This window comes from Stegostoma tigrinum, chromosome 26 (genome assembly GCF_030684315.1).
Source record: "Stegostoma tigrinum isolate sSteTig4 chromosome 26, sSteTig4.hap1, whole genome shotgun sequence".
Lineage (NCBI taxonomy): Eukaryota > Metazoa > Chordata > Chondrichthyes > Orectolobiformes > Stegostomatidae > Stegostoma > Stegostoma tigrinum.
The window spans coordinates 44,211,757-44,283,845 of record NC_081379.1 but is presented as its reverse complement, the minus strand read 5'-3'; the positions used below and the strand labels follow the sequence as shown (position 1 = coordinate 44,283,845).

The 72,089-nt window shown below is 42.3% G+C and overlaps 1 protein-coding gene across 2 annotated transcripts; it reads left to right on the top strand.

Moving 5' to 3' along the window:
* The first annotated feature begins 23,487 nt into the window (after positions 1-23,487).
* Positions 23,488-68,123, top strand: ypel1 (yippee-like 1). 2 transcript variants are annotated; one of them, XM_048556092.2, is made up of 5 exons: positions 23,488-24,229; positions 41,336-41,621; positions 49,605-49,648; positions 56,858-56,966; positions 67,765-68,123. In XM_048556092.2, exons 2-5 carry the CDS (start codon positions 41,505-41,507, stop codon positions 67,855-67,857), a joined length of 363 nt encoding a protein of 120 aa, XP_048412049.1. In that variant the 5' UTR covers positions 23,488-24,229; positions 41,336-41,504; the 3' UTR covers positions 67,858-68,123. The 2 variants fall into 2 exon arrangements, with proteins under 2 accessions (XP_048412049.1, XP_048412051.1); XM_048556094.2 differs by lacking the exon at positions 67,765-68,123 and adding an exon at positions 58,745-66,154 and having other exon boundaries at positions 23,492-24,229.
* The last annotated feature ends 3,966 nt before the right edge of the window (positions 68,124-72,089 follow it).

Below are 72,089 nucleotides of genomic sequence, written 5' to 3'. Positions count from 1 at the left end.
GGGAGCACAACTACTAGCTTGTGAAATCTCTCCTCATTATTTAATTTAACTCTTGATATAAATTTGGTAAATCCATCTTGGTCTCCCTCCAAGGTGTTGTGCCTAGAACTGTTCAGTGACTCCAGGTGTGGTCTAATTGGTATTCTACAGCTGAAACATGACCTCTACTCCCTTGTATTCTAGTCATCTAAGTAGAAGGACCAACATTCCATTAGCCTGTTTAATTATTTTCATTGATTAATGATCTTTTAGTTATGTACATGAAACTCCAGGTCTCTTTGGACCTCCATTTTTTTTCTAGCTATTTGTCATTTAAGTAGTATGGATCTTTTTTACATCCATAGTGAATTATGTCATATTTGCCTACATTGAAATCTGCTTGCCTGTGGTTTCAAAATGATGAATATTTCTATGAAACATTGTGCTTCTGCCTGCACTGGTTACAATGCCATTATCTTTGTGTCGTTGGCAAATTTGGATGTTTTTTATAGCAACAGCAATTAGTGAATAATACATAGTTTCCAAAACCAAACTTTACAGAACTCCAATAACCATATTCTGCCAATGAGAGTACTTTCTATTATAGCCATTCCAAATCTTATTCAATCAATTTCCTAATCAGGTTCATAACCAGCCTCCATTCTACAAGTTCCAACTCTAGCTAACAGTTTCCTTTGGTTGTTGTATTGTGAAATCTTTTGTGACTTCATCTGATCACTGCCCTTCTCTTTTGTTCTTCCTACCCCAAATCACCGTCTGTAGGCTTCTATTTGGCTCAGATGAAAGATCATTAGTTAAAACATTAATGCTGTTTCACTCCATAAATACTGTCAGACCTGCTGAGGTTTTCCAGCTTCTTTTGTTCATGTTTCTGAAGGCCTTTATAAAATGCCTCCTGAAGGCCAAATAAGTCACATCCATTAACATTCCCCAGAGGAGCTCGAACAGTTCATCCACTTCACCAACACCTTCCACCCCAACCTTCAGTTCACCTGGGCCATCTCCAGCACATCCCTCACCTTCCTGGACCTCTCAGTCTCCATCTCAGGCAACCAGCTTGTAACTGATGTCCATTTCAAGCCCACCGACTCCCACAGCTACCTAGAATACACCTCCTCCCACCCACCCTCCTGCAAAAATTCCATCCCCTATTCCCAATTCCTCCGCCTCCGCCGCATCTGCTCCCACGATAAGACATTCCACTCCCGCACATCCCAGATGTCCAAGTTCTTTAAGGACCGCAACTTCCCCCCCACGGTGATTGAGAACGCCCTTGACCGCGTCTCCCGCATTTCCCGCGACACATCCCTCACACCCCGCCCCCGCCACAACCGCCCCAAGAGGATCCCCCTCGTTCTCACACACCACCCTACCAACCTCCGGATACAACGCATTATCCTCCGACACTTCCGCCATTTACAATCCGACCCCACCACCCAAGACATTTTTCCATCCCCACCCCTGTCTGCTTTCCGGAGAGACCACTCTCTCCGTGACTCCCTTGTTCGCTCCACACTGCCCTCCAACCCCACCACACCCGGCACCTTCCCCTGCAACCGCAGGAAATGCTACACTTGTCCCCACACCTCCTCCCTCACCCCCATCCCAGGCCCCAAGATGACATTCCACATTAAGCAGAGGTTCACCTGCACATCTGCCAATGTGGTATACTGCATCCACTGTACCCGGTGCGGCTTTCTCTACATTGGGGAAACCAAGCGGAGGCTTGGGGACCGCTTTGCAGAACACCTCCGCTCAGTTCGCAACAAACAACTGCACCTCCCAGTCGCAAACCATTTCCACTCCCCCTCCCATTCTCTTGATGACATGTCCATCATAGGCCTCCTGCACTGCCACAATGATGCCACCCGAAGGTTGCAGGAACAGCAACTCATATTCCGCCTGGGAACCCTGCAGCCATATGGTATCAATGTGGACTTCACCAGTTTCAAAATCTCCCCTTCCCCCACTGCATCCCTAAACCAGCCCAGTTCATCCCCTCCCCCCACTGCACCACACAACCAGCCCAGCTCTTCCCCCCCACCCACTGCATCCCAAAACCAGTCCAACCTGTCTCTGCCTCCCTAACCGGTTCTTCCTCTCACCCATCCCTTCCTCCCACCCCAAGCCGCACCCCCAGCTACCTACTAACCTCATCCCACCTCCTTGACCTGTCCGTCTTCCCTGGACTGACCTATCCCCTCCCTACCTCCCCACCCACACCTTCTCCACCTATCTTCTTTACTCTCCATCTTCGGTCCGCCTCCCCCTCTCTCCCTATTTATTCCAGTTCCCTCCCCCCATCCCCCTCTCTGATGAAGGGTCTAGGCCCGAAACGTCAGCTTTTGTGCTCCTGAGATGCTGCTTGGCCTGCTGTGTTCATCCAGCCTCACATTTTATTATCCATTAACATGTGCTGTTTTTAAGTCACGTCTTCAAAACGTCTCACCAGATTTGACAGGAATGGCCTATCCTTCACAGATTCACGATGGCTTTTCCTGATCAGCTAAACCATTTCAAAGCATGGCCAGACACTTTATCCTGAAGTATTGACTCTGATAACTTCACAGCAATTGATGGCAGGATCACTAAATTATAATTTCCTGGTTTTCCTCATACACCTTCCTTACATTGCGAACGACAAGTACCATTTCTGACTTGAATCAACAGAACTTTGGAAGGTTAAATGACATTTACAATGTTCTCACTTACTTCAGAAATTCTGATTCTGGTGATTATTTATTTCCTTACTGTTTATGTTCATTTTGTTGAATCCCTAGCCCCAGTTCATTATCTTTTTAGGATGTTAGCACGATGACTCCTTTCTCTGCTGTTACTGAGGAAAAGTAATTATTCAACGTGTCTACCAAGTTCTGGCAGTGCCAACATTATCAGTTTTCAAGGGCTCCATGTTGCCTCTAGCCACCCTCTTTGCTCGTAACAACTCCTAACAAAACAAAATTTTTGTGTCAATTTTGTTATCCTTTGGAAGTTTCCTTTTTGTAGCTTCTATCTGTTTTACCAACCTTTGCTATTCTTTTGTATCTTCTCCCATTCAATTGAATCTATAGTATAGTTTGCATTTTTTTTGTGTGGTTTTCTCATTTAATGTTGTCTCTTTGCTCGTCAACCAATCTTAATTCTGCATTTCTTTGATTTTCCACGCTTCGAAAGTTTGTCTGTCTGCTTTTCAAGATCCCTCATGATTCTGGACGTACCTCTGTCATTACCTCATCTCAACTTTACCTTCTGTAAGGAGACCAGCCCCAGTTTACCCAATCCAATTCCTCAAGCACGGAATCATCTTTAATACTTTCTGCACCCTCTTTAAAATTAAATCCTTCCTAAATTGAGGGTCGAACTCTACACAATATTCCAGTTGAAGCCAAACCAGTGTTTTATGCATATTTTAATGAAGGAAAGTTAATCACCAATTTATAAAATAGCAATTTGAAAGCTAAAAGCAATGGATAAAATGTTCATCACTGAGCAAAACAACCAACTCGTTGTTCTGCTCAGTTATGAACATTTTATCCATTGCTTTTAGGACCAATGTTGTTAACTGGTGTCAGAGACTGCCCTCTGGTGGCTGAAAGCTTTTCAACAGCCTCCATTGGTTCTCTCTGCCGCCTGCACACAGTAGTATATGCTGGCTGGCCTCGGAGTTTGGTCATTTCAAAAAAGCAGTTTGCTTTACAGTTATGGTGGATTGACTGCAGTATTATTTGGCTTTGAGAATGGTCGTTTAAAACGCTGGCTATCGATTTTAGTTTGGATAGAAATAAAAACATAAAAAAAGCTTACAATACTCATCACATTAGCTTGCCAATACATATCACAGTAACAAGTTTTGTTAGATGTTACACTTCAAACAAGTCTTCTCCCATTATCCATCCAACCTTTTCAATATAACCCTACAATTATTTTCTGTTTGCTCTACCTTCCCTGTATATGCAGCTGTGGTATTCATCCCAAGTGTGGTGTATGGTGGCAAGTTCCACATTCTCACCTTTCTCAGGGTGAGGAAGATTCTCGTGAATTCCCTATTGAATTTGAGCTCATACTTCATGGTTCCTAGTTTTCATCTCCTTCACCAGGTGGAAAGATCTTCTCGGTTAAACTCCTCCTGTGAGGCACCTTCAAACTTTTCCTTACTTTGAAAGTGTCATACTAATACAAATTTGTTGTTATTGCACACAGGCTTAAGAAGATACCTCTCAACAAAAACAGAAATTGCTCGAGAGAGTCAGCAAGTTTGGCAGCATCTGTGCGGTGAAAATAGAATTGACATTTTGCGTCTGGTGACACTTTGAACATTAACTCTGCTTTCTTTTAACAGAAGGTGTCAGACCTGCTGAGTTTCTCCAGTAATTTCTGTTTTTGTTTCAGATCCCCAACATCTGAAGTTCGTTCTTTTACCTCAGTCTCAAATCTTTGATTCAGGCCAATTTGTGATTTTCAAGAAAATAATTTTCTACCTGATTTGTTTCAATGTTTGGAGGATAGCACAAGTCATTTAAAATCTATACAAATTGACAGAATTAGAGTTTAACCTTTAACTGTGGCCCACGTGGCTCTGTGGTTTGCAGCTTGCAAAGACAGAAATCGATAGTCTTCTTGGTTAGGTAGCAGACATAGGAGACCTCTACTTCCTCAAAGCTGGACTAGGACCCTGGGTCATTTGGTTTTTGGAGGAATTCCCATTACTGTCCACAGGGGGACATCTGCACAAGTAGACTGCACACACGACTCGAAAGGAGCTTTGGCTGATTCTTTCTTTGTATCTACATCCGCAGGTCGGAGAAAGAAAGTGTATCAACTGCTACTGTGACAGCAACTGGAATCAGTTAGTGTGATACACTGCAGGCTGTGAGCGCTGTATAGACAGGGTCTTCATCCACTGAGCATTGGAGCATTCATTAACATCTTTTTGAGAAAATGCATTTGTTCTTTGAGAGAATCTATGGCACAGAAGGAGGTCTTTCAACCCATTGAGTGTATGCTGGCTCTCGTGTAACAGTCTAGTCAGTTCTACCTGTCTACTCTATCCCTGTGGCCCTGAAAGTTTATTTCCTTTAAGGACCCATCCAATTTCCTTTTGAAATCACTGATTATCTCTGCATCCACCAACCTCTTTGGCAAAAAAATTCCAGATCATTACCACTCCCTGCATGAACAGTTTTTCATCACATTTCTGCTGCATCTCTTGCCCATAATCTGTATCTCCTAGTCCTGTCCATCAGCTAATAGAAACAGCTTTTCCTTGTTACCTTATCCAAACCTTTCATAATGCTGCACACCTTGATCCAAACCTTCCATCAATATCCTTTGTACCAAAGAGAACAGCCCATTTGACTAGCATATGTTCTTTCACAATCTGACAGTCCAATTTCCATTGAAAATTTCTGATACTCTATTCCAAATAGTTTATGCACAGCTAAAGCAAAAAAGCAGTGGTTTGAGCATTGACCCTCAAGGAAGGGCATTGTCTCCACACTGACAAATAAACATTTATTATAACTCACTGTTTCCTGTCCCCTAAGCACATTTTTAATGGAATTAACACTGTCCCTTCTAATTTCTTAATCTTAATAGCCTTAATTTCATTAACTAGCCCAAATTTGATTCTTCATCAAATGCTATCTTAAAAGTTATATAAATAACACCTCCTTCCTTCCCTTCAATCTTCTGTTACTTAATATAAAATTCAGCTGATTATGTATTTCTGATGTTCAGAAACTTCTCAGGTACCTGTTGAGCTTTTTCTCATATTACTGTTTCTAAGTGAATATCCATCACTGATATTACTAACTCACTGATCTATAGTTACTAGGACTATCATTACACCCATTCTTGGATAGCAGTGTTACATTGACCACTCTCCAGTCCTCTGACACCTCTGCTATGTGTAGGAAATATTAAAAGATAGTGAAAGGGATTGGTGCAAGCTCTACTTAACTGCCTTTAGCAACCGGATCTGATGAAATATCCAGTCTGAGCATAGACAGTCGTCCCCAGTGCTTTGTCTGTCTCTCTCTCTCGTGCTCTCTCTCTATCTATCTCTCTCACTTTTTACTTCAAGTCCATTATCTCTATTGTTTCTACAGACATCTTGTGAGATTCCTCTTCTGTAAAGCATTGTTACAAAGTACTCATTAAATATTCTAGCTTTGCCCTGCACCTCTACTTTTAGACAAGTGAATTAAGCAAAGCAAGCCCTATTAACCTAACATTATAGTTACTTATCTTATGAACTCTGTTCTACTTATTACTTCCATCCAAGAATTCCCAAATCCGACTTCCTTGTAAGTTCATTCACTTTTGTAGGCCCCAGCCCACAAGATATGCCGTAGCTCTCCAGCATTAACTTTAATTCTCATCTGTGTTCCAGCTGTTCTCCCAGGCAAGATTGTATGGAGATCCTTCCATTGGATATATGGTCAAGTGACCTTCTGATTCTAATTTAACACCCTGCAACTATGGATTCCTTGGCTTCTTGTCCTGGTTGACAACAGATACCCAGCTGCTTTCTCAGCTTTCAAACTAATTCTGTTCACTGAATTCTGCCACAAGTCTCTGTGAGGGCCATTGTAGATTTCTTACCTAACTACAATCTGGGCAGATCTTCCATCTGCTGCATTCCTGAAAACCCAAACTGAGCTGGGGCTCATCTGCTTTCCATGTTGTGAATGACAAGGTTTGCATTTTTTCCAACACAAGCAGAAAGTATTGGAGAAACAGTTACGGTTGAGTGCAATATGACTCTTGAAGAGAGTTAACTCTGTTTCTGTCACCACAAATGCTGCCAGACTGCTCGGTTTCTTCATCACTTTCAGCTTTTATTTCAGATTTATAGCAGTCACATTATTTTAAGCTTTTTGCCACTAAAAATACAATCTTGTTAAACAATCATTTCCAGTTCACACACTCAATCTGAGATTTACATCAAAGTAAAGTTGCAGTTGTCTGCTTTTTGAGGAAACACCCAGGTAATTTAAGAGAGAAAGATGAACTCTGTTGCAGTAAAATCTTGTATTATGTTCAGTGTTTCAGGATAGCACTGAAGCATACTGACACCTCCGCGTATAACACGCGGGAAAACATTTTTCACTGTGTTTTTATGCACATGACAATAAACCCAAATCTAATCTAATCTAAAGGAGAATCTTCTCCCCGCAGCCCATTTTTGTTGCAACAGAAATACAAATTATTTATTTTAACTTCAACATAACTCTTTGATTTTCTAACACATTGAAATAATTTAAGTCTCTAAGTTTTTTGACTATTTTCCCCCCCCAGAAAACTTAACTTCTATGGGGATAATATACAGACTGGCTGTACCAAAAGGCCCACTAATGGGTCATCCGTTGTTCAGTATTCACAGCTCGGACTCTGATTTTGAACCTTAATGTAGATGAGTTTTTAAATTCTATTTAATCCTAGGTTTGTTTGGCTTGTATTTACACATTTATCTTTAGATCAGTTCGGTGTGGGAGACTTCTGGACAGGTACCTCCTGTTAAGAAACAACAGAGACCTATACAGGAAATATTGAAACCAGTGAAGAAGAGAATCATTCTCAAAACCATGCCTCCTTTTGCAGCAGTAACTGCTGTATTCTGAAGTTTTACTCTAACAGAATTCCTATCAATATTTGGTAATAAAATCCTCCAGTATCACCACTCTATTTCTTGTATATGTTTTTGTGTTCTGCAAACATGCAACCCTGTAGATTCACTCCACTGTGAGTCTGTCAGTATTTGGAGATTTGCAGCAATAGCCTCATTGCAACATGTTAATACCCCTTTTGTCTCACAGCTCAAACCTGATCGATTCCGATCTTGCATCCTCAAAGACATATGCACTTTCCAATGTTACAACATCTGCCTTAATCAGTACAGCCACTCCCCCTCCTTTGTTTTCTTCCCTTTCTTTTCTGAACACTTTACATAAAGAGTCATAGTGATGTACAGCACAGAAACAGAACCTTTGGCCCAACTTATCCATGCTGACCAAATATCCTAAATTAATTTAGTCCCATTTGCCAGCATTTGGCCCATATCCCTCTAAACCCTTCCTATTCATGTACCCATCTAGATGTCTTTCCAGTGTGTAATTGTACCTGCCTCCACCACTTCCTCTGGCAGTCCATTCTGTACATGGCACCTTACGCGTGAAAAAATTACCCCTTTGGTCCTTTTAAACCTTTCACCTTTCACCTAAAACTTACACCTCTAGTTTTGGACTCCTGAACACTGGGGGAAAGACCTTCTCTATTCACCCTATTCATGCCCCTCATGACATTATAAACCTCTATTAGGTTGCTCCTCAGACTCCAATGCTCCAGGGAAACTAGCCCCTGCTTAATCTGCCTCTCCCGAGAGCTCAAAACCTCCAAACCTGTCAACATTGTTTTAAACCTTTTCTGAACCCTTTTAAGTTTCACAACACCCTTTCTATAGGCAGGGAGACCAGAATTGCGTGCAGTATTCCAAAAGTGACCTAACCAAAGTCCTGTACAGCTGCAAAGTGACCAATAAAGGTAAGCACACCAAATGTCGTCTTCACTTTAAGCACACGATCCCTACCATTTTTAAGCCACGATTTGTTATCGCTATTGCACTATATTCTCAGTTATTTGTGCTTGTAGCTCACCAAACATATTCACCACACTTCCTTTATTCACATATAAATACAGTAATTTGGTCTTTGCATTTACTTGTAGTCCTTCTCAGTCCAATCCTGTTTCTCTAGAACTACTCCCTATCCTCGTACTATCCAACACACCTTATTCCTCTTTTCTACTTCTATATTCAGGTGCCCACCCCATGCCCCCTTTCAATTTAGTTTAAACTCTCACTGACCAAACTAGTGAAACCCACCCGCCCCGGAAGGATATTGGTTCTGGTCCTGTTGAGATGCAATCCATCATCTTTAAAGTGATGCCTTCTGCCCTGAATTGGTTCTGATTTTCTAAGACACTGAATGCCTCCAACAATTGAGTCTCCCTAACTTCATTTTTCCACTCTCACTCTCAGCACCTGTAATAATCTAGAGATTACCATCAAGGTTCAATTTATTAGATTTCTCCTGCACTGGAAAAGCAGACAATAGGACCTCAATACCTTCCTCTCTATGTAGCTGGTATCAATGTGCCCCAAAACTTCAGACTCACTCCATTCCCCCTGCAAAGTATATTGGACCCTTTCTCTGGTGCTCTCTATTCTGGCAAGAGCAGGGTAACACACCTTGCAGGATTCACGATAGCAATCACAGAATTGCTTGTCTGTCCTCTGGACTGTACAACACCTGCATTTCTACACTTTTCTCCTGTACAGTCCCTTGGCCATTGATGCTACAGACTGGATTGCACTCCACCAGGCTGTCAACACTCCCAGCAGTTTTCAATGCTGAGTACCTGTTTGACACACACCTTGCAGACTCCTGCACTGCCTGTCTTTTCCTGGTGGCCACTCATCTGCTGTCCCGGGCCCTCATGGCCACTTCCTGGAATATGCAATCCATTATGTCAATAACATGGTTCTTTTCGCTGGATCCTACCTTTACTCATCTCCTGGCATTTCTGAGTATTTCATTTTGATCGCCCAGCTATAGGAAGTAATTATTAAATTGGCAAGGGTGCAGAAAGAATTTATAAGGGTGTTACTGGGACTGGAGAGTTTGACTTACAAGGAGAGGTTGGATAGGCTGGGACTCTTTTCACTTGACCATGGGAGGTTGAGGGATGACCTTAAAGGTTTATAAAATCATGAGGGGCAGAGAGAAGGTGAACAGCAAAAGGTCTTTTCCTTAGAGTGAGGGAGTTCAAAATTAGAGGGCATAATTTTAAGGTGAGAGGAGAAAGATTTAAAAGAAACGTGAAGGGAAACTTTTCCACACAGAGGGTGGTTCATATGTATGTGAAATGAACTGCCAAAGAAAGTGGTAGATGCAGGGGCAGATGCAACATTTAAAGGATATATGGACAGGTACATGAATAGGAGGGATAAGGGCCACATGCAGGTAAATGGGACTAGTTTAGTTGGGAAAGTTGGTTGGCACGGACAAATTGGACCAGGGTCTGTTTCCATGATGTATGGGTCTATGACCAAGTCTGACAAGCCCGTGCTGAGAGCACTTTCTTAACGTTTTCTTAATGATGTCTGCACAAATCAGTTACTTATTCTTGGCTTTTTAAACCTACACCTAAGCACTCTCTTTGTACAGACTGATTATATACACACACACACACACACGCGTACGTGCACACACACACAGACACAAACACACAGACATGCACACACAAACATAGACACACACACTCTGACACACACACATACTGTCTTTCTCTCTGACACACACACACGTTGACACATGCACACACACAGACACACTTGCAAACACATTGACACACACAATCTCTCTCTCATTCATGCACACACACATACACACTGACTCTCACACACGCGACACACCGACACCAACACATACCGACACACGCACACCACACACCTACACACACACCACCTTCCTATCTCTATTTCATTATCTTGTCTTATCCCTAGTCCTTTTTGCCCACTCCCCATCTCAAACCTCTATCTCATGAGGCTCTAAAGTCATTATGATATTACCCTCAGTATTGATCCACCAATCAACCGTCCTGTCTCTGAAATTGACATTCTGCTCCCCATCCGCTCCCTCACAGCATCCTCTCCAGTCTACCATTTTTAACATCCATCTTTGGAGTTCCATGACAAGAGTTCCTGACAGACCTGATGTGCTACATTTCAGGCTGTATATCTCACCAGGTCATCTCAAGCACCTTGCTTTCTCAGGAATAAAAACCCTTGGATATTGCTCAATCAGTTAGATGGCTAGCTTGTGGTTCAGAATAACAGCGATGGCATGAGTTTGAGTTCCATTCTGGTTGAGGTAGTCTTGGAAGCTGCCTCTTGCTCTGCCCAGAGCGCGGAGGGCAATGGCAAAATCCGCCACGATAAGAAGCTCAAGTGAAGTATCTACAGGTATAGCACACATGAATGAATGACTGATTTAACCAGTTCATTCACACTGCCATATTTCTCAAGCACTGCAGCCTGCCTCCCATCCAGCTCACTTCCTGCTATGTGATATAAAATGCGAACTGATTTGTTTCTAAACTGCTGTTTTCTCTTCAGCAGCTTCAGCCTCCACTGCCTGACAACCTGAAGTGTTTGAAGCCACACCAGCCATCACTCACTCCCTGCAGCTCCTCCTCCAAGTCTCCCTCAACTTCCTTCAGAGTCATCTCCACAAAACTCACTTTGTGGTCTGTTAACCTCCCGCCCTACTCCAAGTTCTGACCACTCAGTGATTGCTCCTTTGTTCAAGTGCTCAGTGGTACTGTTAACCATTTGCACACATTCTTCCACATGCCTCCAACAATGATATCGCTCTTCTTAAAAACCACATACTTATTGCATCCATGTTTACTATTAATATACCACTTCCATTCTCCTTTCCAGCTGCAAAATTACTGCCACCCAGCTTTGCATACCTCTACCTCCATCCTGATTTAAATCTCTTCAGCCATTTAAATACTTCAGGTATGGGCATTCCTGGCAGGATTTACATTTATTACCCATTGTTTAGTTGATCCGGATACAACAGGGTAGCTAGGTTTGTGTCACATTTTTGGATACGTTTCCTTCCCTACAGAAACCAGTGGGATTTCACAATAATCTGACTGCTTCATTGTCGCTTTTGGTAATTCTCATTTATCCCCCTCAAACTGAAGTCAAATCCTCTAAGTACCTCGTGATCAGAGATAATGGGAACTGCAGATGCTGAAGAATCCAAGATAACAAAGTGTGTAGCTGGATGAACACAGCAGGCCAAGCAGCATCTCAGGAGCACAAAAGCTGACGTTTCGGGCCGAAACATCAGCTTTTGTGCTCCTGAGATGCTGCTTGGCCTGCTGTGTTCATCCAGCTACACACTTCGTTATCCACAAAGTACCTTGATGGGAATCTTCATTTCTCTTCCCTTTCAGGTCCAGGCCTTTGAATGACTTTACCATTAACATAATCTCAGCTTTTACCCAGTAGTTTGAGCTCAATGCATCAAAACTACAAGAGGTTACTTCGCCAATGATGTTCTGTGTGGTCAAAACCATGGCACATAGTTTTTCTTTGTGCTTAATTGGACCATGGAAATGAACAAGATTGACCATTTCAACGTCCTCATGCATTCTTTCCATTCCTAATTACCCTTGTACTCAGTGGTTTGCTGGGGCATTTCCGAGAGCAGTTAATGTTCAGACATATTTCTGTGCATCTGGAGTCATGTGTGGACCAGACAAGGGTGGCAGACCTCCTTTCTTAAAGGGGATTAACAAGTTGGATGGATTTTTACAACAATAGATAGTAGTTGTTATGGCCACAGGACATAGTAGGATTTGAACATGTATCTCCAGAGTATTAGTCCGGGCCCCTGGATTACATAGATGTTCCTGCTATACCACTGTGCCCCCTGTGGGAGCTGAAGGCAGTTGAAAAGGTGGATGGCTAAGATTACAGTGGAGTCTAAACACAAGTCTGAAAATGTTCAAATGTAGGTCTACTTGGACCAGGAGCCAATGTACAGCAAGCACAGAATTACAGAATCCCTGCAGTGTGGGGGCAGACCATTCAGCCCATTGAGCCCACACTGACTTTCCGAAAGGCACCCCACCCCATTGCTGTAAACCCTGCATTTCCCATGGCTGACCACCTAGCCTGCTCCTCCCTGGACACTACGGGCAATTTAGCCTGGCCAATCCACCACAACCTGCACATCTGCGAACTGTGGGAGGAAACTGGAGCACCCAGAGTAAACCCACGCAGACAATGAGAGAATGTGCAAACTCCACCGAGTTGCCCAAAGCTGGAATCTGACCAGGTCCCTAACACTGTAATACTGCAGTGCTAATCACACTGTAGGGATTCTATTCTTTTCTATTTTCAGTTCTCATTGTACCTTCTTAAAGTACAACTAGAATGCTGCCCAGGGTTAATGACCAAATGGGACTTAGTCCAAGTTAAAATTCAAGCAATAGAGAGAGAGATGGGAGGAGCTCAAGTTTATGAAGAGGGGAAGGTGAGGAAGGCCTCGTGAAAAAAAATCCTAGTTCAGAGATAACAAGAGTGTGGACAAAAGTTTCAGGAGCCTGCAGAATGTAACAGGTGAAGCGTAGGTTTAAGCATTATGATGATATGAAATTAGAAGTAGGTTATTTTAATGAAGAAAGGAACATAGGAATGGAAAGATTAATGGAGAGAACAATAGTACACTAGAAGATTTCATGCTTTTCAGCAAAATTTAAATTTTATATCATGAATTAAGCAGAGTGAGCAATATTAACTTAACAGTGTTGTTCATAAAGACTTATGCTATAAGTCAATTTTACGTTTCACCCACCTCCCACTCTCCAGGGCTTATTCACCTTTCCTTTGGGACCAAACCAAAGATATTCCACATACCTCCAGAATTTACTCGAATTTTTCTACGGTGTTCCAGCTTTGCTCGAAGATACAAGATGTTATAAGATTCCTCCTATTAGCTTTAGGTCTAAATGATTGTCCAATGTCTTTCAAACTTTACAATTTTAGATTGCCCAGCTCAGTCACAGAGATCCTTGTGACTCCTGAGCAGTGATTTAAAAACATCAGGAAACAGCTTGGTTTCCAATAGCCCACAAATATTGTTCCAACCTGGAATCAGGCTGATTACATCCAGAATTCCAACTGCAATGATTTTTTTATTTGGAGGATTATTGTAGATATCTTCCTTCAGTTTAAATTTTCCATTAGTTGTTCTCCATTCTAATTTTGTCATATTGAGTAGCAATGTCAAAGTTCAGGCTGCATTATTAATGACAGAGCAAGCATTTACTCTAGGTGTAGAGCTGGCTTTCTCTCTTGACTTCCAAGGAGCCACAAGCTGCGTAATACACAGTATTTTCATTGCCCTTCCAGCCAGTCTTGCTACTGCAATGTTTTGACTGTATGCACAGGGATAGCTCAAAACAAAGCATCTCACGCCACCAACTCCATGGCAATGGCAATGTGATATACATAGCCTCTTCCCAGGTTGAAATACAATTCTAAGAAACCATATGATTAACTTGTGTCTTTACTGGAAAAAATGCAAACATCACATCTCCAATTCTACAGTTAAGCAAGCGAAACTGCAATTCTCTGATCCTCCCTCTGTTTCCAGTAGACATTACTTAACTTTTGGATTAATTTTCTCAAGTCTCTGTGGTTTGCCAGCCACGAGATGTTTACCAGGGCTTTAAAAAAAATTTAAAATTAAATTTCTAAAATTGTAAAACAACACCTTTTAAAACATATGAACTATACATTATTACACTGTGCGCAACTAGCGATTTACAATATTTACCCACAGGGGGCAGCAAAGTATTAAACAGCTGCCAAAGATATCACATGAACAACCTAAATGTTTGGATAAGTAAATTTGTAGTAATGTTATTTATAGAACTTGAATAATTTACTCTCTGTCTTGTTACTACTATCCACCTTTTGGCAGTCTACTATATAATCACATTATTATCTCAGACAAGATGTACGTGGAGATTAATCAGACATCGTTCATTATACACCATTTTATTATTGATTTGATTTATTATTGTCACAAGTAGCAAGGTTTTGGTTTTGTGTGCAGCATAGGCAGATCATACCATACGAAGTGCATCAGGGTAATAGAACAGGGCAAAGAATACAATATTATGGCTGCAGAAAGAAAGTGCACAGTGTGCAAGGTCAACATTATATTTGAAGAGATCCATTCAGAAGTCTAGTAACAGCAGGGAAGAAGCTGTTCTTGAATCTGTTGGTACGTGTGTTTAAGCTTCTGTATCTTCGCCCAATTAGAAGAGGTTGGAAGAGATTGTAACTGAGGTGGGAGGGGTCTTTGATCATATTGGCTGCCTTCCTGAGGCAGTGAGAAGTATAGATGGGGTCAGTGGATGGAGGGTTGGCTTGTGTATTGCTCCAATATGCTGTGGTCAACAGCAAAAACACAGAGATTTGGACCAATGGACAGAACAGAGGAGGGTGCTGGGGAGTGAATGGGAATGGGGGAGATTGATGGAAAGAGTGTTAAATTTCAAGGGGAATGAGAGACACTTTGAGCCAGTTCACCATCCCACACAACTCCTGGGAGAGAATTAAGAGCGACATTAGAAATGCTTGAGAAGCAGACTTAAATATAGTTGGGTGAAATGGTGACTGAAATAAGAGAATAAATCTCAAAATAGCTTATGATAGGAGATCTTGGAGTGAGCAACAGGCTGGAATCTCATTAAGGGATTCAAATGTTGCCTAAATCATATGGTGGACACCGGTGAGTGAGTTATAGGCTGGAATCTAATTATACAGTTTATATAAAAATAAAACTCATTTAGTGTGCCTTTTACAATCTCAAGCCATCTCAAAGCACCTTAATTAGTTTTGAAGTGTAGGAAATGCTACAAGCCAATTTGTGCACAGCAAGCTCCCACAATGAATTGTATTTGTTTCAGTGATATTAATCTGGGATAATTAATGCCCAGATACCGGGGATGCCCCCCCAACTCTTGTTTCAAATACTGTGATGGGTTCTTTAACATCCATCCAAGGTAAAGAGGCCTCAATTTAACATTTCTTTTGAAGACTATCATCTCCAACAACACAACACTTTGTACAACAACTTTGTACTGTACCAGCAGACTTGTATCTACAACAGATCCATTAGCATTTGAAGAGAAATACAAAATTCTTAAAATAGACTACATCCCACAGTCTTCTGTTCAGCAGCAAGATTGCTAATGACAGAGCTTCAGCAGATGAAAATAAAATATAGACACCTGGGACTGAGTTACAGGCTAAATTCCAATTAAGAGATTTGTTTATTTGTAGAATAATGGGTACTGGGCTATGCTGGAAAATAATTGAATGGTTTGGATCGTATAAATAATAATTCAAGGCTGGGAATACATTTCCAACTAGGATCTAATTGAATGGGCTGAGTAGTATTATAAGCTGGGAATTTTGCAAGGTATTTTATTCAGTTTTCAGTCCTGTGCTAAAAATAATTTCTTGGCAGGTGACCAGCAGACTTCCTCCACCACTGTATGTGTACTTTGAACAAAGTAGGGATTTGTAGTTTGCCAGATACTTTACTGCCAAGATTCCTCTTAATGTCCAAAACAGCTTCTGGGAAAGTGTAAACGATATGATGACACCATTTTAGAGATGGTGTAAGAAATGTACAATAGAAACAACAGCACCAGTTAAAAGAATCTGAAGATTATTCACATCTTTGGGTGTATGATATTAACACTGGGGATGTGATTGATCCTCCTCCAAATTCTTTGACAGGAATTGCACTTGCAAGCTTCCACCCAGATTGGCTCTTCAGTGGTACTATCTGTGCTACAGATGATAACCCATTTTCTGAATCACTTACTTTATCTGGCAGTTCCCCCACAAGCTGTTCTTCCTCCACAACACTGACCTCATCTAATCATCCTCCAACTCTTTAAATAAAGGCTACTTGAGGTTGCATTCAACCTCTATTTCTCACACTGAACAGTGTCTGAATTGCCACATCCACCAATTTCCCACACCTTCTGCATTATATGTTCAGTGGTACCACTAGGTCATAGAGTCATGGAGATATACATCAACGAAATAGACCCTGAGGTCCAACTTGACCTTGCTGACCAAATATCCTAAATAAATCAAATTCCATTTGTCAGCATTTGGCCCATATCCCTCTAAACCCTTCCTATTCATATACCCATCCAGATGCCTTTTAAATGTTGTAATTGTACCAGATTTTTAAAAAAAGTCAGTGTATTTTTACACACATACATACACACTCATACGCATTGTCACAAATGGTGTTCAGTTCTATACAACAGCATATTTAAGGAAACAAACAAACATTAGAGTTTGACGCTCACCAAACAAACCAAAGCCATCTCTTACTTGCAGAAGACTACATTTACATGCGTTTGAGGCACTGGGAGGGTCCGATAACTAAACAGACCTAGATTTAACTTCAGTGAATAGACTGTGGTCTTTCCCCATTGAGCTTTGGTAGCAGCTGCCCCAAGCTTTAATGTGACCCTCAACACGTGGTCCTGGACCTTGGAAGGTGTCGGTCTGCGACATGTGGTTGGGGTCACCTCTTTGGTCTGGAAGACCAGAGATTTTGGGGCAGACCAAGGAGCATCTTTCACTGAGTTGAGAGTCCTAAAGGCACAGTCAATGTTTGTCTCTGTGTGTTTCCTGGGGAACAGGCCATGGAGCAGAGTCTTGAATCACAGAGCTGCTTGGGACAAAAACCTCTGCATCTTTCTCCAGGCTTCCTTTACAAAGACACATTCCAGAAGGAGACCTTTGACAGTTTCTACCCCCCACAGCCACTTTGAGGGCAGCGTGCGGTGGTGCAAACCGACCAGGCATACAAGAAGGATCTCACAGGTAGTACCCTTCTCACCCCCAGCTGAGCATTGTCTTGCTGCTTTTTGGAAAGTTCTGGTGATGAGGCATTTTTGCCAAATGGCTATGGCAGCCTGCTCAGGGAACCACATGGTACGATCCAACCTCTCCTTTTCACACAAGGTCTTGAGGACACTACATGCTGACCGCTTCCTGATGAACTTGTGGTCAAAGGTGCTTTTCTTTGCAAGTTTCTCCATGAAGGACAGGTGGTACTGAATGGTCAAAAGGATGAGTAGGAATCTTAGAATCCCTACAGATTGGAAACAGGCCATTTGGCTCATCAGGTCCCCACTGACCCAACGACCAGCAGCCCAACCAGACCCAACCCACTACCTTATCCCTGTATTCCCCATGGATAATCCTCCAAGGCTGCACATCCCTGCACCTTACAGGGCAATCTAGCATGGCCAATCTAACTAACCCGCACATCTTTGGACTGTGGGATGAAGTTAGAGCACCCAGAGGAAACCCATGCAGACACAGAGAGAACATGCAAACTCCACACAAACATTCACCTGAGGGTAGAATTGAACCCAGGTCCCTTTGTCTGTGAGGCAGCAGTGCTAACCACCGTGCTGCCCTTCTCCAGCTTCACTGGAAAAATAATCCAGTCTGCTACTTACAGCTAAAATTGAGGTAGTACTGCACTGTCAGAGGTACTCCATTTCAATGGAGGTGATAAGCCAACGTCCTACTAAATTATTCAGCTGAGGAAAACATAATGTCCGGTTGCACACTGATGATACCAGAGCTACCTCATTACCACTTCTCTCAACACCACCCACCACAAGTGTCCTTCAATAATCAGACAGCTTATCCGACATCAGTGCTGGGTGAACAGAAATTTTCTCCACCTAAATTTGGGAAGACTGAAGTTATTTCTTTGATCTCGGCCACAAACTCTGTTTCTTAACCAATGACTCCACCCCACTTCCTGACCACTATCTGAAGCTGAACCAGACTGTTTGCAACCTTGCTGGTCTATCTGTCCCTGAGGTCAGCTTCCAACCACTCACTCAGGCTGCCTATCTTCACCTCTGTAACGCTGGGTCAAGTTTGCGTGGCCTCAGCACCTCTGCTGCATAAAATCCTCCTCCATTCCTTTATTACCACCAGACTTGACAATTCCAGGTCATTCTTAGCTGGCCTCCCATCTTCCATCCTCCATTATCTTGGGGTCATCCACAACCATCTAACAGCTTGAAACCAAGTCTGTTTGACAATTAACCTGTAATTTCCGGCCTATAGTCTCCAAATTAAGCAATGCCTCAATGATGAGGATTTTATCTTTGTTCCCAAAGCCCTGGATGGCCTCATCCTACTCCACCAGCACTGAAACAATTCAAGATGTCTATGCTCCCCCAGTTCTGACTTCTAGTGTATTTCAAATTCTACTGGTGGCTGTATCTTCAGCTCAAAGATCCTAAGCCCTGGAATTTGTATAATAAACCATTCCATCGGTTCACCTCATTTCCTCCTTAAGACCTACATCCTCATCCAAGCATTTAGTCATCTGGTCTAATATTTTATTGTAAGTGTCACATTTTGCCTGATAATGTTCCTGCCAAATACATTGAAATAGATTATTTATGAATAATAATTGTGATCAAATGCATATTGCTCTTGTTGAAAAAGATCCCATTGTTTTATTTGATGTAAGATAGCTGGGGGTTCAGCTGGTCAATATTTATGACTTAGTCAACCATCAGGGATGATTGCTTGGTCATTTTCCTGTTGCTGTTTATGGCATTTTCCCACACACAAATTGATCACCACTTGTCTGTGTGACAATCGTTCTAAAGTAAATCATCAGTCCTACAGCATTCTTGCATCCTTTTGTGGACAGCTTTGTTTCTTTTATGCAACCAAATTAAAGTCATTGAGCTATATTCATAATGGAACAGAAGGAAGCCATTTGACCCAGAGATCATGTTAGCTTTCCTACTCAGTCCTATTACCCTGCAGCCCTGCCAGTCCCCAGTTCAATTCCTTCCATTTGCTTATCCAACTTCTTGTCTCTGTTCCAACTCTCTTGTAGGCAATGAGTTTCACATCTTTGTGTAAAAATTCTCTTCCTTGTATCTCTTCATAGAATCCCTACAGTGTGGAAACAGACCATTCAGCCCAATGGGTCCACGCTGACCTCCTGAACAGCATCCCATGCAGACCCATCCCCATCCCCAACAACCCAGCATGTCCAATAGCCAACTTGCCTAGCTTGCACATCCTTGAACACTATGGGCAATTTTGCATCCACCTAACTCGCACATCTTTGGACTGTGGGAGGAAACCAAAGCATCTGGCAGAAACCCACACAGATATGGGGAAAATGTGCAAACTTCACACAGGTTTGCACAGGCAGTCACCTGAAAGTGGGATCGAATCGGGGTCCCTGGTGCTGAATGTTAGTAAGTTTGCTGATAACACCAAAATCAGTGGTGCAGTGGACAGCAAAGAAAGTTATCTCAGGGTACAATAGGGCCTTGATCAGACAGGTTGAGGAATGACAGATGGAGTTTAATTTAAATAAATGTGAGGTTTATTCAGACAAATCAGGACACAACATATACACTTAATGGTAAAGTCCTGGGGAGTTGCCAAAGAGACCATGGAATGCAGGTTCATAGTTCCTTGAAGGCAGAGTCACAAGTAGGCAGGATCGTGAAGGTGTTTGGTACACTTGTCTTTATTGGCCGAGTGTGTTGAGTATAGGAGTTGGGATGTCATGATGCAGCTGTGCAGGACACTGTTGAGGCCACGTTTGGAAAACTGCATTCAGTTCTGGTCTCCCTGTTACAGGAAATGTGTTGTTAAACTTGAAAGGGTTCAGAAAAGAGTCAGAAGGATGTTGCTTAAAGAAGTTTGTAAAATCACAAGGGGCATGGATAGGGTGAATAGCCAAGTCTTTTTCCCCCCAGCGTAGGGGAGTCAAAAGCTAGAAAGGCATGGGTTGAAGATGAGAGGGGAAAACTATAAACAGGACCTAATTGGCAACTTGTTCCTCACAGAGAGTGGAGTGTGTATGGAACACACTACCAAAAGAAATGGTGAAGGCTGATACAATCACAACATTTAAAAGGCACCTGGATGGGTATATGAATAGGAAGGGTTTAGAAGGATATGGGCTAAATGCTGGCAAATAGGTCCAAATTAATTTTTTTTTGTCAGCATAGACAAATTGGACTAAAGGTCTGTTTCCATGCTATACATCCCTACAATTCAGTTTAGAGAAGATTAATCACACATTGATCACCCCCTTCTCATTTCGTATTTTGCTTCTGGCAATGTAGAGAATTTCAAAATGCAGGTTTGACCCCACTTAACCAATACAGACCATTTAATCTGCTGTGCCTCTTATCACTTTACTAACTGCGACGGTGTGCTGCACTAAGGTTCACTTGGGTTGCTTCACAATAAATAAAAATGTGCCAGCAATTGAAATCTCATTGCAGAGACCTGAGTATATAATCTTGGCTGCCACTCCAGCGCAGTTCTGTGGGAGTGCTGCTGTTTTATGAATAAGGCATAAAACGAGGCCCTTGTCAATCTTCATGGATGAATGTAATAAATCCCGTGGTACTGTTGCAAATTAAAGCTCTTCCTCAGACACTCAGCTGAAACCTTTTAAACGGATTATCCAGCTATTTATCACCTTGTTGTTGGTGGTAGCTTCAGGTGTGTAATTTGATAGTTGAGTTTCCTTCACTATAACAACGACTGCACTTCAAAAGTACTTCATTGATGCTGAAACTACTTGACGAAGAGTGTTGAGAGGTGCTATGTAAATGTTAGGTTTCTTTTTCATTCCTAAAGGGAGCACTCCATACATAGAGGCAAATAAATGTAGTCTTTGGGGATGTACTCACTCAAAGCGGCCACGTCTGGAGCACGTGACCTTCACACATCACGTGATCACTGCCACGTGGGTGCGCGCGGCCTTGTTATTGTTTGTATCCAAACGTGTGGCGCGTGCGCGGACCGTCCGCGCGACCCCGGCCCGTCTTTATGAATCAAAGCCGCTAACGGCCGCGCGTGCCCGGGGGTGGCGCGCACCTCCTTCCCCACGTGGTCGCGCTCCCGCTTCAAACACAAACATTCGGCGCCGCTTCCTGGACGCGCGCGGGCGAGAAACCGGCCACGGGAGGGAGAACCGTAACAGACACCGACATTACACCGGGAGGGGGCTGGAGCTGTATCGGGATTGGGATCCCGCACCGGGACGGGGCTGGAGCTGTATCGGGATTGGGATCCCGCAACGGGAGGGGGAGCAGGGCTGGGACTGGGATCCCGCACAGGGTCTGGGGCTGTACTGGGAAAGGGACCCGGATCGCAACGGGATTATACCGGGAAAGGGACCTGGGTCGCTCTGCACCGGGGGTTACACCGGGAGAGGGGCGCAAGCCAGGGCGAGTGTATACTGGACTGAATCTGGACTGGATTGACCCCGGACAACACCGGGAAACGAGGACCGAATCCAGATTGGTACAATACCGGACTGAACCGGGACTGCCCAGTTCCGGGAGAGAGCGATCAGCCTGATCCAGGTCGTTACCGGTTGGGAGTCAGAGAGAGAGACCGAGACCGGACAGTGCGGATCCGGGATCTGGACAATAAACTGGAGGCGCGGGCGAGCACCGAGAGAGCCAGCGGTAACGGCACAGGAGAGAAGCTGGCTCTAGGGGCCTTAGCTGACAACGAGGACAGCCAGCAAAGCCAGGCACAACGGAGCTAAACCCGGGGGTGAGAGAAAATAAGGACTGAAAAGACAGCGACACCCCCACCGGGGGCGTGGGGCTGGCCACAGCCGCCGGCAGGAACCGAGTCCGCGGTAAGGACCAGTGCTGGCGAGTTCCGCCTAGCCCAGCGCCTCATATGCTGCTTAATATAAAAGTACTAATTATCTTTTAGAAACATGGAAAGGAAAATGAGTTGGGGGACGTTCTGTGGTATCTCGCCGTCCTTTGTATTCTCGCCCTCGGTACATTGCAGCACCGGTTTGTTACCAGTGGTTTGCAACCGCGGTGCGGGATACTTTGTGTCGTTTTGCTGCACGTATACGTTCCCCCCACAAGACAAAGCGTTGGCATTTGTAAACACGCAGATTGATTTTAAACTTTCGTAACATATCAACCGCTTTGTTTTCTGCGTCGAGACAGCGACTTGTAGATCTCGCCAATGCGTACAGTGTCACTTTCTTTTTGGACTGCTCTTCTCCGGCGCATTTCGAGTTAACGGCGCAGCAGCGTCGCTTCGACGACGTGCAATTTATATTTTGGCTCTCTTCAGGCAGATGTTTTAGAGATGAAGCCCATGGATGAAAGCTGCTTTGGCAGATTTAGTGCGGTCCTTGCATATGTTATGTAATTGGCAACAATTTGTGTGGGAAATGTACTGAGAGTTGGGACATATCGGAGCACATTATCAGGAGCGTGCATGCAATGGATGCTTTCGGTTAGATTAGTGCATCCTAATGAGAGGAAGATGTGGTTGATTTTACGAGGTGCGTATGACGCGGTGGATTTATACAAGCGCAAAGCACTGAGGCAAAAAAAGTGGCACTAATGCATTAATAGTTATAATTGCATCACTGGTATCGCGCATGAAATTAATGTGACTGCAGAGGGTAGAATATACTTTAGGTTCTGTGTGTGTGTATGAAGGAGCTCGTGGGTACATGGAGTTGCTTTATGTCTGCAGGAAATCTGAATGTTATGAACGTGGTGGTGCAGGCTGGACTCGAGTTTGAGCTGTGCAATTTGCCCCCTCCGTTGTTTACACGGAAGTGATGTCGGCTCGGCAGCTGTAACGGTGATTGACGTCGCGTTCAATCTGTTGATTGGTTGTATTGCTTTGATTGACTGGGCGGTTAAACGCTTCTTGGCGCTGATTGGCTGCCCGCCGGTCCCCATCTTCCTACTACCCCCCCCACCTCAGAGCGCGCAGTTAAAGCTGCAGCTGGTGCCAGTGCTCAGTCCTCAGGCTCGCGGCCAATCGGAGGTCCGCAGCCTGCGAGCCGTGGGTCACTCGGGAGGTGCGCAGCGTTAGTGCTGCAGAGCGCTCCGCTGCCGTTTATGCGCGGCTTCCCAGAGTCCCAAATCCCCGATCTCCCTGGCTGTCCATCATTCTCCAGCCTGACGTCATTGGCTTCCTGGTTGGACAGTCCAAATTTGGGGGAAGCTGCGTGAGAGTCAGTACCAGCCAGTTGGACGTTTCTCTCCGCATATTGTTTCTGTATAGTAATGTAAATTTGCATTTTTATGCAAACTGTTTACCTTCGATTTGCGGTGGGAGGAGGTTGCGTTTACTTCCTCAACGCGAGGAAACTGCTGCTTAATTGGGAATGTACCAAGGGATCGGAATCTTGCTTGTGGCAGCAGTCGTCATCGATGCCATCTGGGTCTCAGTTTGCACAGTGGACGTTGTTGCAGCAATTAAATTCACTCACTTATCCCGTTGCGGACGGTGTCGGTGGCATTTCGAGTTGATCGAAGACCCCTTTGTTTGCAATTCGCGCAGCCTTTTGGATTAGGAGGCCAGGGATTCCTCTGGAAAGATTTTCCCAAGCCTCCTGCTAAACCTGCTCCCTCCGTTTGACTTGTTTGATTCTGTAGACCCCATGGAAAATTGAATTTCTTTACACACATCATTTGGAGCTGGCGGAAACTAAGTTGGATGGATGTTGCTGACGTATAACACTGGGTACAAGTGGAAATTTAGTATTTTGATTGTAGCTATGGGTTAAACGTTTTGGTTTTCATCTTTTTGAGAGATCCCGATTCTGCCAGGAATTTGGAATTAATACTGCATAATTTAACACGATTAAGTGACTGGGACAATATTTAACAAAATCTTACTGTTTTCATCAACTGAGAAATGAGATAATAACTGTATTGATCATCACCTGTTTGTGAGTTGTTTCTTAATCACAATCCCCAGTAGGGTCTGTTTGGCGTTGTGAAGGCTTAAATCACTGCCAAACAGCAGATGGCCTAGAATGTTTGTATAATTCAAATAACATCTAGTTGTAAAAAATAGTTAGGACGATAATTTGTGGATGAGTCAATTTGCCCTTGCTCAGACATCATACCATATTGTTTTCCAATTTTGTATAACCCAACCATTTCTAGGTGGATGATTAGAAAGATTTTTTTAAGCAACTTTCTTTGTTTTAAAACATCTTTTGTTTGGAATTGCTGGTAGTTTGTTTTTGCACCCAAAATATATCCTGTCCAATGAAATTTGAGATTGATGTACCTTTTTAGGATCTGATGGTTCACACATTGGGATGTAATAGTAACTGGAAGAAAGAACACTGCAGTTGCATGAATACTTAGAAAAGTTGTTCCAGGTTCAAAATTTTATTCAGTTGCAGCAATATTACTCAACTGTTTTGAGAGGGAAAGCCTAGTCTGATAATATAGACATACCAGTTTAACATTAAAAATAAGCTTTTTTTTAACATGGCTTTTTCTCATGTGATAAAACCTCAAAGGAGGAGTTTGGGGGGGGGTGTGGTTTGAGACATGGAAGCTGAAAGCACAACTGACATTATGGAGTGGTTTTGAAATTGAAGATGGTTAAGAGAATGGAACTGGTTGAGCTCACTTATCTCAAGGACTCGGATTAGTGGTGAAATGGCAATGTGGAGGCAGCAGGGCAAAAAGAGTTTTGGAGAACTTTATCTCACATTTAAACCGCTTCAGTTTTAATCTAGATAGAAAATGTAGGAGTACTAGGTAAACAGAACATGCATGCTGAGAATGGGCTGCAGTATTTGGATGGATGCCTGTACAGAAGGTAGACATTTGGATGCTAATGATGAGTGTGCTCAAAGTTGTTTTTGATTCTGGAGGAGACCAAGGCATTTCAAGGTTTCACCAAGTGAGCTAAGTAAGGCTGGGTGAAGTCAGACTATTTTTTTGGAGTTTGGGATATAATGATTGGAAATTTTTTGAAGATTGAAAACATCTTGCGGTTATTTCAAAAGCTCTGATTCCCACCTTTGATATAGGTGGATTTGATGAATAGGGGCATCGTTTGAGGGCAAAAGAATGGGTTTGGATTTCCCAATTTTGAGTTGACTTAATTTCAAGGACTGAATATTGGAATATTGCATTGTAACAATTAAGGACTGGACGGTTGGTGAGGTACTGTACTAGTAAGGTAGAAGTAGATGTTAACATTCATGCCAAACCTGATTCTTTAGATGAGAATTGAATGAGAAATAGGCCAGAGATGATACTTGGGTGAATGTCAGAGATAAGCTGCAGAAGTGGGAAAAGAAGTGATTAACAGCTACAGACTGGTTAGATAATAATAGAACCAGGCAAGTGCAGTCCAACCCAACTGGATGGTATAGTCAACCCTGTTAAAAGTTGCAAACAGGTCAACATGAACATGAACCTTTCTGTTACTGCCTTATTGGATGACATTGCAAAGTCAATTATTAGTTCAGAAGTTGGAGAATAATTAAGGGCACAGGGATGGAGCATTTGAAAAAGTTTGAATTAATGTCTGGATTAGTGAAGGGTTAATCATGTCTGACTAATCCAATTAAATTAGAGGTCACTAGCTTAGTGGTTTGGTGCTAGATGTTATCTGTGAACTTGGTAAATTTGATTAAAGTTCCAAATTAAATTGAGAAAAGTAAAAGCATGTGAAATTGAAGATAAATTTTTGACACGATTGGTAGAAGACAGTGAGGATAAATGCTTGGTTTTCTAATCGGGAACTTAATTTTCTGAGTGAGTGATCAAACTCAGTTTGTTTGAATAGTGGATGTGTGGCTAAGAAAATGGGTTTAAAACCTCCTTGGAGTCATAGGCAGATTCATAAAGACAGCATTCTACATTTTCTGGTTATTTTTGGTGTGATCAGATACTACCATTGTAGACTCAGTACTGTGGACCTAACCTTGAGAACACTTGCTTAAGAATATTGTGACTTGATTTAGTACAGTAAATGGAGAACAAGGGCAGCATTTTAAGTCATTCCAGACAGAGTGAAATCAGGAAGGAGCTTTTCTCAAAAGGGTAGTAGAACTTGTGTTCTTCAAAGGATGTAATACCAAGTAAAATGCAGCAAAGTTTTGCAAATGCTGCAGATATGAGATAAAATCAAACAGCTAGAGAAACTCAGCAGGTCTGGCAACAACTGTCGGGAGTGCTTAACCAACTCATGTTGGTCTATGTTCCATATGCTGCTCTGGTCTAGTTAACATTTGTTGTAATCTTGGAACTTGTAGCATTTTAAAAATTGGATGCACTGTACCCACTTAATTTATAACCTATACTCGCTGAAGGCTGGCAGCTGCAAGTGCTATTTCTTGCACTTGTCTTTAGGTCAAAGGAATTTTAAGTAATAACCTCAAACATCTGTCCAATCCAGCTGATCAGTTGAAGGCAAACCATTTTCATTCCCGCCTTTTGTATTCGGACCAAGGAGTTGAAGTACCTTGATCAGGAATAGCTACTGAATGACCTGGAAATGTCAACAAGTATTCAGTTCAGTGTAGCATGAGCCTGATTCAGAGGTTCTTTCCCCTGTTATTCTATTTGCTTTTCTCGCAATCTTCTGGGTTATTACAGGATAGTTTGTCATGCAGTTGTGCCAATTTGTATGGGCCGTGGAGACAGGCTTTTTGTCACTTTACACTAGGTATGGAAACAAGCCAAATAGCTGGAGCCACAGTTATTTTTGGCTGTTTAAATGCCTCCTGAACCTACCTACCAACCTACCTACATACAAAGAGTGTATTCTGCTTCTGAAGGTACCATTTTGGTGATCAGGATGTTGGCAGATGGCAGCGCACCAGTGGGCTTGTACTCATCTGAAAGAATTGATGGTGCTTGTGGATTAAATGTGTACATTATGCAGCGCCGCTTCCATTTACTTAAAGTCCAAACCCTTGGAATATCATTATGTTTTAGAAGCTGTAACTTAGTGCTACGAAGTACTTGTGTTATCCATTTCAGTTGGTAGAGATTTAAAGATGAGGCACTGTTCTGTGATTTAATATTCATTTTACTTGGATGTTTTGAGTTCAGCACTTGATGTTCTATGATCAGTGCTTTTGTGCTCTCTAGGAACCTAGTTTGCCCTTTTCAGTGGGGCTGGGGGGACGGGAAATGGTGAAATGAATCATGCCCAGGATCACTGAGCTGCTATGATTAATTTTAAAAGTTTTCAAACCTAGTTTAAGATCATGTTTCAGTTGCATTGTTACTCTGAAAGTGGGTGCTACCAAATTTAATATAGCCCTTTGTGTAGTTAAAACAATGTCATAGTGGTTGGAAGAATGGTCTCTTGGTCAGTGTGTCTGTTTGCAGGATGTGGGCTGTGCAGAGTGTGTGGTAGCTGGTTACTGTGGGTTTTGTACTTTCTAATCCAAATTCGAATGTTTAGCACCAGTGTCTGAACCAGTATTCAAGATGAAAGATTCTCTTGCCTCCCACCAGAGGACAGCTCGCCTATTACCTGCGCGCTATTTATTTTTCCTGGACGTTTGAGACTTGTGCTCTACAGCTTTCTGCAAGTGCAGTGGTCTGGTTCTATATGATGCCACACTTTGGCATTTCACAAAAATGATTTTGAACGTCCTAGGTAAAATTTTAAAGACTTTTTTTCTTAAATGTGAGAAAGAGCTAGAATAAGAACCTTATTGTGGTCTAGTGGCAAATATGATAGGCTCAGTCAAAACTGTTATTACTCAAGGCAGACATAGTTTCTAATCATTGTCATGGTGCCAAGCAGTGTGCCTCTAATAGGCGTGATGAACTTTTAGTCCTTTAGGTTGGACAAACACAAACCCATGCTGATTCTTGATCTTGTTTTTGGGTACCAAGTGTTTTACCTCTTGCTATTTTAAAAAAAAATCAACTAGTAATCTCGCTTGCTGTCCTCATTTGAACACTGCTGCTGTTGCCACTAGCTGTTCCTAGTCAAAAGCAGTTCAGTAATGGTTGCCAAGTAATGATTAGGAGCCTTGGTTGGCTATGCCTCCCTCTCTTTTTGCCATCTTTCACTTTCTTAAAAAATAACACATGTCCGTACATGTAAATCTGTAAGAGCTGTGTTGCCCGTAATGGGAAGGAATATAGAAGTAGGCAAGATGCTGATTTACTGTGTGCTCCATCTCATGGAACAGGAAGCCATTCCAGTCGAATGCAGAATTATGGTTATTTGATTTTTTTCTGCCAGCAATGAGATTTTGAGCCTTCACAGTTAGTCATTGCAGAGCAGCATAGTGTAAGTTAGTTAATCTGCATGAAACATTTTGCTTTTCATAGTGGGTTATTTGTCATAGGTAGTTGTGCAGAATTAATAAAAGCATTGAATTGAATGTCACCATGTTAAATGCAATCTGATATGGGCAGTCCTTGATTGTGCTAAATGGTTCAGCTCTGAACTCTCTCTAATTCTCCAGTTTCTTCCCGAACATTTTGCATTTCATCTTCCCCTTCTAAACTTCCCCCTTGACCCCAGTCCAAATAGCACAGTGTCGTTTGTTAATGCTTTGGAACATGCTTACATTTTATTTTAGAGGTGCTCAATAAATGCAAGCTGTTTACAAAATAGTTGTGAAAAATTTCACCTAAAGTTTGTATGGCACAGATGAGTAGTGTTTTTTTTCTTTTATTTAAAATCTTGATCAGGATGGTCCTGGCAAGGTAACAGTGACATTGCTCTCCTGAAAAGACTGGTGGACCTCTTCATGATTTGACTTTTAAATTGCTCCTGCAAGATGGATTCAGTGGGTATTGGGAATTGGCTGAATAATTCCCCTTTGACCCCTTTAGACATGATTTCTGGTATCCACCAATAGTATGACAATAATTCTGCTAATCTTCCCCAATCCTGCCCCTCTCACCATACATTTTTCTCCCCGAGTGGGAGACAACTATGAAAGTATCTGGTCATGATGCTTTGGTAATTGCAAAGAATTGTAGAAATTTGGAATTCTCCTTTTGCAAAGAGCATTTGATGCTACATGATCAGCTGCAATTTTTTTAAACCAAAAGTGTGTAGTGACTTGGGGAATTAACTTGTGATCAATTTGGTCTAAATGAATGGTGGTACATAATTAGGATACTAAATAGCCTGCTGCTGTTCCTGTGTGGAGCAGGCTGGAATTTATCAGCTGATCGGTCATATTTACATGCTTAAGTACTTGCTGTGGGATTGCAGGGCTGACTGGGAAGGTAAGTACCTTTCTTCAAAGTAGTTGCACTACTGTCACAATTACCATGCCTTGTGCCTGCGTGAGAATCTACAAAACTTGGAACATGTTCTAGGCAATCCAGCCAAACCGATTTTTCGCACTTCTAATTGAAATAACCCTATCTATACATCTTTCTATTCCTTCCTGTTCTTGCGCCTCCCCCTTTAAACACGTCAGTGTTTGCTTCAACACTGTTTGTTTTAAAAAATATACAGTCCCCATAGTCTGACCAGACTGTAGGGCTGCTGTCTCATTGGAGAGATGATTGGTGGATTGAGGGTCACCACACCTGAAGTAAGAGCAATGGTTGAGAAGGAGAACCTCTCATGGTAGCCTCAGGCAGTGCAACAATTGAACCCATGCTACTGGTGTTGCCCTGCATTGCAAGCCAACTGAGTTAAACCATTTCGGTTGAGGTCATGCTGACATTTTTATAAACAAACTAGTTAGCAATTTCTGCAAGATTTATTTTAGCCCACTGTTATACAATTGTCTTTGACTGCAGGCAAGATGTGAATTGTGATGCAAAGTGGCATGTCATAAAGTGGCTTTGCTTTAACAGAGCCTGGCAAATAGTGCAGTCTCTGGTTTATGTAGTGCTGCATTAATTATGTTTGGTCTACGCTTGCACTGTGCAGTCAAATTGATCACCTTGTCATGGAGATGGTTTGTATAGGCATAGTATAGTATTGTGGAGACCAAATTGTTTTAAACTGTCAGCATTATTTACATCATAGAGGGCTGCTAGGAATGTGGCATTCCGTGGTCGCATTTCTCCTCCATGATTAACTTTTTTTAGGAGTCTCAACTTCTGAAGAATTACCCTGTCAACTTCCCTTTTTTTCAATGTATTGGACAGGGAGAGAAAGTGAACATGTTGATACCCTCCCCCTTTTGGTACGGGTTCAATTGTGTCCTCTGACTCTGAGGCTTTGGTTTGGGTTTATGATTGTTCTCCTGGGGTATGGGTGCTCCTTCAGGGTTGAAGTCTACCTTTTGTCAGGCACCCTAACCTTTATATTCCCTGACTTGTCTTTAGTATATTCCTTTCTCTCCAAAATTGGCTGTGCTTTGAAACTGCATCCACTTTTATTAAATTCCTGTTCTAAAGTCCACAGTCCAGTCACATTCCTCTTACTATCACTGCTGGGTACCTCTCCCAGTAACCACTCCTTTTTAGCTTGGTGTTTGGTTTTTCCTTTCTTAACGTGCTGGTTATTGAGTATGATGACATCTTTTCCAACATATAAAGTAGGAGTGGGCCCTCAAGCATGCTGCACAGTTTAGAACAATAATTATTGATGTGATTTACCTCCCAGATAATCAAAACAGGGGGGAGACCATGGCCTAGTGGTATTATCACTGGACTGGTAATCCAGAGACTGAGGAAGTGTTCTGGGTCCTGAGTCTAAATCCTGCCACAGCAATTGGTAGAGTTTGAATTTAAAAAAAAAATCTTGGATTGAGAGCCTAATGATGACCATGAGTCCATTGCCAATTGGTTGGGGAAAACCCCTCTGGTTCACTAATGCCCTATTTAAGGAAGAAAGCTGCTTCCTTACCAGAGCAATGTGGTTGCCTCTTGACTGCCCTCTGGTATGGGTAATAAATGCTGGCCTAGTCAGTGACAGCCTTGCCACATGACTGAATTTTTAAAAAAAATTCATTCCTGCTGAGGCCTGAACACTGCTGAACAATGATAACAGTGTGTGGAGCTGGATGAACACAGCAGGCCAAGCAGCATCTCAGGAGCACAAAAGCTGACGTTTCAGGCCTAGACCCTTCATCAGAGAGAGGGATGGGGTGAGGGTTCTGAAATAAATAGGGAGAGAGGGGGAGGCAGACCAAAGATGGATAGAGAAAAGATAGGGGGAGAGGAGAGTATAGGTGGGAAGGGGATAGGTCAGTCCGGGGAGGACGGACAGGTCAAGGAGGCGGGATGAGGTTAGTAGGTGGGAAATGGAGGTGCGACTTGAGGTGGGAGGAGGGAATAGGTGAGAGGAGGAACAGGTTAGGGTGGCGGGGATGAGCTGGGCTGGTTTTAGGATGCAGTGGGGGGAGGGGAGATTATGAAGCTTGTGAAGTCCACATTGATACCATTGGGCTGCAGGATTCCCGAGCGGAATATGAGCTGCTATTCCTGCAACCTTCGGGTGGCATCATTGTGGCACTGTAGGAGGCCCGTGATGGACATGTTGTCTAAGGAATGGGAGGGGGAGTTAAAATGGTTTGCAACTGGGAGGTGCAGTTGTTTATTGCAAACCAAGTGAAGGTGTTCTGCAAAGCAGTTCCCAAGCCTCTGCTTGGTCTCCCCAATGTAGAGGAAGCCACAATGGGTACAGTGGATACAGTATACCACATTGGCAGATGTGCAGGTGAACATCTGCTTAATATGTATAGTCATCTTGGGGCCTGGGATGGGGGTGAGGGAGGTGGTGTGGGGGCAAGCGTAGCACTTTCTGTGGCTGCAGGGGAAGGTGCTGGGTGTGGTGGGGTTGGAGGGGAGTATGGAGCGGACAAGGGAGTCATGGAGAGAGTGGTCCCTCTGGAAGGCAGACAAGGGTGAGGATGGAAAAATGTCTTGGGTGGTGGGGTCGGATTGTAGATGGCGGAAGTGTCGGAGGATGATGTGTTGTATCCGGAGGTTGGTGGGGTGGTATGAGAGGATGAAGGGGATTCTCTTAGGGCGGTTATTGCGTGGGCGGGGTGTGAGGGATGTGTTGCGGGAAATGCAGGAGACGCAGTCAAGAGTGTTCTTGACCACTGTGGGGAGTGGAATGCCTCATCCTGGGAGCAGATGCGGCGGAGGCGAAGGATTTGGGAATAGGGGATAAATTTTTGCAGGAGGGTGTGTGGGAGGAGGTGTATTCTAAGCAGCTGTGGGGGTTGGTGGGCTTGAAATGGACATCAGTTTCTAGCTGGTTGCCTGAGACGGAGACAGGTGTCCAGGAAGGTGAGGGATGTGTTGGAGATGGCCCAGGTGAACATGAGGTTGGGTGGAAGGTGTTGGTGAAGTGGATGAACTGTTCGAGCTCCTCTTGGGAGCAAGAGGCGCTGCTGATATAATCATCAATGTAACAGAGGAAGAGGTGGGGTTTGGGGCCTGTGTAAGTGCGGAAGAGGGACTGTTCCATGTGCTGAATAATAATCTGTCTCTGCCTCAAAAATACTCAGGGACTCTGCTTTCATCACTACTCGTTTGTGTTTTTTTTGAGGGAAGGGTCAATCCTCAGAATAATTCACCTCTTCTGTTTTTAAATTGCAACCCTTGATTTTTCAACAGTGACCCCTAGTTTTACATTCTGCCATAAAAGAAAACATCCTTTCCACATCTAACCCTGAGGGTCTTGTATGTTTCAGTTAAGTTCCGGCTTACTTTTATCAACTCCAATAGATACAAGCCTCATTGTCCACCCTTTTAATCCAAAGACACCCTGCCCATTCTAGGTTTCAGTATCATTAACCTTCTCCAAACTGCCTCCAGTGCATTTATATATTCTTCCTTAAATAAGGTGACCAACACAGTATACAGTACTCCAGAGACAGCCTGACCATTATTTTATGTATCTCAAGCATTCTACTTTTGTATTCAATTCCCCTTTTTAAACATCTATACTACCAAATTTCAGAATAGCTGTCTGTACATGTATACTAATCTTCTTGTGACTCATAGGCAAGGACACCCAGATCCTTCAGCATCTGAGCTCTGCAATCCCTTACTACTTTAGATTATTTCCTGTTTTATCCTTCCTGTCAAATGGACATTGTTCCACACAGTATATATTTTACATATCCTTGCCTGCTTCCTTAACCTACCTACAGGAAATCCCCTGTATCTGAGAGTTCATTAATCACAAGTTTGCCTATCAGTGCCAAAAAGTAAATAGTGACAAAATTCAACATCTGCGGGCAAACTCGTGTCTACAATTTTTAACCTTTATTTTTAACAGACTCTGCATTCGTGAAATTCATCATTCAGAGTTTCTCAGAAATGGAACTCTCAAGTGTAGAGGAATGACGTTTTTTCTCGTAGCCCCCTCATGTTGTCTTCACAACTTATTTCTTTTTTGTGTATCTTTTGTGTTATGTGCACATTTGGCAGCCTTGTGTTCTGACCCTTCATCCAAGTCACTTATAGATTAGGTAAAGTTGCCATAGTCCCATTGAATCACACGGTTGCTGTCTAATCAAAGAGAGAAGACTGGCAGTAGTGGTTTAAGCTAAGAGTCGCCATGCTTCGGGCAAGCGGAGAGGTTGAGAAGGAGAGCCCTTCACAAATGTGATCCCTGTGACACTTCACTTGTTACGTCTGGCTTACCTGAAAATGATTCATTTATGCCTACTTTGATTCCTGGCAGCACAGACTCAGCACAGCCATATGAGGAAGGAGCAGAATTGGGCCATTCAGTCCATCGTGTCTGTTCTTCCATTTAATAGTGGCTGACATGTTTCTCAACCCCATTTTCCTGCCTTCTCCCTGTAACCCTTGATCTGTGTACTAATCTTGAACCCATGCATCTGTCTTAAATGCACAGCCTTCTGTGGTAATGAGTTCCACAAATTAACTACACTCTGTCTGAAGAAATTCCTCCTCATCTCTGTTCTGAAGAGTCGTTCCTTCACTTTAAGCCTGTGCAGGTCCTAGTCACTCCTGCTTGTGGAAACATCCTCACCCTGTTCATTTTGACTAAGCCTGTCTGTATTCTAAAGATCAGTGAGATCAACCGCCTACGCTACCCCCTCCATCCTTCTAAACTCCATTGAGTAAAGACCCAGAGTCCTCAACTGCTCCTTGTTTGATAAGCTCTTCATCCCTGTGATCGTTCTTGTCAACTTCCTCTGGACCTCCTTCAATGCCAGCTCATCCTTCCTTGCATATGGGCCTAAAAGTACTCTATATTCCAAATGTGGTCTGACCAGAGTCTGTTCTGTACCAGATTCTATAATTTCTGTTAGCCTGTAAGTCACCTATCTATGCCAGTGTGCTACCCCTACACCGTGAGTGTTCCCATGTAACCTTTTCCAGAAGGCATTTAGTAAGATATCAATGTCCGCTGTGTTCCATTTATCCAAAAGGGACATTTCCTGTTCAAAGATCTGCAGTAGATTGGTCAAACATTAACTTCCCTTTTCACAAAACCAGGTTGACTTTGCCTGATTATCTTGAATGTGTGCAACTGCCCTGCTATGTCATCCTCAACAGTAGCTTGTAACATTTTCCATATGACATGTTAAGCTAACGGGTCTATCATTTCTTGCTCCTCCCTTTTTGAATAAAGAAGGTACACTTGCAATTGCCCAACTAATGGGATTATCCCTCAGATCAAGGGAGTTGATTCTGTTCTGTGTATTTTTGTTTTGAAATATCCTCTTAAATGTCAGTCACTCTGTTTCTATTAACTTATCCTCTTAATTAATTTTCCCATTCACTTTAGGTCTATTTTCTTGTTTTCGTAATTCCCATTTTTAAAATTTACAAACTTTGGGCCCATTCTTCTGTTCCCCAATTGGATGTTGTCACAATGAGATTATTGAATAATCTCTCAGCGTAATGCAAAATTTTTCTATAAACCTGCTTTTCTTGGTTTGTGCATTTATGATGTCCTGGATTATGAGGCCTGCCTATGTTCAAATCGCTTCTGCTTTGGAGGCGAATAACAACATCCTTGAGCAAACTAGTTAAGAAATTTCTATATGCCGCACTTCTGATTAGCTTCAGCACGTGGTGTTCTAAGAAACTTGCACTAAAGCACTTTATGAACTCCTCTCCTACTTTTAAAATCTACATATTGACTAGAAAATACCCCGTGATTATCATTGTGTCTTTTTGATGAACTCTCATTTCTTCCGTTTTATACACCACCCTTCTGTATTGATATTACGAAGAACCTGTACACCACTTCAGAAAGTGAACTTTGAATTCATTCATGAATATTTATTGGCTAGGTCAGCATTTATTGCCATCTCTAATTGCCCAGAGGGCAGTTTTGAATCAACCGCATTGTTGTGGATCTGGAGTTATGTGTAGACCACCAGGTAAGGATGGCAGCTTCCTTCCGTAAGCACGTCAGTGAACGAGATGGATTTTTCCTGAAAGTAGACAATGAATTGATGGTAATCATCAGATTCTTAATTCTCTAGATATTTTTAGAATTCAGATTTCACCATCTGCCATGCATGATTCAAACCTCGGTCCCCCGAAATGTTACATAGGTTTCTGGATTATTAACCCATTATCCTTTCTCATTTCTGCCTAAACTGTCTTCACCTCACCCCCCCCCCCCCAAAAAAAAACCAAAATCCCTGTGCTAATAACATCAGTAACAATTGGGGCCACCCCTCCATCTTTTTCCTAGTTACCTGTAATCCCTAAAAGTCAAGTACCCTTCTAAGTTCAGGTCCCCAATCCACATCATCCTGTGGCAGTCCTAAGACTACCACATCTTAGAGTGCAAACAAAAATTAAAAATGTAGCATTCAAACCAAAATGGATGTTGTATATTCCGTTGCAGAGACTTTAGTTTTACTTTTTTTTGTACTTTCTGTAAATTCTAGTTTTATCTGTTTGGTGACTCTCCTATTCATGCTCTCTATCCATTTCTGTCACATTATCATTTCCTGTATTAATATCTTTTTCTTTAGTCTTTACTCTTTTTGAGTTGCCACATCTTTCTAAATTTTATCCCTTACCTCTTCTATTCAGTTTAAAGTTCTGACTTTTCCTGGTGTGCGATCAACAGGAACATTCAATCCAGTTTCAGTGGAGACCATACCGTTGTACAGATCTCACTTTTCCCAATTCTGATACCAGTGCTCCATAATGGAAATCTAATCCTTCTTCCACATCAGTCTCCTCCATGCATTCATCTTTCTAATTTGTTTTGATTTGTTTTCAGTATTGCTATCTTTCTGCCATCTACTTTAGGAAACAGTCTATTTACAAACCAACAGATAAATTGCACCTTTATTATGGCTCAGTGGACACAGAAATCCTGGCATGCCTATTAATATTCTACCCTATTGTACTTAAGCCTGTGCACTTGCTCATTTATTTGTCTTCCTGTGCACAGCAACTCTGCAGAAGTGTCGCCATAGGTTCATGACAAATGTTGACTATTCTGTATGTACCATTTTTATCTGTACCTGCTTGTATTCTACAGTTTGTGCCTCCATCTGTCCTCTAGTTTTTTTGATATCAGCATTATGCGGATTTACACCCTGAAATCATTGTTCTCCAACATGTAACGCTAAACTGTCTATTCTATTTAAAAGGCAACCACACAAAGCCTATTCTATTATTGTAAACCCAACCCTTCTTGCTCTCATAATATCCTCTACCTACCAACAATTGCATTTGTAGAGCATCTTTTCTCCTGAGAATTTTTGAAGTACATTAATCAGACTAAAGTTGAGACTGAGCCAACATTTAGGGTAGATAAATAAAACCTTTGGGTAAAGAGGGGTTTGGAAAAATGTATATTTTATTACCTCAATGTCCCAAGTATTTTACAGTTTTAAAAGTGCTTTTGAAATGTAATAATTTGTGATTATTGTAGGGAGTATGGCAGCAAATTTCTGCACAGGGGAGCCCCAAACGAAGTCATGTTATTCAGAGAGTGGAGCACATCCTGAGTGTAGTATAGTGTGCAGCATATTAAAACATGAGAGAGGTATATGTAGAGAATCCTGAAACTTGGGGCCCAGGCAGTGATGATCGAAAGCTGAACCATTGTGAATGGGAGGTACTCAATTGTGAGTAGCTGGTTCTGAGACATGAAGACTGCTTTCTGGATTTCTGAGCATCCACTGCTTCTACATAATATGCTAAACAATCCAAATTTAAGTGGAACAATTTTCTATATTCCTGTAGTTAATGCCAGTTATTTACAATCATGCTTTAGGTAGCTAGAGAGGGTTCATGTTATCCTTTAAACCTCTTTTTACGATCAGTAAACACAATTCAAGGTTAAGGAAGTTATGGAAATACTGACTCTATGACTGAAGCTTGGTTCTGAGCAGAAAATTTTAGATGGGGAAGTTGTGCTTCTGTCTCTCTTTTTCTTTTTAAAAGTAGTGTCTAAATCCATTTAGTCAGAAATAGGGATGCACTCAAAGTATGTTGTGGGTTCTGACATCTCAAACTCCTTTTTTCCTGTTCTGGTGGAAAATCCTCTTCCTTTTTTTTTGAGGTTTAGATTTTCTAAATTACCGGGATGTTGATGGGGATGGAGGTTCTGAGACCTGAAAGTAGACTGGAAAGGCTGGGACGACTTCGTTGGGGCACAGGAGTTTCAGGAGTGATCTTAGGTTTATAAAATCATGAGAGATAATAATGGGACAAACAAGGGTCTTTTTCCTAGGGTGGAGGAGCTCGACACTAGAGGGCATATTTTTAAAGTGAGAGGGGACACATTTAAAAGGCTCACGAGGGGCAACTTATCTTTTTACACAGTGGTTCATGTGTAAAATGAATCGCAAAAGAATGCGGTGGATGCAGGTATAGTTATGATGTTTAGAAGACATTTGGAGGGATATTGGCCAAGCACACAGGTGGAACTAGTATAGTTTGGGATTAGGGTCAACATAGTCTAAATGGGCTGAAGGGTCTGTTTCTATGCTGTATGACTGTCTCTAAAATGGTTTGAGTGTAGATACCAAGTGGAGAAGTGCAGACATTGCAACAAACTATTTGAACTTGGTTGTGATACATAAGTAAAATCCATCTGATTATTTCTTTTTCCTCTTCAAAACTGCAACGTGATTCTATAACATAATGGCCCAATGGAATTGATCCAACTTTTTAGTGATGCTCATTGCTCTAAGCCATGGGTTCAATATGTACATTTTCAAAGTGCTTTATTGAATTCTTTCGGTTTAATTTCAACTTGTGATTTTATTTGATCACTCTTCCCTTCTGCAACTAGGATGTGCATTTAGGATATTCTTAAATGCAAAAATAAAATCAGTCAACATTTTAGTGACTTCTGTAGCTGTCCACTCCCTTCCATTGTTTCATGGCTTGTTATACCATGCTTTAATCTGTCATCTGTCTTTTCAGTTAGATGATTGAGTTTAGTTGGGGGGTGGGTCACCACGTTTTGAGTGCAGGGAGGAGTTGAGAAGGCAGGATTTTCACTATGACCTTATCATCCTACATTGCAAATCAGCTGCAAGCCAACTGAGCTAACACAAGACAGAATGATGTATGTATTGGATGAGAACTTGCAGGGGGTGTTGATGCTATGTATCTAAGACCTCGCCCGTCTCGGTGGTAGAAGTTGCAGGATTGAAGGATACTTTTGAAGGAGCATTGGTGATTGGACGTTACAGGCTACTAATGCATTAATATTTGGCTGGATTGGATTTCTCCTGCTTTTTGTGTACAAGACATTACTAAGACAATTTTACACATCAGTAGATAGATGCCAGTGTTGTAACTGTGCTAGACCAGCTTGGCTAGGCCTGCTCCTCTCACGCTCACTCTCTTGCGTGCTCTCGCAGGGCAATATGGCTTAAAACTTGGCCAGCACTTACTTACTTGGTTTGGGGTCTGCCAGGGCCACACTTCTGACCTCCTCACAGCCTCAACCTACCTAATCATGACTAAGATGAATCCCAGCAATGGGATGAGAGTGACAATCCTTAGCATTGAGATAGCGCATGACAGTGAAGCATCGAGAAGCCTTAGTAAAACTGCAGGCAGTGGGAATAAGGGGATAAAGTGGCCCCTGGTTATTGTGCCCTACCACAAAAGATAGCTGTGGAGGTCAGTCAAGTCTTTACTACAGGAGATTTTTCAGGGTGCTTTAGACCTAACCACATTTAGCTGCTTTGTCGATAACCTTTTCTCCTTCATAATGTCTGAAGTTCACTGTTTGACACGATTCACACAATGTTTGGCACCATTTGTAAGTCCTCATACTGAAACGCTTGTCGTCCACGTACAAAATAAACAAGTGCAATGTTTGTGTTTGGGCTTGAGCTGATGAAATGACTGGTAATATTGGTGCCACACCCAGAGCTTAGGCAATCATGAGCAAGCAGGAATTTCCCGATCACCCCTTGACATTTCAATGGGATTGCTTGTGCTGAATCTCCCACTGTCAGTTCCCTGGGATGTACCTTGACCAGAAACTCAACTGAACTGACCATTTTAGAAACCTGGCTAAGAGAGCAAGCCAGTTTTCTTGTTTTTTTTTAATTTCATTCATGGGGCGAGGGTGTCACTGCCTAGGTCAGCATTTATTGCTCATCACAGAAGTTCGCTAAGAGCCAACCATGTTGTTGTGGGTCTGCAGTCACATGTAATCCAAACAGGGACCAGACATGATGGCCTGTTATGCTATAAATTGCTGAGGAAGCAGTAGTGGATGCTGAAAAGAGATGAACAGCTCAATCTTGAAATGGAGAGAAGGGAACAAAAGAACTTGGAGTTACACAGTGAGTTATTGCACTCTAGGGTTAACTGACAATACTTCACAGCTAATGAATTATTTTGTTGAAGTTTGTTAACTTTTATGTAGGTGAACACTACAGCCAATTTGAGCTAAGTAAGGTTCCACAAACACAATAAGTGAAGTTGGCGATGATTTGCTGCTATGTTCTTGGAAGCTGAATTAAGTGAACACTGTACAGACAGAAGCAGATAGCCAAGTTCCATGCCCATGATGATGGCCTCAACCATGATTTTGGGTTCATGCCATGCTACAAGTGACTCCAGTGCACTAGTACTTTGTCTCTCTCCCACACACCCCCCCACTCAAATACTGTCACTCGCAAACTGTCAGATTTTCTGTCTCTTGCTCACATCCCCACATACACACATACATATTTGTGTATTTGCAGATATATTTTAAAAAACAAACAGCCTGACTCCAGGTTAAAGTGCACAGATTCTGAATAAGGCCTCCCACCTAAAATGCATTGTCTGATCTGAAGTCACCACCTTGTATACACTGATAAGGCCTTTAATTATCTCTGGGCAATGACTTGAAAAAGAAATTCTGGGATTTGCATTTTTATCAATAGAAACCTGCATCTCCTTTCTAACTGATTAAAGATTCAACAGGAGGTAGTCAGCAACCCATTTTTAAGGTTGTTACCTTTCTGCATATAAATTCTGTATGCCTCCTCTTCTGCACTACTCCTGAGGAAGGAGCAGAGCTACAAAAACTAATGTTTGGAAAGTGTGTTTTTAAACCTGTTGGTCTATAACCTGGTGTTATGACTTTTAACTTTTAAAAGCAGCTGAGGACATTCACACCCCAGTGTAATTAATGGCATGGAAATTTCTTCGAGGTCTAAACAAGGATGCAATAGATCACTCACCTGTGGTTGCCATTTTCTTCCGATTTAACTCTTGCCGTTTAAATCAATCTGCACAGGCCTAGAGCCTATTTACTTAAAATAGTCTGTTTTTGACATTTGACAACTATTTCAAATGTAGCAATATTTAAATTCCACTCAGCCATTCATAACCCATCCTATTTTGATTAACATAAAGGTTGAATATGTGAACACTCTGCAGTTAGCAGCCTAGATCCTCTTTCTATGCTAATGTGACCCTTCTGTGTTCCTCTTTGCAGGTTCTGACAGTTTCCCTTGTGGTGTCTGTGTGGAGAAGGCCACACGCACTCCATTACAACGACGGCTTTTGCTTGCGTTTTCCAGTGTTTCTTCTGTCAGAGAGTGCACCAGGCCTGTAACTCTTCGACTGCCAGCCCTGAGCTCAGCAGCGAAGAACACACGTTGGAAATGGTAAAGATGACTAAATCAAAAACCTTCCAGGCTTACCTGCCAAACTGTCACCGGACGTATAGTTGCATCCATTGTCGAGCCCACCTGGCCAATCACGATGAACTGATTTCCAAGGTAAGGCCTTGGTGGAGGAACTACTGGGGTTCTAATTTGCGGTGTTTATTGCAGGTGGATAATTTTGCTGCTGGTGGCTGAGTGGAGACACAGTTCAGTCTTGGCTGTTCAGATGTCCTGGTTGGTAAATAGAAGGTATGAAGTTTCTAACGTCAGTGTACGGCGACTTAGTCTTCGCTGGAATCGGTGGCACAAAGATCAATTTTTGGACTGGTATTCAACTCTGACCACTCGTTCCAGAATTTGGGCCAATGAGCTGGTTTAGAGAACTTGTTAAAAAGTTTGGATTAGAACTGAAATGGTCAAGAGTCAAGATGGTCCAGCACATTCAATCTAAGCTTCCATAGGTGAAGAATTGTTTTCAGGCTCTGCAGAATTGAGGTCAGTTGGATACTGTTCCAGTACAGGGACAGAATACCAACTATAATATACTAGATACCTTCATCTGACTGCTGCAGTGTCTCTTGTAGGTGAATAGCCAGCTGATGATATCTGCCAAGGCTGAATATGTGGGCTCCGATGTTGTACCAAACCTGCACAAATTCTTGCCAGGTGTCTACATCTGCCAGATGTTGGGGCACACATAATGAAGATGATCTTAAAAGCAGTACAGCTTTGCTGTTATATTTTGTTCCTGGCTTCCATGCCATTACTGCTTGATGGAAGGTGTTTCTGTATTTTTCTGGGTTTTTTCTTTTGTCTCTGTACCTGTCTGTGCAGTTTCTGTTTACCAGTGTACTCTGTGCTGTGAAAACCAGATGCCTGTTTCAAAGATGTGGGCTTATGATAGTTGGAGAGCCAGCTCTGGCTAGCATTTGGATGGAAGCAATGAGGACCTTGTTTTTGCAGTGGCTGTCTAGGGAGGGGAGGTGGAGGAAGTAATGTCATGGAGAAGCTGAAAAAACAGTGCTGGTACAGGGTGTTGGAACTTGGGTTGTACCAGGAAGAATAGGCTCTTTCCTTTTTTTCAGCTAAAACTTTTCCTATTATGACACTCCATTTGTTTCTGTGGGATTGCAGAATGATAGCTAATACAAATAACAGCCTTTTTGCTGCCCAGAAATGTTTCTATTTTTATCCTAGTACTTGACAGCAATGACCAGGTTTGTTTGTATGCTGCTTCATCAGTTATAAATTGAAACTTGTGTATGAGAGTAAGAAGAATTCCCAAATGTGGACAGAAGGTTTAGATTTTTTTTGCATAGGCTGACAGATCAGCACTCTCTTTCTTCTTGATGTCCAGTCAGCTAGCAAGATTCTGCAAACAAAATTGCAAACTTTTGACACTTTGCTGCTATTCCCATTCTCTTGTTTTAATTATTAACTCATCCTCTGCTTAAAGAGCCCCATTGGCTGAGGGAGGTAACTGTTTCAAATTTCCGCAATTTCTCATTCCTCATCTTTTGGATTTCCTGTTGTTTAACTGTGTGCGTTCTAAGTTGGGAATTTTACAAAATCCTATTTCCTTTTGTTTTCTGTTCTCTGATCTCTTCTCCTTTGTAATACAGTGTTTCCCCTCAGTCTCGTACCCCTCTATTATATCTTGTCTGTGCATGTGGGAGTGTGTCCTTCCTTCTCAGTCTGATTTATGCTTTTTTTTTTGGTATTAATCCTACAGAATTATTAGCAACATGGATGCCTGCCATTCCTGGGAAAGCCAGACTTTCCGTACTTGAGGCTGAGTCCCCTGTTGTAGCATGAAATGGAGTTGGCAGTGAACTTGAAGAAATTTGTGGAACCTGTTCCCCGACAGGATGTATTTAATGTACTATATTAACCAGACACATCCTATGCAGTTGAAGAGTATGAAGGAACCTGATCACTCTGACTGGAATTGCCTGGGGTTTGGAACCTGGCTTCTGAATACGAAACGTTAGCCAGTGCAGCATCTGTCCGCTCGCGATTGGCCCATTGTTCCTGCGTTGCTCGGGTATATTGATTTGTTGCCGCGTCTCTTCTCTTTTTGTTTTTCTCCTAGTCACTGTTTCTTTGCTTGTAGATGAACCATCTAAACAAAAAACTGCATGAACCAAATGTGTGTTTGTTGCCAGAGTTTCACTATCGTGGCTCGTATATTCTCTGTCACTCATGCAGATGTACAATGCTGAAGGAATGAGCAGTTACAGTTTCACAAGGTGTTGGATGTGAGAGGTCGTGGAAGGTCTATTGATGAAATCCACCTTCGGGCAGGAGACCAACTTGGCCACAATCGGCACACATAAATAGTGACTGGCAATTCTGATGGCTTGTCGAAGCCTTCATATTTGGGCCTGGGGGCAGCAGAGGGGAAAGTGGCAACACAGTGGGAATCCACGTAAGCATTGTTTGACCGGGGAATGATAGTCCATGGTGGCAATTTGTATGGCCTCTTTTTTTTTGGGCATTTACTGTTTGTTGCACCTCCTTGATGCAAGTCTTGCGTTTTGTTTGCCCTGCTGAATGTCAGCGGTGTTGTGAAGTCTTTTAATTTCTCTCCTCTACACCACTATGGCCACGTTTGTGCAACTGAAGAATTCCGTGTCACCATTTACCTCTGCTATCATGAATGAAAGCTAGTTCTTTTATTCACTACTGTATTTTCAGAACACTTGATACATAATCTTCCCCTTGTGATCTCTATCTCTTGCTTGAAAAGCCTTTTTGTTTTCTTGGTGGGGGGGGGGATGTTAACTTTCAATCATGTTTTTGGTCCTCCCCTCTTATTAAATGACTGTTTCCTATTTCGTGACCACCTACCATAGTTTGCAAAACACTTGAATGCTTTTGCATAAGGGATGTGGCATAAAAAAGTTTGAGTTGTGCATTTACATCCTCCAAGGTTTAGAACGACCTGTGGCAAATTAATTTGACAATTGTAACAAAACGTTTCTTCCCCCTGATGTGAGGGTGATTAAGTGAAATGCTTATTGAGCCCTGGAGAATGTTGGCCACTTTGAATACCCCAAAGGTATTGAAGAGGAGATCCTGCACCACTTCCAGTCTGCTAGCACGACCTTTGTTTGTCTGAGGAAAAGGGTGTTCAACAACTACATCAGATCTGACACCAAGAACTTGGTTTACAGAGCTATGGTGGTTCTTGCTGTCCTATATGGTTTTGAAACATGGACTGTCTACAGCAGACATCTTCAGGAGTTGGAGCAGTATCACTGATGCTGCAAACCTGCTGGGAAGAAAGACTCGTCAACAGCAGTATCCTCTAACAGGTCAACAACCCCAGCATCAAGGCACTGGCCCTCTTGATGGGCTCAGTGTGTCTTCCACATGACTGACATGAGTCTACTCCCAGCTCCAAAATGGCCGGTGAGCTCTAGGTGGACAGGGAAACACTTCAGGATACTCTGAAGGCCTCATTTCCTACAGTACAGCATTCTCACAGACACCTGGGAATCATTGCCCCAAGACCACCCGGATTGAAGGAGGACCATCTGGAAATGCCATTGCGGGGGAAAGCAGAAGCCAGGCAAAAATAACACAAGGAGCATGTTGTCGCACCAATGCCCCACCCATCCCTTCTCACAACCACCGTTTGCCCAAGTGTAACGGACCTTGTGGAAGTCATATTGGACTGTACTGCCATCTATGGACTCACCCGGAGAGTGGATGAAAATCATTCTCATCTGTAAGGCACCACTGTCCATGATATTGAACTTCTGATGCATTTTTAAGGAGAGATTTTTGTTTCTGGAAGTCACTAAGATGTCATTAGTTGCTGTGATCTTTCACTGGAATAACCGAAACATTGAGCTGTTTGTATGCTCAAGTATGTTTGTTAAATGGATTTACTTTTGGAGGGAAGCTGACTGCACAGGCCTGGACCCGATAGGAGAAGACACACCCAGCCCATCAAGAGGGTCAGTGCCTTGATGCTGGGGATGTTGGCTTGTTCGAGGACACTGCTGTTGATGAATCTTTCTTCTCAGTGGGTTCTGCCTGTACCAAGAACGAACCAGGAGCAGTCTAGGCACTTGGGACTATCCCAACATTTGTTTATGCTACCTATTACCTGTGATGTGGCTGATTTATATTTTCCACCAAAGTGGGAGTGGGTACCAGGCTGCACCTCAGCAGTAGTTTATGTTCTTTGCCTGTGTGGACCCCTCACTGAGCAAAGTGGAATGGATTACTCTGCAGTGTAACTGGTGGGTGATTTTGTAAATGTGTTGTAGGCTGACCTCTAACATTGGTTTTCATCCTTGGTGACCTGTGTAACTATAGATCTCCAGGACCAGTCAGTGCAATTGCCAAGTTTAGTTGCTTATAAACAGCTTTTTTTTTGGTTTCCTGTTAGCATTCAGCCACCTTCTTTGCAGTGAAGTAGTTCTGTTGTGAACATGGCATTCCCAAAGCACAGGGGCTGATGAAGCCGTATAAAACCACTGGAAAGCTGCAGTCTCCCTCTAGATTAGCTGACGAGGATGGTACATGAGAGAAATTCTGGACTTTCCCAACTGTAACCTTGTACTGCCAGGAGAGGTGTGGGTTTCCGTTGGTAATGGAAGATTATGTAATCTGTAACCAGTCAAAACTGCTTGCTGTGCACAGTTGATTTTATTCCTGACTGATGTCTGCCTTGCTCTCTAATCAACTTGGGCTCATATTCGGCAACAAATAAGTTCTTATGCCAACCTATTAATGGAATGTACAGTGTGCTGTCCATAAGTGAGTTGAAAATCTCAATTCTGGAGGTGGTTTCATGGTGCAAGTGCTGTATTTCTAATTGTTTATGCTTATTAGAATTAATTAATATTGTAAGATCTAATCATTTCAAATGTTGCACACTTTTTGGAGGACCTGCACGTGGCGAAAATGGTGACTGAATATTCAGTGAGAGCCATTTTTTTTTAGTTCAAAAAAAAACTCTCTCCCAAGAGTAGTAGGAAGTTAACTATAATTTCAATGCAGGCACTTTGTCAAGGCCCCCAATTCTCCTGAACCTCTGGTTTTGTGTTGGAGTTTTGAATTGAGATGTAGCAAATTTGATTTTAGTTTATTAGAACTGTGGGTGCTGGAAATCTGAATCAAAAACAAAGTGCTGCGGAAACTCATCAGTTCTGACAACATCTATAAAGAAACAGAGTAAATGTAAAAGTCCAGTGACCCTTTGCCAGAGCTGAAAGTAACTAGCAAAGGCCAATATATATGCTGATGACAGGGCCTTGGGAAAGGAAAGAGTGAAAAGGGTACATGGAGATGATGCTGAGGAGGAGGAGGTGGGGGAAGGCAAACCATGGGATTACTAATTAGCTGAGAGGGAGATAAATGCTAGGCAGGGTGTATGTAAATGGTGCAAAATGGGTTGGCAGTGTTAGGAGCAGCCCATGCAAAACAGGATCCAGCAGTGTGGGGATAGGTAATGAACATGGAGTGTGAGCACGTTCTGAAATTGAGTTTAACAGTGTTGAACTCTGGAGAATTGCAGCAGGTCTAAGGCAGAAATGTTGACAAGGGAATGCGGTGTTGAAGTGGTAGGCAACTGGAAGCTTGGGGGTCACCTTACAGGCTGAGGGTAGGTGTTCCCTAAAGTGCGTGCGTGTGTGCATGCACGTGTGTTCGTTCATCACCCACATTGGGAACCACATTGTGAGCAGCAAGTATGGCATTCTAGATTGAATGAAGTACCTGTATATTGCTGCTTCACCTGGAAGCTGCCTGGGGCTTTGGATAATGAAGAGGGAGGTGTCTAACAAACAAGTATTGCACCTGCTGCAATTGTATGGGAAAGTGAAGGAATAGACCAGGGACTGCTCTCTCTGGGATACCTTGCAGAATGCTGAGGGAGAGGAATGTATCTGGTGGTGATATCTTGCTGGAAATGGTGGAAAGTGAGAACTGGGGCACCCTATCTTTGTTACAGAAGAGAAGGGGTGAAAGCAGAAGTGCAGGAAGTGAGTAGGATATGTCTGAAGGATCTGACAGCTGCATTGGCAGGGAATCTTTGAGGGGGGAAAAGGTCAATGTTTGATGCTCCTAATTCTCTTTGCTGCCATCAACAGACACACTATTCCTCTCCCCTCCCTTGAAGGCATTCTGCAGGCACCATTTCCTCTGGGACATCCTGGTCCAATCCTCCTTCGCTCCAGACACCTGTGTTGTGTCCCTAAAATGTGACCTCAAGCTTCTAGTTGCCTGCCGCTTCAGCATACCATGTTCCCATGCCAGTATTTCTGCCTCAGGCCTACTGCAGTACTCCGGGGAGGCTCAACTCATCTGCCCAGGCATCAGAGCACAGAACAGTGCAGCACTGGAACAGGCCCTTCAGCCTGCCAAGACCGTGCTGACACTTACTAAACTAAAATCTTTTTCCTCAGCATGATCCATATCTCTCTCTTTCCTGCCTATTCATGTATCAGTCAAGTTGCCTCTTGAACGTTGCTATTGCCTCTACCTCCTCTAGTAGCAGCTTCCAGGCACTCAACTTGCATTTAAACAGCTCCTTAAATATATCGCTTTTCACCTTAAACCTACGTCTCCTGATAATTGACACTTCCACCCTGGGGGATGGGGGTGAAAGGCAATAACAATCCATTCTATCTGTGCTTCTCATTACTTTTACTTTTGCAAACCTCCATCAGGTTGCCATCCTTCGACCTACAACAAATCAAGTTTGTCCAGTCTCTCCTCATAGCCAATGTTCTACAAACCAGGCAACATCAGAGGAAACCCATTTCTATACTCCGTCCAAAGCCTTCACACCCTTCAGGTAGTGTGGTGACCAGAACTCTGTACACTACACTATTCCAAATGTGGCTTAAGTCAAGTTCCATACAGGTCCAATGTGACTTGCCAGTTTTTATACTTTATGCCCCAACTGATGAAAGTAACCGTGTCATGTGCCCCCTTGATCACCTTTATCCACTTGTGCTGTCACTCAGGAAACTATGGAAGTGTGCCTAGATCCCTTTATGGTGATGCTACTAAGGGTTCTGTCATTTACTGCATTTTAGATTTGCCAAAACGGATCACGTTGCATTTGTCCCAATTTGCGCTCCATCTGCCATTTCTCCACCCGAGTCTCCAGCGGTATTATGTGAGCATCCTCCAATCTTTGTCCACAAATGTACTAATCAGGCCACTAGTCTGTAAAACATTCTTCTGCCACGACTGTCACTGAGAGTTTAATTTCAGAATGTGATTGTCACCACCCCCCTCCCCTATGTGTTTGTTACCTCAACAGGTTTCGTCTTGACTTTGCTGACAGCAACCCATTTTCAACCACGCTCACCTCTCGTTAACCCCCTGCCCAACATTTATCCCCCTCTCAGCTTATCGCATTTCATTTTGCCTCTAGTTCTTGATAACACTCTCACACTTGTTGTTGCTCATGTTTTGAACTTATTATTTGTGACCATTTATTTTGTCGTTCTTCATATTGTAGAATACTGAACATGCACTCTGCCTCAGTCAAACATCATTGCCAAATGTTGTGGGGTGTGTTTGAGTGTGCAAAAGATTCTCAATGTGCTTCTTGTTGGGTATGCTTAGGAAGAGTTGATTAATATTTTAGGGACTATCTGGCTTCTCTTTAAGAAACTGCATTGCTAATATTGTATGTTTTCAGGTGCTTAGTTGCCAGACTGCATATGTAAGTTGCCCTACACCCCAGTTTCCTCACTTCACATCCCATTGTCCCAGTGTGACCAAATGTGAAGGATCATTGAGGTTAAGATGGTCAGTCCTTTTAAATCTGAAGACGTTTTTAAAACAAAATCGAACTATGAAACCAAGATTTTTTTTATTTTAAAAGTATCATTTTTGTAGTAAACAGGTGGTTTCTCTTGCTGACTAACCTCAGTCTGTATGTCTGAACACTTTCTCAATTCGGGTCTTTAGTTTAAAGGAGACCTTTCTTGGGTGGAACCCTCAAGATAATCACTGTGGAAATTAGAGCTCAGCTATTTTTATACAGGGTGAATTCCGTTTTGAAGCCTTTAGTTCCTTTAGTCCCAAACATGTTAATCTCTACTCTTTTTTTATCTTTTTCAGTCGTTCCAAGGTAGCCAGGGACGTGCATACCTGTTCAACTCTGTGTAAGTGTTTGCTGATTTTTAAAAAACTAAATTTTAATTTTATAATTTTAACTTAAAAGGGTTTAAAAAGAAATGGGCAATTTTTTTTCTCACAGTAGTTTGTGTGTGGAATGAACTGCCAGAGAAAGTGATGGTTATGGTTGTAGTTACAATAATTTAAAAGACATTTGGATAAATATGTGAATAAGAAATGTTTGGAGGGATGTGGGCCAAGTGCAGGCAGGTGGGACTAGTTTAGTTTGGGGTTATGGTCTACAGTCACTGGTTCAATGTAAGGGTCTGTTTCAGAGCTGCATGACTTTCTCTGTTCTTGGCTACCTATGTAGCCCCGCTTTGCCTTAGTTTAGTTTTTCTCCCAGCTCTCTTTGCAATTAAGCCTGCCATCACCCCTTTTTGGAATTTCAATTAAGACCTGAAGCAGCGAGCACCTAGGTGCTTTACTGATTTGAATCTCTTTGCAATGGAGCTGTTGGTTGATGGGACTTGATTTCAGCTGGCGATGTTGCTTTCACTCCCATCAATGACACAGAACATAAAATTGCATTAGGCAAGGGAATGAAATGGTTGAAGTGTGTTGTTTCATCTATCCAAAGGGCTGTCCCGCCAATGGCTGTCATTAAGTATCAAGACATGCTTATGCAAAGAGCACAGGCCGATGTCACTGGCTGTCTGATTTCTAAATAAGACATTGGACTGGGGTGAGGCTGTATCAGTGTGTGTGGTTTGGAGGATAGTTTCTCCTAGGTTGTAGACTGGGTGTCTGGGTGAGACATTTGAATATGTAATAGGTAGTGTTGGAGTTCTTCTTTTCCCATATTAAATGCCTATGTCTTTTGGATATGGTGATGCTGATGCTAGAGTACGGGTGTTTGCAATTTCTTTGCAGTATTTGGAAAACCCTCCTGTCATTTTTAAAAATTTTTTTTCCTTCAAATGTCGAACTATGTATGAAGTACAGTGCAAACAAAAATTTCCGGATTACATATTAGTCTTGGTTCAATGGTATGGATGATTGAGGGTCTTTAGAAAAGCGTGTACATGGAGTCTTAGCAGTAACTACTTTTTTTGGTTTTTTTTCTTTTTGTTTAGTGCAGAGATTATTTGAGACTCCTGTTTTATTTTCTCCCCCCACTTTCACCCACAGTACCACAGCCCCCATAGGGAGCCCAGCAGTAGTGCTTGTATTTTCCCAAAGTTGTCCGTGGCTGCACTGAAACTCTCCTCTATGTTTAGCAACCAGGAAAGCGACCATGTGGCTAGTGAAACATTAACTAGCAAAGCATAATTAGGGCAGTGCCTATATTGGAGGGGGGGGTGGGTGGAAAGAAAGTGAAGGGTTGGGGTCAGAGAGAGAAGGAGAGCCTTAAATAAAAGTGGACCACTAATTTTACACCTTGAAGTATGTCGCCTGGATGAGTCCTGTTCTACATTCTTTGTTGCTTTAAACTTTTTTGAAAGTTCTAATCCTCGTGGATATTTCCAGTTTCTCACACTTGTCAATTCAATAAAAGAATTGATATTTCAAAAGTAGAATAGTGGTTTGAATACAGTGTAGCTTTGGGAAGCTTTTCTCGAGTCAATAATGGGACGCGGGTGTAGAATTGCTGCCAGCAAAATAACTGGTTGTTTCTGTAAAATGTGTTTTTGTGTACTTCTGTGTTTATACATCAAAGTGTTGACATCCAAGATAAAATTGTATACAGTACCTGTAAACAAAGTAGAGAATACTTGGTATGTAAAATGCAGTACTGTTGATTTTCAGGAATGATTATGGAGTTGTTAAGGGCACTACTTGGTTTTTTTAATTTTTGGGATTGATCTAGGAAGAACTTGTGATTGTTGGAGAATGAAAAGTCTATGATGTAATAATCTGTCAAGGACTTTGAACCAAGCAGACTTGTTAGGTAGAATAGACTTTATACTACTTTAAATACTGAACCAAGGAAAATGTAAGGGCTGGTCTCTATTTTGAATAACTAAGTGCTTTTAAAGCTCCCTGTGGCTTCATAAGGTGAAATCTGCTTTGCCAGTTTAACGGCGTCTTGAAATTTCTCCCTCGCATAGTGGGAAGGCACTTGGAAGTTAAACTAATTTTTCTTTGTGATTTTCGTAGCTCATGATGTTGGCTGTCCTCTATTTCTGAAATGTGCTTTGTTTGTGTAACAGTTTAGCTTATGTGTCAGCAGGCTGTTTGACTATAGAAATTGCTGTAGTCATTTGCCAGTGAATGTCACCTAGGTAGTACCTGTAACTGAGCATCTGCCTTATGGTGTCCCTGTCAACACCCCTAGAGTTGGGATAATTGATTAGTTAACGCTTGTGGAATTGGACTCTCTCCTTCTGTTCTTTCAACAATTTTTGTCACCCCATGGAGTGGAGAGGGTAGTGGAGTTGGCCTCATTAGGGGCATTTAAGTGGCAATTAGATAGGCATATGGATGATAGTATAGGTTAGGGGTAGACGTTAGATAGACCTTGGATTTAGGGTAAAAATTCGGCACAACATTGTGGGCCGAAGGGCCTGTACTGTGCTGTACTATGCTCTATGGATTTCAGTTTCAAGCCGATCATTTGAATATCGGAGTGTGATTTTTGACGACATCCCAAGAACGCAGTTATGGTTATATACTGTAAAATTGAGCAGCAATTTCAAGCAATGTATTTCCTTTTTGGCAAATTAAAGGATCTTGAAAGGGAGAGTACTTTGCTTTTGTGCCCTTTTTTTGAATAAAATAACAGTGATCCTTGGTGTTTGCTAGCTTGGATTAGCTTGTTCATCCTGATAAATGATGGAGTGATAAACGATTTTTAAGGCCTCCAGGGTACAATAGAGACTAAGTGGGCTAGGGTAGTTTTCCTTGGAAGCAGAGGTATTTGGAGGGGTTGGGGGATAGATATCAGACTGAAGGCCATAGGGTAGATGGGGAGAAACTTTTCCCCTTGCTATACTGCTCAGTAACCAAGACCATAGGGGAGGGGAGGAGCAGGAGGTTTCGGAGGGATTTGGGGAAAAATTGTTTTTTTCCACCCAAAGGGTCACGTGTCTAGAATTCACTACCTCAAAAGATGGTATGGATTGGATCCTACGTGATACTAAAGCAGTATACGGTGGCATTTCAAGTGTTTATCTGAATACAAGGTCACAGATCGAATGCTTAAAAAGTGATTCACATAATAGATGGTCTGACAGTTATGGACACTATGGGATGAAGGGCCTCTTCCATGCTGTAAAAGCTCTTGACACTCCTCGCTTTAGCTGAGAGGAATAATGAGACTCAGTGCTGAACTCTTATAGCCCAGGGAAATCCTGCAGTACCGAGCAGGTTAAAATTCTCTATGTAGAGAGAGAGAAGTATTTTGACAACGGCTGATGTCTATGGGCTGAACATCTGCGATGGAGGGTGAGTAAATGGGCCAAGTGCCCCCTCTGTTTGCACAGTGGTTACGCTGAGGCATGTGTATGTGTGACTCTGAGGATTAGATTGAGTTGGCAGTAATGCTATTCTTGAGCAAATGTGGACACTGAGACAGGATCTTTTGGGCTTCATTCCACCAGTTGTCTCCCTGTTCTTCCTCCTGCATTCTTTTTTAAATTTCGCTTTCTCGCAGCCTTGTATCTTTTTAGTCACTTGCTCATCATATTTGAGGGCAATCAGGGATAGGTGTTAAATACTGACCTTAAACTCTAGCAGTCATCTTCCCAAATGATAACCATACATAGAACATAGGACAATACAGCAACGAACTGGCCCTTCGGCCCTCGATGTTGCACCGGCCTGTGAACTAATCTAAGCCCATCCCCCTACGCTAACCCATCATCATCCATGTGCTTATCCAAGGACTGTTTAAATGCCCCTAATGTGGCTGGGTTCACTATGTTGGCAGGTGGGGGCGTTCCACACCCTGATGCCTCTGAGTAAAGAACCTGCCTCTGACATCTGTCTTAAATCTATCACCCCTTAATTTGTAGTTGTGCCCCCTTGTACAAGCTGATGTCATCATCCTCTGAAAAAGACTCTCACTGTCCACCCTATCTAATCCTCTGATCATCTTGTATGTCTCTATTAAAACCCCTCTTAGCTGCCTTCTCTCCAAGGAGAACAGACCCAAGCCCCTCAGCCTTTCTTCATAAGGCCTTCGCTCCAGACCAGGCAACATCCTGGTAAATCTCCTCTGCACCTTTTTCAATGCTTCCACATCCTTCATGTTAGCTATTCCATTAAATTTCTGAGATGGGACCTTCTTGTGCTATCCCTTGCAACTGTACCAGTCTCAAACAGCTCTAAAGAAGAGGGGCCTTATTTAAAGCAACTGAATGCAAGAACTTCTTGATCGAGAATTGTTGTGATTTTAGAATTTTATGTAGACAAGCACACAAAAGAAGCCATAAGCCATATTTGTACTGTTTACCTTGTGCAAGCAAGTTCCACATTCTAACCACTCTGTAGTAATGCACTTAAAGACCCATTTTATATGGAATCAACAAGCTCTTACTTCTCTTTATCTCTGCCCACTCATTTCCATATTCAAACTAGTTTACATTCTCAAATCCAACCTAATGCAACTAAGTGCTGTTTTTCTGTTTCCTCTTTATATATTTATTTTAAATTCTTATTTCTTAAATCTGTTGCTCCACAGCAAAACTTGGGCTGCATTTTAAGTAACTGTAACAAGGATCATATTAAAATAACTACTTGGATTTGTAGAGCATTTTGTAAAATGTAGTAAAACAATCTTAGTATTATTAAGCAATTCTCTTCACCTGTCTCCTCTTCTGGAAAGGAGAACTTCAACTCGTGTGATGATCAAAGATTGCAGTTAGGAGGGAAAATGTTTTAACTGCACAAAAAGAGGGTACTGACAAGGTGTAACCTGGCAGTTGGTCACTAAATGCTGCACAATAAATTCATTTCCTACAGCAAACCAGTGCTTGCCAAGGCCTTTCTCTGGAATTTCCTACCTCCTACCTCCCCATTATTTTGTGTTGCACCATTAAACTTGCCTCTTCTGCCGTGCCACCCCTCCTTGCCCCATCCCAATAACAACGTGGCTTCGTGTTAAATATAGTTTAATGTGACTCTCTTTTGAACATTTTTCAAGGTACTTAATAAATGTAAGTTACTTTCTAATATATCATAATTTTGAATCACCATTTTTTAAATAGAAAATGCTCCCTGTAATCTCAGTAAAGTTGCAAGAGTATGCAGAGAGTTTGGCATAGAATAATAGAGTTGCAGTTGGACTTTGTATATCACTGGTGACTTTTTGATTAGGGTTGTTTTAGCACTCCAACAGTGTAGGAAATCCAACTTAGTGTAAAGTGAATTTTCAAAAAGATAGTTACAGCCACAAACGTTTGAAATGGTAACATCTTCAAGAACTTAGGAAAGAGTTTGGTGCAGTGTGTTAAAATGTAGACTTTTCTTTTAAACGTGGTTGATTGGCAGATTTGTTACAGAAGACAACACCAGAGGAAAGAGAAAAAATTTACACACTGTCCATAATTTTTTACATAAAAAGTAGTGATTGTGAAGAGATAGTAGGAACTGCCAATGCTGGAGAATCTGAGATAACAAGGTGGAGAACTGGATGAACACAGCAGGCCAAGCAGCAGCATAGGAACAGGAAAGCTGACATCTCGGGTCAAGAACCTTCTTCAGAAATGGGGGAGGGGAAGGGGATTCTGAAATAAATAGGGAGAGGAGGGAGATGGATAGAAGATGGATTAAAAGAGGAGAAGTTAGGTGGAGAAGAGATAGACAGGCCAAAGAGACAGAGATGTAACCAGTAAAGGTGAATCTAGATGGGGAGTCAGGGTTGAGATAGGTCGGTCCGGGGAGCACGGACAGGTCAAGGGGGTGGGATGAACTTGGTGGTCTTGAGATGGGAGGAATGGTTAGGGAGGCAGGGACTAGTTGGACTGTGTTTTGGTATGGGGTCAAGTGAGGGGAGATTTTGAAGCTTATGAAGTCCACATTGATACCCTTGGGCTGCAGGGTTCCCGTAGCTGCTGTTCCTGCAGCTTTCGGGTGGCGTCATTGGCAATGCAAGAAGCCCAAGTTTGATGAGTTGTGGGTTTTGTTGGTTGACTCGGCATTTATTGCCCATCCCTAACAGCCTTGGAGAAGCTGGTGGTAATCTGCTACCTTCAACCTGTTCGGTTCCTGTGGTATAGGGCCACATGCAGTGCTCTTACAAGGAGTTCAAGGATTTTGACCCAGTGACCATGAAGGAATGGTGATATAGTTCCAAGTCAGAGGGCAAGTGGTTTGGAGGAGAGCTTCCAGGTAAAGGTGTCGCTATGCATTTTTCTTCTCCTTTTCTACAAAAGGAAAGGCCTAGGTGAGTTACTGTGGTCCATTTTGGGGATGGTGCACATAACGCAAATACTGCAGGCTAGATTTGTGACTACTATGTGCTGTTTTGTATATTGTCTTTGAAATATTGGAGAGACTAGTGGAGAAATTATGGATTTTCCAGGGTATTTCTAGTACTTTGGGTGCAAATGAATTGGGTTAAATGCCAGATTCCCCATCTCTGTTGTTTCAGGACAACCACATAATATGGGGCTGGAAACTCAGCATAGCATTTTCTATGTTTTAGGGTTAATGACTCCGGTGCATGAAAATGAGCATGAACTGAAAATCTGTAGGGCAGTATATTTAGAGCAGGTGTAATATGATTGCCACTTGTTCCTCCACCAGAGTGTTGTTTTTTTTTCTTTTGTTACACCAGACAGTTTGAATGTGGGGTTGTAGGATATATATCCCTTAACGTGAAGTAAGGGCACAGAATTCCTGTCTCTTCTGGGTTTGGGTCCACGAAGTGCCCACAATTTCAATAAATATTGTTTACCCCATCTCCTCCTCCATTAATGTTGAGATTGTTGTTTCATGATTTATTAACTGTACTGGCATCTGTATTTTGGTTAAACTAATACAGCTATATTTGTATCACATTTGTCCTCTCAAAGTCCCTTCCTGTTCACTTCCAATGTCTCTAACCCTGATGTTTCCAGAAGTTCAAACATTGACTTGTGCTGGTTCTCCAATTCACTCTATTGTTTGCTCCTTTAATCTCTTAGCTTTTCCTTCTCAGCAATATAATGCAATACGATGAAGTCATTGGGTATGTTGTGGCTCTGTTTTAGTATAATGATTGATTATGTGAAAAGCAGTAGACTAACTACTCTGATCTTTCTCCTGTGTAGGGTGAATGTGGGCTGTGGCCCTGCTGAAGAGAGAGTACTGCTGACTGGATTGCATGCTGTAGCGGACATCTACTGTGAAAACTGCAAAACCACTCTGGGATGGAAATATGTATGTCTCCTTGTCATTGTTGTTAGATTCTGCAAAGTGCTGCTGGTTTCCATTTGGTGTTGGGGGAGTGACAGTGGAGATGAGGTCTTTGGCTCCTTATATTCCCCACCACCCCTTTGCACGTCTGACTGATCACTGGTACCTCAGCAATAGGGTTCCTGCAAGTTTGTTGCCGGAATGTTCAGAATGCACTAACACTTTAAATGTTCGGATGAAGCTGGCTATTAGGCCATTGGGTCAAATAAAACTGTTTGTCACCTGGTCGTCTGACACGAGCAATTTTTCCCATGCCTAGTGCCTCCATGGAGAGTACTGTCCTAGGTGGCTGCTGTATAAGAGATCTTGGCTGGGCTTTTGAAACAGTCTTTCACTTCCTTGTTAAGTGGGATTTATTCTGAGTGAAGCAAATGGAGCCTGTTACCTGGCTGCAGGGGCAAAATTAATGGACCAATTTTAGCTGTGTAAAAAGGAGTTGCATTCTTGCAACTTTCCCTTCTTCCTCTTCAGATGTATCTTGGGAAAATCTCTCTTTCCAGCTGAACTTGCTCAGAGAAGTGTTCATTCTCTGCCATTTTTTTTCCTCATTTTTTGGCTTACTTTGCTTTTTGCTGTCCAGTGATTGTTGAATAAAGGCTAGATCAGGTCTCCACTTGCCTACTCCCTCATTCATGGGGAACACAGCTTACCAGGTGATATGCTTATCTAAACAAATGCTGGAAATACTCAGGTCAAGCAGCACCTATTGAAAAGAGCAAAAATAGTTAACATAGCTCTCTTCCACACGAGCTGTCTAATCCAGCATTTCGTGTCTAGAGTTGTTTTGAAAAATGATGAAACAGCAATTTCAGTTTTGCGTCTTGCAGCCGTAGTAGCTAGCTTAGGTTGAGCAGCCTTTTAAGAGGGATAACTGAGTTCTCCACAAACAAAACTTGCAGTCAGCTGAAGTTCACCCTGCCTGAAGACAAGGTCGTAATTGCAAAGGTGATGTGGACCTTGCATATTGGGAATGAAGGCGTTATTGTACACTGTCTGCCAAGTGTGATTTCCTTACAGTGGTGCATTTGATCAAATCACCCGAAAGTAGTTTTCTGACCAAGTTGATGGATAATATTTACTACTGGGGATCTGTTTCTGCCCCCATGACCAGTGGCCAGACTACAGATCATTGGTATTCTTAAAACGGTGAAAAACTTTGTTTGTTTATTTTTCATGTCATTGATTTAGAAAGATAGAAATCTGAATCCAGTCTGTTTTGAAGCTGGTGCCAAGGGGAAGTGGGGTTTTTCTCCAGTCATCCATTTTGTAGGAAACACGTTGAGGGAACCTATTCAATCCCAGCACTGACAATCCCAAGAGATGGGTGAGGAGTGCACATCAGAGGCACACAGAATGAAAAAGTTAAGAGGACAAATGGCCAATTATGGGTCTAGGCTGACACCAAAATATCTTAGTAAGGAACTGCTTGTTCTTTGATAAATGTGGGCACAGTGAGATCACGAGTGACAGACTGGGAATTGTACTTAAGGAATGAGGAACATTCTGAACCAGAGAAAGTGACCAATTTTGCATGGGCTGGGCCACCAGTGTTGGATTATTTATTTCTTCATATTGGTCAGTGTTGGGATCACTTGATTACATTGACGTTCTAGCTTGCTCATATTTTATGGTTCAGTCTCCATTTTTTTTGTTGGTCACTTTGGGTGTTTGGGCATTTAAGCTGCTATGCCTCTATTTTACCACCTCTTCCTTGCTGACACTGTTTTCTTCTCTCTCTGCAGGAACATGCCTTTGAGAGCAGTCAGAAATATAAAGAAGGAAAATTCATTATTGAATTGGCCCACATGATTAAAGACAATGGGTGGGAATGACCAGCGTGGTGCTGACCCCTGCTGCTATTTTAAGACTGAATAAGGCTGATCTAATGGACAGAAAATGCTCTGCTATGGGCCAGCTCTAATAACATTTGATGACTTTTTTAAAAAAAAAACCTTACAGCTGAACCATTGATGTCGCCTTCTTGTCAGCCCTTTTTGCTTTTTTTAATCTCTGTAGGTTTGGTGTTCTCTCCTGTGAAACACTGTTATCATCTATAGAGGAATTGTCCTTTTCCTGCGCTCTTTGCAGTTTGAGTGAAAGGAGAATAATTGAAGTTTTATTTTTGGGAAGTGTAGCTTTACAGATGACTGTTCTGAACTTGGCTGTCCTCCCTTCCCTTTCTTTAAACTCCTGTATCTCTTCTATTGCTGTGCATGCTTTTACACGAGACAATTGGAGGAGCTGAGCAGCGTAGAGAGGGTTGAGGAGGGAGTTATGTATGTATATACATATGTATATATCATACATCATAAATGTAGCAATTTTATTTTTAAAAGCAAGTTGTTTCGGGGCTTGGGGATAATGGTCGCAATGTTGTGGCATTGAGATAATTGAATCCCACTGATTGCAATTGATTTCTTCTGTTACTTCTAAACTGTGGCTGATGTCTAGCAGACAAGAATCTAGTGTTCAGCAGCTGCAGTGTTGGTGGGGGACAGTTGGGTGAGAAAGAGGAACCACTGAAATTCTTTTGAAAAAGAAAAGACATGTGGCTGGATCCATGTATTGTCGTACACTAATGCACTGGACGAAACCAGGCACAAGAAGAGAGGTCTTCTGGATGTGATATCCATTTTCTAAGTGTAGAGCTGGGCTCCTCGTCTGTGGACCGTTACGACTTTAACTGAACGCAGGAAGTTCCTTTGCACGTGCCTGGGAAATGGGGATTCAAAACTAGACCCACAACCAGAACTTTGTTTTTGTTTCTTTTTAAAATAATTAGATAGTTTTACCTTATCGCATTCTCTTGTTCTGATCCTTGCCACCTAGATTTATTTTTTGGCAGATGGCCGTTCCCTGTTGGAGTGTGGATAGCTTTTTTTTGGGTGCAATGGTTTGCTGGTTAAATCATTTTCTTTTGTCGTGTGGGCTCACTACATGCAACGGTGCACTCTGCTGCTAAAAGTCTCTTGTGCAGTGTTAACAGGAAGGTCTATTTAAAAAAAAATCTGCTTTTGTGTGATTCTCTTTTTTTTTTCTTTCCCCCTTTTTTCATTTTTAAAGAAGGTGTTGTCACAATTGAGATTTCTCTCATTTCCTATCAAATAAATAGTGTTCTTATCACTGCTTTAAATGTAACTTTTTTTTTGCCTGCACTCTTGCTGTCAGAATTCTCTTTCCCTGTTGCGGTGCAATGATTTTGGAATTCTTTGGGGGGGGGAAGGGTCCTGGTCACATGAGCACCGCTGAACGGGGGGAATACAGGGCCAGTCTGGTTACTGAGCCAATTTCCAGCAGGGTCACACTACAGAAATTATATACTTGAAGCAGACTACAGATTGAAAATCTTGTTAAAACCAGTTTCCCTATATATATATATAAAAAAACATTTTTTGTACATTTAGAAGAAAAAAAAGCATATTTAAGGTTTTATACATATTTTTACTGGGTAAGTTGATTTTTGCTTCCCCTGCCTGAGCACTTTTGTTCTCTGGAACTTGTCTTTTGTTTCTATAACCCATACGGTCTCTTTGTAAGCTGATTTAAAAGTTGTTTTTCTTATTTTTGAGAAATTGTCTCCACTTTTAACTTTTATTTTTAATAAAATTGATTTTTGGGGGTGGGGTGGTGGCGGTGGAGGCAGCTCTTCCTGGACCAATCGGGCAGAACCATGAGCTGGCCAATCCCAAGTGAAATCTGTCAGTTTAGCCTTCAGAGACATGGTAACACTATTTTTTAAAAAAAAACTTTTTGTATTTTGCTTTCTTGAAATCAAAATGATAGCTGTCTTGGTTTTTGTTCTCTGTATATTTGAACTTTGAGTTTTATTGAAGCTTTAGGGTTGTTAATATATTATGTCCAGTATGTGCGCAGTGCTCTGCAGAGCAATGATTGGTAGTGACTGGTGCAAGGGTGAAGCAACCGTCTGAAGTGTGCTTTCTACAAGAATGGTTGGTGATATTACAAGTTCTAAAGCTTGTTCTACATTTAGAGATGTAATGATTTTTGTGCCTGAATTCTTTTGTTTAAATTTGAGAGATAAATGTTTGAATGGTTTCTCCTCCCCCCCCGCCCCCTCCCCTATAGCTATTGGGACTATACATTGCTTTGCTGATCTGTCTTGAAACTACATCAACTTTGTGCAGCAACTCACTGTATTGTACTGAAGTTAAAATAAAGACTTTCACCAGGACACAACCTGCCTGTCAGTGATGGTTGAGATACGAACAAGGGTGTGAAGCACGCAGATGGGGGTCTGCGGCATTATTGTCATGGCAGCTCTCCTTCACAGAAACATGGAGTTGTAATTGAAGCATTCCCAACAATTTCGTTTGCTGATTTTTGTGATTGTTCTTGTGTGCCAAGAATATACCACTCTGGAGTGAAAAATAATTCCTCTAACACTATTTGGTGAATTTTCCTGCATTTGTTTTTCCAGGGGATGGCACACGGATGCTGAGCCTGGTGTGTAGAGTTTAAAGGCTGAGTGCAATTTTTGAACCACACTTTGGATGGAGCTTCATCTTCTCTAAAATATCCCAAATGTTTCCCTGTCAATTGGCCTGAAGTGGAATTGTTGGCCATTAACAGGTGGAATGGTTAGACTTGAAACATTTACCTATACTTTCTCCTCCTAGATCCTGTATTCAGTCTTTAGAAGTGTAGACCTTGATTGATGAAAAGACATGTTGTCAAAAAATGTCCACTTATCAGGACAATTCATAAGAAATATCATTTGTAAAGGGAGCGAGTATACAATTTGCAAAGACAATACTGATTGGTTAGTCAATGGATTCTGATTGGCAGGAGTGTTGCCTCGGAGAATGCATGATAACCAACTATATTGTTTCAAACACTTTGGCAGTTTTAAAACCTGACTGGCTGTGCTCAGTCAAGACATTGCCCTGAGGAATGCACCGGCAATGACTGCCTGTTATATTGAGATGAAACAGATGGAATCTGTTCAGTCCTTTCTGTCTACAACATACTGGGCTGTGTGTATTAATATAGTCAGCTTCCAGTATGCAGACTGATAAACAAGTACATACAATGGTGCCTATTTTAACATTCTTTATGCCTGCGTTCCAGAAGGTGTTTATGTTAATACACATGGCCCCGTTCTATGCAGACAAACAGAATGTGTACACAAATTATTATGCTCGTTTAAACTTGGATGGTTTTTGCCTATGGTTGGGATGTTCCTCACAACAATGTCTTGATCAATCGGAGTTAACCTGGTTGACTAACAGTTGCATTTTAAGCCATCAAACTCGTGCATTGTCCCCGGCAATGTCTTTGCCAAAGTTCACTTGCCAATCAATCAGCATTCTCTTATGCAGTATAAATGTTGCTTTTCCCCCTTGCATTTTCTGCCAAATGCAAGGAATTCCAAATCTCAAGACACAAACTTTGACTGTCACTGGAAAAGACATTTTGTTAATGTTTTCTGTTTTTAGTTGCAAGGAATCTCGGCTTTAGTTGCAAGGAATCTTTGCTCTACTCGATTCATATTGACTGTTGAGTAAACCAGGTTACAATTTTTCAGTTCAGTTTTGCATTCCTGTTCCATATCTGTGTTTTGACTACTTCTGAAGACTGCTTCCACTTCCATAAAGGTCTCAGTGTGAATGCAGAGTTATTCACTGACTACAAGTAGTGATTATAGTATTAAATATTCCAAAGCACTTTAGAAGTAAAATTTTGATACTTAACATTAGGACAGGTGACGCACAGCTTGATTTTTGAGGTAGATTTACAGAGGGGGGTGTGGGAGAGGATATATTTTAGGAACAAAATATATTGTCATGAAATGCAATCAACATGAGTAAATTTATTAAGCAATCCCTGGTGCTAAAATTAAGCATCTTTCAGAGCACTTGTATTTTGTGCAATGAACCACTTGTCACTTGGGCAGAGGCTGTCCAAGAGTCGATACGTTCACTGAATGTGAACATTCAGTTCACATTGATACATCACTACAAGGCACGTAGTGCCTCTAGACACGTACCCTTGACAGGAAAATTCATGAATTTATCTAGGTGCTGCAGTATAAATGGAGTGGACCTCATTTGATTTATAATTCCATCTATAAATGGATCATGGAAACTCATCTGTCTTTTAGCCCCTTGATCATCTGCTTTTTGTTTTTTGGTAAGATCACATCTGATCTGTAATCTGTGTCCATTTACTTGCCACTTGGCTCTAATCTTCACACTTTTTATCCACTTTCTTGCAGTCAGATTAATTAAATTTAATGATCCCAAAACAGACCCTTTAAATTTGGTTGTGATCCTAATAGGTTTTTGTTCAAAGTATACTAAATTTAATTGAACAGGATAAAGCTACTAGATTCTATGCCATTAAACAAAAATAACATTTTACTCTACAGAATTAGAAAAGGAGAGAATTGATCAATTGTTTTTAAGTCGTGCCAATTCTGAATGTTTAAGGAAGGGTCACTGTACCTGACGTTAACTGATTTCTCTCCACAGGTGCAGCCAGACCGGCTGAGCTTTTCCAGCAATTTGTTTTTGCTGGCTGTTTGAGTATGTGAATTAATGTAGAAGCTGTGGTCAAACATGCTACAAGCAGCACGTTAAATGGTGGAACCAATATGCCACAATTTTGTGAACAACCTATTCTTCTGTTGGTGAACTCTGCTGTCATTCTTTGAAACTGTGTGTTTTCTTCACAAGGTATTTGAGTTGCTTTTCTGAGGTTCTAGCCTCAGCAGCTGTTCCAACTCTCACTGTACCAATGACTGCTCACCTGAGATTTGTTCAGCCCTTTGGAAAATCCTGCATCCTACTGGATTTGCAAGGCTACATGCTAGTGTCTAGCGATGGGCAATTTTCTAGCTCTCTAGCTTCAGTTTACTGACCTGCTCTACATAGGTTTTCCCTGCTAGCTCTATAGAAGATGGTTCCCTTTCAACTGCACTGAGATGATAAACGCCCCAGGGAATCCTGAGCTCCAACTGCCCAATAGCCTGTGGCCAGTGATCTTCTGCCTTCTTCAGTCCTGGCAGATGTCTTTGAGCCCCAGCTGTGTGAAACCAGCAAAGAGTAGTATGGTTGTTGCGTGGAGACTTTTTTTTTTTGCTCGTAATTTTTGTGAGAATTTTCTTTTAAGTTGGTCACCTGTCCCCCTTGTACTGATCTAGTGACCCATTAAAACAGGGCTCTTGTCCAATTCTGCCTTGTAGTGATGTATCAACCCTTGGAACATTAAGTCATGAGTTACGGTCTCAAGACTTTCAGAATGTAGACCAAAAATGAAATTGATTTCATCACCAGTTCCAGTTTTCTATCACTGTCCTCTGCAGGTAGATATTCATTCCTGATATGTATGGTACCAATATTTAAGCCATGTCACTTTTAATCCTGGATTTTGCTCAGGAATTGACAGACTGCAGTGTTAATTGCTGACAGCCCCTGGCAGAAAGCAATTGTTGCTACTGGTAGAAGGTTCTTCAAAGACTTTTTGAATTTGTTTTTGTCATCAGCTCATCTTGGTAAGGTTTCCATCGTTCAAGTCTAGAAGTAGATTTATACCAAAGATGCAGCTATGCAAAAGTAATAAGTTCCAAATCAAATGGGTATAGTTTTCATAACTAGCTGGAGGACCAATAGAACCTGTGAGCTATGTTATTTGACTGAAGCCTTTCTTCTCCCTTGTTACTTGACTGTGTTGTGGATTACATGTTAAATGGAAGCCAAGATCTCTCTGACATCTGCCAAAATATATCCCTGAGGCAATGCCACTGAAAAACAGATTATTTAATCATGATTCTGTTCCTGTCTGGGATCTTGCCATGTGCATAATATGTGCAGCATCTCTCATTGTCACAAATGTGTTGGATGTAAGACGTGTGGGACATTTGGAGATTTTGGGAAGGTGCTATATAAATGCAAGTTTGTATTTGTGCCTGGAAGTTGTTTGCTTGAGAGTGCCTCACTAACTAACTATAGTATCAACAATTACTGGACATACAAGTCAATAGATTTTTTTTATTATTGAGTTTAACCCATTTTACAATCAATGGTTTAACTGACACTGGAAGTTTAGAACTTTTTAAATGCCTTACTTGGTTGTTGCTGTGAACTTAAGTTGGAGCTTTAAAGAAATCATGTGCCCAAGAAACGAGATGAGAATAAAGCCCAATGACACCAGGCAAAACAGCACCAAATTATGAAGTTCTTATGGGAGAGAGTGCCAGATTGAAATGGCTTCTGCCTTGTTCTGCATTTTTAATTTTTTTGATTAAAGGTTTCACCTAAAGATGAGAAAATGACCAAAATGTGGGAATGGTGAGATTTGACTCATGGCTATGGTGATTAACCTCCACTGTGTCCAAGCAATTACACAAGACTGAAACCAATTTTCGATTCCTGTTGCTTCAAGTGAACTTGAGTCTCCACGGGTTTGTCAATGTAATATACCAATGTTCTGAATGACTGGCATTCTAAACAGCCTCCTTCAGCTGGCTAATTGAAAATTGGCCCTAAAGCTATGTTTTAAAGTGGTGTAGAAAGGGCTTCTGGCTCTGCATAGGATAAGAAGAGAGACTGTTAACTTTTTTTATACAGGTCTTTCTGAACTTCAGTATCCCAAAGCACTTCATAGCTGAAGTTCTTCCTAAAGTGTAGTTGCTGTTGAATTGCAGGGAAGATCTTGGCCAATTTGCAAACAATAATGCAATGGTGATCAGATTAAATCTATATTGGTTGAAGGAGGGTTTTTTCTTATGGTGCAGTGGTAATGTCCCTACCTCTGAACTGCAGGATCAGGTTTGGTCCGACCTCCCCCAGAAGCATGTAATAACGTCCTGTTAAAACTACCTTTTTATGTTGTTTGAAGGTTAAGTATTGGGCTGAATAGGGGGTGTGGGAGATGGAAATATTCTCTACTCTTAAAAATTAGTGTCATGGATTCTTCAAAGCAGTAGCACAGATCTTTCTGTCAAGTTTAAAAGATGTGGGGTGGGGGAGGTGTGGGTGGTCTTGACTTTTACACTTTCTGAAGGAGGTCACTTAATTTAGTGCTCACATTTAAATTGGAGCTCTGACATGACCGGCGTGCTCACACTGAAATAAAAACCTACTGGGTCTGGCAGCTTCTGTGGAGAGAGAAACAGTTTAAGACATTTTTAAGCCTGGTGTGAACCTTCCAGTGGGGTGGTACTTGGATGACGACCCCCCCCCCCCCCCCACCCCCCACCCCCCGCTTTGTGTTATACAGGCCCCTCGGCCCTATCTGTCCCATTTCTTCCTTTCTGCCCTTTAACCTTTACTCCCCCTTTCAAAACAACAATAGGATTCCTTTCGTCTTCACTTTTCCACCTCCCCACTCTGTATTCGAAGGATCGTCAGCCATTACCTTCACATGCAGCAGGGATAACATCAAACGTGCCTTACACTCCTTGCTACAGTCACTGGTCCACAGTGTCCCTCTGGCACCCTGATCTATTCCTCTATTTCTCCTAACACTTCCTCATTTTCCCCTATGGCACCTTCCCATATAATTGCCAAAGGGGAGCACATCTCCATTAACTCCGCCCTTATTGTCCGTGTACCAAACATAGCACCTAGGTGAATCAGTGCTTTACTAGTACTTCCTTCAATCCAGTTAACTGTACTCACTCACAGTACAGAGATAATGGGAACTGCAGATGCTGGAGAATCCAAGATAATAAAATGTGAGGCTGGATGAACACAGCAGGCCAAGCAGCATCTCAGGAGCACAAAAGCTGACGTTTCAGGCCTGGACCCTTCATCAGAGAGGGGGATGGGGTGAGAGTTCTGGAATAAATAGGGAGAGTGGGGGAGGCGGACCGAAGATGGAGAGAAAAGAAGATAGGTGGGGAGGTAGGGAGGGGATAGGTCAGTCCAGGGAAGACGGACAGGTGAAGGAGGTGGGATGAGGTTAGTAGGTAGCTGGGGGTGTGGCTTGGGGTGGGAGGAAGGGATGGGTGAGAGGAAGAACAGGTTAGGGAGGCAGAGACAGGTTGGACTGGTTTTGGTATGCAGTGGGTGGAGGGGAAGAGCTGGGCTGGTTGTGTGGTGCAGTGGGGGGAGGGGACGAACTGGGCTGGTTTAGGGATGCGGTGGGGGAAGGGGAGATTTTGAAACTGGTGAAGTCCACATTGATACCATTAGGCTGCAGGGTTCCCAGGCGGAATATGAGTTGTTCCTGCAACCTTCGGGTGGCATCATTGTGGTAGTGCAGGAGGCCCATGATGGACATGTCATCTAGAGAATGGGAAGGGGAGTGGAAATGGTTTGCAACTGGGAGGTGCAGTTGTTTGTTGCGAACTGAGCGGAGGTGTTCTGCAAAGCGGTCCCCAAGCCTCCGCTTGGCTTCCCCAATGTAGAGGAAGCCGCACCGGGTACAGTGGATGCAGTATACCACATTGGCAGATGTGCAGGTGAACCTCTGCTTAATGTGGAATGTCATCTTGAATGTCACTCACAGTACAGCCTCCTTTTACACTGAAAACTAATGCAGACTTGGGTGACTGCTTGGCAGAACATCTCTGCTCTGTCCTAAGAAATGATCCTGACTTCTTAGTTATTTGCCATTGTTAATAAACCACCTCAGTCCTGCACTAACCTTTCTGTCCTGGGCATGCTGCAATGTTCCAATGAAGTTTGAGGAACAACACCTCATTTTGTGCTTATGTGCTTTACCGTCTCCAGGGCTCAGTATTGAGTTCCATGACTTCAGGGATTTTGAAACATTAATTCTGGTTCTCTGTCCACAGGTGGTGCTCAGATTTCCAGCGTCCTGCAGTATTTTGCTTTCATTTGAACATTACGATTGCAGTTCTTTACAACTACGAGGAGAAAATAAATAAATCTAACAATGGAGAAAATGTCAATATTCGAAATGTAAGACCTGACTGAAATTTGGCTTTGAGAATTCAAAATCTTTGGTCAAATTGTAAAAAAACAAACCCTTTCACTTTTTCTGGATGATGGGAAATATTCAGCTACCTTCCTTTGAGACTGCTGGGGAATACTACAAACATAACATATTTAGTTGCTAATAATGTCTAGTCGATTGTTGAATGGGTGTGATGGCTGGGGAGATTCTCTGTTTCGGTTTATAATTGTTTGTAGCACTGGCTAAATATAACAATAAATTTATTGTAGATTGAATGCCTTTCATAGTGGTCGCAATTTGTGTCTCAGTCAAACAATTCTCCGATAAGTGAAGGTTAAATTGTTGAAACATCAGGTGCTTTAATTTGCCATAAATTCTGAAATGTAGAGCAGTGGGATATGATGAGATTGCCCAGAATTCCTGAAACTTTGACCCCCATGTAATTCGACACACACATCCCTGCCATTCTGAAATTTAGAAAGAACTGTCTCACTGCCAGACATCTGGCCAATTTCGCTACTACTGTGTATGATCATATAAGTGAGTGTGTTATCATGCAAATCATAGCTTCAAAAATAAAGGCTACTCTATCCCCCTCAAAATCAATGCTAACATTGCATTTGCCATCCTAACTGCCAACTGAACCTGAATGCTAGTGCTTCTGAAGTCTTTCTCCATTTAGAAAATACTCTGGACCTCTTCTTCCTACCAGAGTGCATTACCTCACACTTTGCTCATCACTTTGTTCTGTCCAGCCTGAGACAGTTAAGCTCGAGCTAGGACTGTTCTTCAATTATCTGCTAGGAAAATAATCATACAGCAAGTGTTGCTTTCAATTCAAAGGAGACTTAGTTTGTTTATGGAAACTGCTTGTCTGATATTGATATGAACCCATACAAACCTTTTTTAGGGTTGGAGTACTTACACTGCTTTCAGGCATTTGTAAGTTCAACCGGTCTTCATTCTGTTGCCTTGCCCTTTTCGTTAAAGGTATGTCTCCTTCAGGCCCTACAAATTAATATCATATGTAATCCTTTGGGTTTATCAAAAATTCTTAACTTGTAGACTTGGGCCAGTTGGAAATCCCAATCTTATAAAAGTGTAGCAATGTATATGGAGTACTCCTGTTGTTTTTTTATTTCTGCCCCTTGACATTTCCCTTTCTCCTTTCTTAAGCAAAAGATGAGCATGTTTTATGTGGGAAGAGTGCAACTCAACAGAACATTTCTTCCTCGGCTCAATTTATTCATCTGGTGAGGGCAGGTTATACTCTTTTTCACTGTTTAATGATGAGAGGCCTATTTGTTGTTTTCCATACACCAAAAAAATACTGGAGTTATTTGAAATCTGCAATATAAGTCCAACATGAAGTTCCCAGTCACCCAAAGAAATTATTTCAGTCACCTGTCAGCATCGACTGGTAGGACCAGAGGGTGTGTTTCAGTGATGTACAACTCTATGCAATTTGTATTCTTTAAGCCAGTAAGATGGGAACATTTCAATACTCGTGGTATAGACAGTTCCAAGGGACTGCTACAGTTTGAGTTTCAGTGGCTGCTAAATTTAATCCTACCTAGGAAGAGAGGTAGATCTTTTTGTAAGATTTTCGATAGGCCACTCCAAAATGGTTTAGTGGCCACAGTAGAACACTTACAGTTGTGGCATGTCAGTGAGTGCAAACCTAACAGAAATGAAAGGGGCAGTACTAGCTTGGTGAAACTAACTGCCTGTGAAAGGCTGGAATTCTGCCAGTGAGCAATTGCTGAAGTGTCACTTGCATATTCCAAGGAATGAAGATTATCTACCAGAATGTGAATGGTCATTGAGGCCATCTGTGATAAGAATATAAGAGCTAGGACCAGAAGAAGGCAATTCAGAATCTTGAATGTGCTCCGCCATTTAATACGGCCATTGCTGATTTCCTTTTGGCCTCAACACTCTTTTTCGTGTTCACTCCAAACCAGTTCTTAATTATACATCTGTCTATTTCCTTTTTTTATATATTTATTCAGTGTCCTGCCATCCATTGCTCTCTGGAGTAGTGAATGCCACTGATTTCATGACCGTTTCAAAGAAGTAATTACTCCTCATCTCTATTTTACATTTGCCACCTGTTAGTCTAAAACCACAACCTCTTGTTCCAGTTTGTCCTACTAGGGAAACATTTGCCCTACATCTACTTTGTCAATCCCTTTTAGCACCTTGTATACCTCAATTAAATCTCCTCTTGTTCTTCTAAACTCAAGTGAATTTGGGGTGAAAGTGGAGTGGCTTTTGAACAAATTCTGAATCTAAGTCTTCAAAAGAGGGAATTGAAATCCCTTGTAAAGATTTAATGAGATTGGATGATCCATGGAGTCACTGACATCTGGTGGGGGTGAGGTATGCTGAGAATTCCGTGACTTAACTGCATTTGTCTTTTGTTATACTCTGTAGGGTGTTTGACTCTGGATATTAGAATATGTGTACAGTTTGTTTAAAAAGTTAGAACTGCAAAAGAACGGGCAAAGCTTGTTTGATTTTTCTTGTCACTTGTACTGAAGTACAGTGAAAAGCTTTGTTTACAACCAGCACAGACAGTAAGCAAGGATGTACAGATCAAAAAGACTTGGAGGCGCACAGGGTATGCACTAGGTGAAATCAGTGTTAGTGAGATCTGTGTTATTTAAGGCTAAAGAGTCCCTTCATCAGTTGAATAATAGCCTTGAAGAAACTGTTCCTGAACCTGCTTGGGGGTGGGGGTGTGTTTCTGTACCTTCAGACTGATGGAAGAACATGTAGGCGTGTGGGTGGCACGGTGGCTCAGTGGTTAGCACTGCAGCCTCACAGCACCAGGGACCCACGTTCGATTCCACCCTCGGGCGACTGTCTGTGTGGAGTTTGCACATTCTCCCTGTGTCTGCGTGGGTTTCCTCTGGGTGCTCTGGTTTCCTCCCACAGTCCAAAGATGTGCAGGCTAGGTGGATCGGCCATGCTAAATTGCCTGTAGCATTCAGGGTTGTGTGGGTTATAGGGGGATGGGTCTGGGAGGGATGTTGCAAGGGGCAGTGTGGACTTGTTGGGCTGAAGGCCCTGTTTCCACACTGTACGGAATCTAATCTAATCAAGTAGGAAATCAGTGCTGGGATGTGATGGGTCTCTGATGTTGGCCACCTTTCTGTGGCAACGAGCCATGTAAACGGAGTCCATGGATGTAAATTTGGCTCCTGTGATGGTATGGGTTGTGCACACCACCATCTGTAGTTTCTTACAGTCCCTGGACAGAGCAGTTGCCATACTAGGCTGTTTTGCACCCGGACAGTATGCTTTCAATGGTGCATCAATAGATGTTGGCAAGGGTCATTTATGGACATGCCAAATTTCCTAATCTGCCTGATGAAGTGGCATTGTGCCAGCTTGACCATTGCATCTATGTGGCAAGTCCAGGACAGGTGGATGGTTATTGTCACTCTGAGGAACTTGACACTTTCCACCCTCTCAACCTCAGTGCCGTCGATGTAGATGGCATTTTCTCTACCTTTCTTTCTGAAGTCAATGATTAGTTGTTTAGTTTTGCTAATGTTGAGTGACAGATTGTTCTGTTGCACCACATCACCAAGCCCTCTACCCCCCTCTCCTGTATTTTGACTTGTCATTGTTAGATATCCATCCTACTATGGTGGTGTCATCTGTGAAGCTGGTACATGGTGTTTGTTTGGAATTTGACAATACAGTTGTGAGTGTACAGTAGTGAACTAAGGTTGCTCCCTTTTGGGGGTGGGGGGGGTGGCGGTTTGGTGGCGGTAGTTCCAGTGTTGAATGTTATTGTGTAGAAGATGCAGTTACCTATCCTCACTGACCTATGGGTCAGAAAGCTGAGGATCCAGTAGCAGAGGGTGGAGCTGCGACCAAGGTCAGAAGTTTGATCGGAATGGAGGGGATAATGGTGTTGACTACAGCTCCGCCTTCAATGAGCAGGAGTTTGATGCAGGTGTCCAGATGTTCCAGAGATCAGTGCAGGGCTAAGGATAAGGCATCCACTGGAACTGTTACATTGGTAGGCAAATTGTAGGGGATTGAGGCAGGCTGGGAGACTGGAGTTGATGTGTGCTATGACTAGCCTCTCAAAGCACTTCATGATTATTGAGGTCAGAGTCATTGAGCTGTAGTTAAGGCATGTTGCACATGCTTGAAGTACGGGGGGGGGGGGGGGGTGGGGTATGG

Excerpts from the sequence above, each read along its gene's own strand:
- ypel1 (XM_048556092.2), top strand. The coding sequence starts at position 41,505 with ATGGTAAAGATGACTAAATCAAAAACCTTCCAGGCTTACCTGCCAAAC. Across the intron at positions 41,622-49,604 it reads ACGATGAACTGATTTCCAAG|TCGTTCCAAGGTAGCCAGGG; the intron begins GTAAGGCCTTGG and ends TATCTTTTTCAG. Across the intron at positions 56,967-67,764 it reads CCACTCTGGGATGGAAATAT|GTGGTGCTCAGATTTCCAGC; the intron begins GTATGTCTCCTT and ends CTCTGTCCACAG.